A 72,089-nucleotide genomic window follows, 5' to 3' on the forward strand; every position below is an offset into this window, starting at 1 on the left:
TGATGTTAAGTTAGCAAAGTATTTCATGCAATTATGGAGTCTACACCTTTCCTTCAAATAGTCTACTCCTTGCTTTAAAAAATTAAATAAATGGATTCTGGTTCTTGTAATTTTTCCTGTAGTCATTTGAAAATGTTTTCAATTGTAAGGAAGAGCAAGATTTTATTGTTTCCCAAATGTTATAAACTAAGAGAAGCTCCATAATTTAGTTCTTGATAAGGACATTTTCTTTGTTAAGCAAGTGTACATTTTCTTGCACCATTTATTTATAGTAGTGGCAGGCTTACAGAGCTGGGTTTTTACCTTGAATGTAGTAGGGATTCCTCTTCTGCTATGTCATAAGGAAGTAATGTAGTAGAAAGGACCTGGCCCTTGAATCAGATGTAGCAGGTTTAAACTCCACCCTACTGTATACTGGAAATTTAGCAAATTTCTTTATTTCTCTGAACTTCAGATTTCTTTTCTATGTAATGGTGTAATAATACCTGAGTCTTGGGAGTATTGTCTTTTACAATTGTTGTGAGAATCGATGCAACAATTGTGCAGAGTATCATGCAGGTATGAAATACTTATTAAGTGTTAGATATTAGTATCTTACTTAATGCTTACTCAAAGAAATGCTTAGTGCTTACTCAATGAGAAAACTTAAAGCCAGAGAGTTGAGTGACTTTAAAAGATTCAAATAGTGTGAGTCTAATACATGCAATCGACTTGTCTTTTAATTTCAGGCTGTGTGATATTTCATTTCTGCTATCTTGCTATGGAGATTAATGAATAATCTTCACATGAATCCAATGTGATCACATAAATGAACACATGATCACTAAACCCAATATGCTGGTTGCCTTTGTTCTTGTTTGAGAATCTGATTCTGTCTACTGATGAGGTATAGGAGCAAGCAAGTGGGCCAGGTCTGGTCCATTGGCTTGTACTCAGGGAGGTTAGAAAATGTGGGTTGAAGGAAGGAATAAATTGGGAATTTATATTAGACTTTTAGGGGAATATTTCTGGTGGCATGTACTATATCTTTCTCCAAAAGAAGAGGCCATTCATTATGTAGTTCTCTTATATGATTTTGATTGTCTAGATGTAAGATGAAAGAGCCTCAGAAACAGTTTACTCAGTTTGGTCACTATGATAATTCACCACTGTGACAGTATTTTGCTTTGCTAAGATGGTTATTTTAAGGGAAAAGGATTTTGTACAGAAAATGAAGTAAAATAATTGACTTCACTTGAGTTGAGGACCACTCACTTTTTAGAGAAAAGCTTTCCAGAATAGCATCACTGTGTCTTAAAACTCCCACTGAAGAAGCAGAAATTTGATCTTTATTGATATTATTTTAAATCCAAAAAAGGATTATCCCCTCTATGTACGTAGCATTTTATTCCCAAATTTAGCATCTTTTTGGCCCTTGTCTGATCTAATGTATCTTAATGATGTAGATTTATCTTTTAAGCAACATTAAGGACTTTGGTTCTATCACAAATGACTGGTGAATCACTCATGAATGAGATAATTAGAGGGAAAAATGATAAGAAATGAGAAATAAAGGAGATTGCAGAGTAGTTGCTGTGAAGCAAATTTGGGAACTACTTATACCAAGTGCTGAATGGACTGAACAAAAGTTACCCATAGAGGATTGTGTTTTGGAACCTAGGAAACAGAACTCAAATATATTCCAAACATTAAAGCGAAAAGGATATTGAGCAACTGAACTGTTGGGATAGATGCCAGGAAAAGGAGGACCTAGCAAGAGATGGTGTATGTGGGGACAGAAAAGAGAAGCCAGAGATGAGAAATATTAGGATTTTAATGCAGAGACAGAATTTTGACAAACCTTGAGACCCCCGAGCATGTATCAGGAAGCAAGCAAGGATGATTCCCAGGTTTTTGTTTGGGAGACTCAATGGTTAGCAAATTTATTGAAATAAGGAATCTTAAAAAAGGAAGAGCTATTAAGGTAGAGATAATGAATGAATTTTGGACATGTTATATTTAAGATAATTGCAGGGCATTTATTTATTTAGTATTTGTAATGTGCAAAGTGCTGTGCTAAGCTCTGTAAAAGTTTTGAAGGGACACAGAATATTAATCCTTACTTTAAGGAATTTATATTCTAATAAGGAAGAAAAGACATGACTCCAACTAATTGCAAAGTTTAGTAGATTATTCTGAGTAATTGCAAGAGACAGTGAGTCAAGTTCAGGGAAAGATTTTAAAGATCTGAAAAATGATTGCGATATCTCTATCCTTCTAGTTAGGTTTCATTTTATATTTTATTTGTAAGCTGTTAATGAGAAAAATTTTAAGCAAATTAAACGAAGAGAACTTTTATACATATTGAAAACTTAGTAAAAAAAACCCCACATTTCCTATTCTAACTTATATTTATACAATAGTACATACTTTCCTGTGATAAAGGTATTTTGAGGGAAAGAGATGTTCTTCCTGGAGCAGAACATTTACTCTATTTTATAAACTTAAGCTTTCTCCCTGTATTTATTATTTATTGAATCTTAGTCTTTTTATTGAAGCCACAGTAGTAAATAAGATGTATTTTAGCAATTTAAAGTTGGATATTACCATCTAAATATCCTAATAAATTTTTATCTTTTTATTAGGCATTTAATGTATTACTTTTATCTGTTAAAAATTTCCAAAATATTTCTAGACTGAAAATAATCATTTATATAAAAGTCATACATTTTACATAATAATTTTTGCTTTCAATAACCTAGTAGTTTAAATTATTTTCATTAGCCAAAAATACATTTCGTAGTACAGTAAACCATGTTTCTTGATACCTACATCAGAAGAAAAAATTTGTATTTCATATCATTAGTCTAGCTTAATGGATATATAATTTCTGTGGGCTTTTCTTTCTTAGTAAAGTCATATCTTCTATATAACCCATTAAAAATACTTGCATAGCTTAGAGTTGAAGGCTTCTTAAATCTGTTTTTGTACTTTAAGCTTTCTATATAAATGTATGTGCTACTGATTTGGAAAGAAGTGCAAAGCCCCTGTGAGTTATATTGTAGATGTTAATGACATTGTTAAAATGATGACAGATTGCTTTAATGGGGGATATGCACTTAATTGGAGGAAGTCTAACAAAATGTGCTATTTCATATTATTTAAGAGTCAGTCAAGAGCCACCACCCACTTACAGTCCTGTCTTAACCCAAATCACAAAGCATGTGTAGTATCAAAACTGATTAAAAAATGCAAGAAGCTTGTATTCATGCACTGTACATTCATTCAGACAACCCATTAACTAGAGTTTGTTAACCTTTAATTCAAATGTCTGCAGTAAGATAATATAATGTAAAACACTAGTCAATGGAGGATCATAAAACTGTTTTTGCTACAGCTTTTATTAGCATGCTATCCAGTGCTGAATGCAGTTACACCCTGAAGCAAGTCTTATATTCAAGTGTGGTATCAGTAGATTATAATACAAATTTAACCTATTAAATATGTGACAAGTATTATGTATTGTATGTTGTTAAAGTCTATGAAAGCATTGACATTGTTATTGATAAATGTCCCTGTATCTACTCTCTATCATGAGCATGCCCTTGCAGTTCAGAGGACCCATGGGGGCTCTTGGCTGCACCCTCCAACTTATTTTGCCATAAAACCCAGAGTAGTTTAGTTACCCAGAGGATTTTTCATTTAATTTTTATGTTAACTATTGTATTTTTAAAGGCTATGTTTATACATATAGATCCATATTTTTCTTAGACAAAAGGAGAGAATATCCTACTAAAAGAGGTACTGAGTTATGGATGTTTTTAATTTTGTTCTTATCACTTACCCGTATCTTCTAATTTTTCTACCATAAGCGTGTATTCTTATGTAGTAAAAACATTTTAAATTTTTTTAATTGATCAATAGAAAAAAATTATGGTGAAAGTACTGCTAATCCCTGTGCTATTTCCTTGCAATAGGAAAAATAGATGCTACATTAGGAGATGAGCTTTTATCTTGATCATCCAGAGAAGCCATATATATTATTTGCTCAACACTGATGGAAATTTTTTTTTCATGGACTCCAAATACAAAATTTCAGAATGATGACAGAGTTAGTAGTAGTAATAGCTATCAATATATTCACCTTGCCCCCCTCAACACCATGGGTAGACTGGACCAGTTTTCAAATTTTTGATAGAGTCAGAAAATGTATTCTGAAAAATAAGTTCACTTATTATCTGTTAGACTCTTATAATCCCTAGCTAAGTATTGATAAGCAATAAGTCTTTAGTTATGTTAAAGACCTGAATTGAGAACAAGGTAGAATAGTGAAGAGACTATTAAAGTAATGCTCAAAATTCCCCAAGCCAGGCTTCAACAGTACATGAACCTTGAACTTCCAGATGTTCAAGCTGGATTTAGAAAAGACAGAGGAACAAAAGATCAAATTGCCAACATCCATTGGATCATCAAAAAAGCAAAGGAGTCCCAGGAAAACATCTACTTCTGCTTTATTGACTATGCCAAAGCCTTTGACTGTGTGGATCACGACAAACTGTGGAAAATTCTTAAAGAGATGGGAATATCAGACCACCTTACATGCCTCCTGAAAAAATCTGCATGAAGGTCAAGAAGCAACAGTTAGAACTGGACCTGGAACAACAGATTGGTTCCAAATCGGGAAAAGAGTATGTCAAGGCTATATACTGTCACCTTCTTATTTAACTTCTATGCAGAGTACATCATGCAGAACACTGGGCTGGATGAAGCACACGCTGGAATCAAGATTGTCAGGAGAAATATCAATAACCTCAGATATGCAGATGACACCACCTTATGGCAGAAAGCAAAGAATGACTAAAGAGCCTCTTGATGAAAGTGAAAGAGGAGAGTGAAACAGCTGGCTTAAAACTCAACACTCAGAAAACTAAGAACATGGCATCCAGTCCCATTACTTCATGGCAAATCGATGGGGAAACAATGGAAACAGTGAGAGACTTTATCTTTTTGGGCTCCAAAATCACTGCAGATGGTGACTGCAGCCATGAAATTAAAAGGTGCTTGCTCCTTGTAAGAAAAGTTATGACCAACCTAGACAGCATATTAAAAAGCAGAGATACTACTTTGCCAACAAAGTTCCTTCTATTCAGAGCTATGGTTTTTCCAGTAGTCATGTGTGGATGTGAGAGTTGGACTATAAATAAAGCTGAGTGCTGAAGAATTGATGCTTTTGAACTGTGGTGTTGGAGAAGACTCTTGAGAGTCCCTTGGACTGCAAAGAGATCAAACTAGTCAATCCTAAAGGAAATCAGTCCTGAATATTCATTAGAAGGACTGATGCTGAAGCTGAAATTCCAATACTTTGGCCACCTGATGCAAAGAACTGACACTTTGGAAAAGACCCTCATCCTGGGAAAGATTGAAGACAGGAGGAGAAGGGGACGGCAGAGGATGAGATGGTTGGATGGCATCACCGACTTGATGGACATGAGTTTGAGCAAGCTTTGGGAGATGGTGAAGGACAGGGAAGCCTGGCATGCTGCAGTCAGTGGGGTCACAAAGAGTTGGACATGACTGAATGACTGAACCAAGCTGAGTGAAGAGACTTTGAAATATAACCTTCACACTAAATTACCTACTTCCATAAAACCACAAATCAATTTTTATTTGTGCTTTTAAAAATGGGGTTTGACATATTTTTTTTACTTTTTTTAAAGATTTATTTATTTATTTTTAGCTGCACAGGGTCTTCATTGCTGCGTGCAGCCTTTCTTGAGTTGTGGTGAGCAGGGACTACTCTTCAGTGCAGGCTTAGTTGCTCCCAGACCAGGTACTGAACCCATGTCCCCTGCATCGGCAGGCAGAGTCTTAACCACTAGGTCACCAGGGGAGCCCTCGAGTACTGATACTATGCTAGTCTATTTCTGTGGTGCGAATGGAGTCAGCTCTCATGGCCCATTTCAAAAGGACATGATGTCACTGACTGAATGCCATCTGCAGCAACATATATGGAACTAGAGATTATCATAGTAGGTGAAGTAGGTCAGAAATAGACAAATACTAAATGATATCACTTATATGTGAATTTTAAAATATAGCACAAATGAACCTATCTACAAAACAAAAGCAGACTTAGAGGAGTCTTGTAGTTTACCAAAGAGGTGGGGGTAGGGAGGGGAGTTAGGTAAGAAGCAAAGAATCTTGGATGATTTTCTTTATATATCCTTTCTATCTTTCCATTCATATTTGTAAAGTCACACACATATATACACCTAAACACTCATTCATACATTCATACTCAAAGACATTCAGATTTAAATTTGCTAGTCCTCAAGAATAAAATCTTTTTAAATAAATGCTATGAAGTGACTAATATGTTCTTGCCTCATAAGAAATAAAGTGTGTGGTCTCATTGATAGTTTTTCATTTCTTGCCACTTTTCTAGAAGTCATTTTTGCTTCTGGGTTTTTAACCTACTTTTATTCATAGTTGTGAGCTTCCAGTATATTTCTTCAAGGGTGATATAAAAATTCATTGGACTATGACTTGCTTTGTTGTTTGATGATTTTGAGATACTGAGCCCCATTTTTATCATTGGCCTATACTTAAAATAGATGTGTGATTATATGTCTATTTCACTTAATTCATTTTAAGATATACAGATTTCAAATAGAATGCCATTATGGCAATCCTCGAGCTCATTTTCCTTTCTTCCAAAGCTTGTGATTTGTTTGTTTAGTTTTTAGGTCATGTTTGGAACCCATAAATGTGTGGGACTGAGTCTAGAATAAGTCTTCTAATGTTAAAACAGTTGGGCCAACTCAAGGATTCCCATTTAATCCATTATTAACCTTCTAAAGGGTTTCCAATCACTTATAGTTAGTACTATGAGATTGTTTTCATTAATTTTTCTGGTAAACAGAGTCATTTCTTCTAATTAAATTGTTTCCTAACATTTCCACTCAATTACTAGTGTAGCTGTCAAATTACTGTGTCTTTAATTAAGAACCAACATAATTTGGGTGGCTTAGTTATTGATAGAGGTGAGTAGTTGTTAATGGAATTGGTAGGGAAGTTTCTTCTCCCTCTTTAAAAATAAATATTTCCTGGACCCAATAATGCATTCTGACTAACTCTACTTAAATATCTGAAAATTTTGAGCAGGTTCAAATGACCTACATGCTGACCATTTTATCCCAGTCCCATTCTTCTCTGATTTTCAAGCCATTGGACAGAATCTTCTCCTGAATCACCATGTAAATAGCCTGTTGGAAGACTAGAAAAAGATGTCTGTTGTATTAGTTTCCTGCTGTTGTTTAGCAAATTACCACAAACTTAGTACACGTGCTATCTCAGTTTCTGTGAGTCACAATATTCACAGATTGCAATCAGGGGGTTAGCTGGATTGTGTTCCTTTCTAAAGCTCTGACTTCTCTTTCAGGTTCCCATGATTTGGGGCAGAATTTTGTTCTTTGTAGTTGTAGGACTAAGATCTTCTTTGTGCTGGAGGCAGCCAAGTGAAGTAAAAGTTGCTCAGCGCTGTCTGACTCTTTGCCACCCCGTGGACTCTACAGTCCGTGGAATTCTCCAGGCCAGAATACTAGAGTGTGTAGCCATTCCTTCTCCAGGGGATCTTCCCAACCCAAGGATCAAACTCAGGTCTCCTGCATTGCAGGCAGATTCTTTACCAGCCAAGAGCCACTCTCAGTTCCTCGAGGTCACTGTTTCTTGCCCTCTGATCCTCCCATATACCTCTCACAATAAGGAAGCTGCTTTTTGAGACCAGCAGGAGAATCAAACATCAGAGATGGCCTAAGCCCAGTTTTGCAAGGCTTCACTTGATTGAGTCAAACTCACCCAGGATAATCTCCCTTTTGACTAAGTTAAAGTCAATTGATCTGGGACTTTCATCATCATCGTAAGCTTCCTTTACCCTTGCCGTGGAAGAAAAGTGAATCATGGGAATGACACAAAGGTGGAAACTCCAAATTCTCCAAATTCTACCTGTTACAAATTTGTATTGTAGGTAGTTTAGGAAACTACAGATTGAGGGAGAAAGATAAAAACCTATAAACTGGTATACATTATTTTCCCTGCTGTCCAAACTGCTTTTGTTTTTTGTTTATGACACACTGGAAGGGCAATCTCAAGTCTTCATTTGAAATTGAAGTGCACTTGAAATATTGCTGTTTCCTACAACCAGTACATCTCAGAGGTTACCTTTGTTGGAAGTCTATAATATCTGTAATTAAATATAATGGTTTTAACATACTGAACATCTACTATGATTAGGCATATAAACATTTTTAATACTTAAATCCTTAAATACTCTACAAATATATTATTCTTACCATTTTATAGATGAAGAAACCAGAGATTAAAAAATTACATTTTTTACTGATCATTACAAGTTTAGGGATAGAGGATATGATGATTAACTTTATGTGACAGCTTGACTGGGACAAGAGCTGCCCGTCTGTGAGGATGTTTCTAGAAAAAGATTAGTATTTGATTCAGTAGACTGAGTAAAGAATATTTGCCTTCACTGATATAGATAGTTCAGCTCAGTTGCTCAGTTGCATCCAACTCTGCGACCCCATAGACTGCAGCACGCCAGGCTTCCCTGTCCATCACCAACTCCTGGAGCTTACTCAAACTCATGTTCATTGAGTCAGTGATGCCATCCGACCATCTCATCCTCTGTTGTCCCCTTCTCCTCCCTCCTTTAATATTTTCCAGCATCAGAGTCTTTTCAAATGAGTCAGTTCTTCCCGTCAGGTGGCCAAAGTATTGGAGTTTCAGCTTCAGCATCAGTCCTTCCAATGAATATTCAGGACTGATCTACTTTAGGATGGATTGGTTTGATCTCCTTGCAGTCCAAGGGACTCTCAAGAGTCTTCTCCAACATCACAGTTCAAAAGCATCATTCAATCTGTTGAGGGCCCAAATAGAACAAATGGAAAAGGAAGGGCAAACTCTCTCTCTTCTTGAGCCTGGACACTGGCTGTCCTAAGACACTGATGCTTCTGGTTTTCAGGCCTTCAGATTCTGGGACTTATTCTGTCACTCTTGGCACCCCTTAGTTCACAGGCCTTTGAACTCGGACTGAATTAATTTCCTGATTCTCCTGCTTGCAGACAGCAGGCTATGGGACTTCTCAGCCTCCATAACGATGTGAGTCAATTTCTATATGTATGGGGAGCCTTAATACAGAGGGTTTATTTGCATTAGGTCTAATTCTAAAGTCTGTGGGTTTTTTCCTTTTATTTACTACATTGTAAAACCACTTAAGTTCTAGGTAAAGTTGAGGTAGCCCATCTGAAAAGTCCACTGAGCTCCAAAGACCAATGTGTAGTCAAATTCCACTATTACAAATTCTCCTAAAGCCTTGGGATTGTGTATTAAAAGGATTTAAGTCTATAACCAGAAAGAAACCTAGTGCTGAATAGATGTGTGTATTTCTTTGCACCATTGATATTAAGCATTTAAATGGTAATAGATTACACTGCTTCCAGAGATGTGGTAGAAGACAGATGGAAAAAGGGTTAAAATACCTGTATGCTTTGTTGCAGTTTAATGTGATTTTCTCCATTTCTCCATGTGAACAACAACAACAAAACCCTCTAAATACTTCTAGAATATTCCCTAGAGTCAATCACTTTGTTAATGCACAGTGAAGTTTGAGAATCTATTCTTTCTAAAGAAAGCTAAGTTTACTAAGATATGCGTATTATAGCATCGATCCCACCCATCTGTCATTTTCTTTGTATTTTATCTTATAAGATATATAGTTAGATTTCTAAGACTTTGTGCAATTTAAGCAAAAACAAAAAAAAAAACAAACAAAACAAAAACAAAAATCAAAAAACGTTGTAGGTATGTGTGTAGAGATTGGTCCTCCTGGAAGATTTTAACATGCTCCAGGTTAAGAACTATGGAGTACAGTCCACACAGTATTGCAGGTAGGGTCTTCCTGACCCAGAGATTGAACCCATGTCTTTTGCATCTCCTGGATTGGTAGGTTGATTATTTCTACTGGGCCACCCGGTTAGGCTTTCCTTAATTATCCTCTACTTTGTTCAGGCTGTCTGGAGGTCAGGATACTTATTTTAAGAGAACTATTATCAGTGTTAATATTGTGTTTCTGTTGCTCTCTTTCTGCCTCTCTATTTTCACCCTAGACCTTTCTTCTGCACCTTACATTAGTTTATCCAACTGCTTTATTTAATATATCTATTAAATATATAGAAATATTGATGTTTCTCAAACTCAAAAATCTCCCTAATGTAAGCTCCAGTAGGGCAGGAAACACAACTCTTTTGTTCATAACTGTTTCTTCAGAGTTTGGTTTGGTTCCTGACATAAAGTATATTTTTAAGAAATTTGTTGAATGAATAAAAGAGTTAAAATCATTATCTTCCCCATTCCCCAACAGTCCTCCCAAATCTTCTTTCCTCTTCTATTTTCTTACAAAGTGAATGGCATCACCTTCTTCCTGGTAACTTGAGTCTAAAGTCTAGGAGTTATCCTCTACATTCTATTTATGTACCTTATGACCTCAGATTGTCATTGATAACCACTTGGCACCACAACCCTCTCCTGAGCCCTCTCATGGTCCTTCTTTTCTATCCCAACTGTAATTGCTGTTTTTCAAATATCAACCTTCCTTTTCAGGACTATTGGATTAACCTCCAAAATGTTGTCGTGTGTCCAGTTTTGAAATCCTTTAACCCATCTTCCATTTCGTGCTGTTATCTTTCTCAAATACAAATCTAATTATGCTATTTATCAGTTTAGATTTAATTCCTGACAGTTACAGCTAATACCTTGAATAAAGCAAAAAGCAAGGAACAACGAAATGCCCCTCAATGGATCCCAGGACTATTCATATTTCTTTTGGATTCTCTTCCTGTCAGCTTCCGCTAAAATCTCCCATTATCAGTTTTTCTCTTTCCTGTATCTTTAATCTCCTCCACTTGACTAGAATCATACCATCAAAATTTAAATATGAAAATTACTTCTATGTTAAAACAATTTAAATTCTCCTTGACCTTTCATAGCCTTTCAACAAATTTAATTGTACTACCCTCTTTGGACTCAATAGCCTTGCCTCCTGCTTGGGTCTCATCCCAGCCTAGCCTGACTCTCCCTGCCATCACTCCACTGAAGCTCCTCTTACCAAGGATGCCAGTGACATCCTTGTTCTAATTCCAGTGTTCAGAATTCATCTTCCATGACTTCTTAGCAATATCTGACAACTGTACCCCCTTGTTTTCTTCCTTGAAAGATTCCCTTCCTCTCTGTGACATCACATTCTCCTTGTTTTCCTCCCATTTCTCTGATTATTATTATTATTTATTTTCCTTTGCCGCTCTTTCTCCTTTACCTGACCATTAAATGATGGGGTTCCTCAGAGCCCAGTCCTAAACTCTCTTTTTGCTTGACATCGGCACTTGACATCTAAAAGCAACTTCAAATACTTATTGGATGCTTATTGTACATTAGACACAGTCCTGGGAAATTTTAAAGCAGGTCCTGACATCTAGAGACTGGTCTCACACTTATGGCTGGACCATGTAATTCTTCTGGTGGGACATAATCTCACTAACATTAGACAAGGTCACTCTGAAACTATAAGACAAAACAAGACCAATTTGTAATTTTAAGCCCTACAAAAGCAAGACATTTGTGCAAAATAGCTAACACTCCTCTCTCCTGGTAATGTGCGTGGCTGCTACTTCTTTAACAATTATAGCCTTAAGCCTTGTTCTAGTCTGCCTTCTCTATGGTTACAATTTATTGAAATGTAAAGTATTGATGCTTACAAACTGTGGTGTTGGAGAAGACTCTTGAGAGTCCCTTGGACTGCAAGGAGATCCAACCAGTCCATTCTGAAGGAGATCAGCCCTGGGTGTTCTTTGGAAGGAATGATGCTGAAGCTGAAACTCCAGTACTTTGGCCACCTCACGCGAAGAGTTGACTCATTGGAAAAGACTCTGATGCTGGGAGAGATTGGGGGAAGGAGGAAAAAGGGAGTACAGAGGATGAGATGGCTGGATGGCATCACCAACTTGATGGACATGAGTTTGAGTGAACTCTGATAGATGGTGATGGACAGGGAGTCCTGGCATGCTGCAATTCATGGGGTTGCAAAGAGTTGGACACAACTGAGCGACTGAACTGAACGGAGGTGAACTGAACGGAATGAATTGAAGAGGTGTTCTCAGGAACATCTCTTCCTGAAACACCCACAGCTCCCTGTGTTTTTGTTCTATTTTTTCTGTAATGAGTAATAACCCCTGCTTGTTAAACTGTAAGTAATTTGCTGATGGTCTTTGACTGGAGAGCACTGACAATGCTCAGCCTCTTAAGTGGATTATTTTATTCAATCCTGGTAACAACTCTATAAATTGTAGTTGCTATTATTATCTTTCCCTGTGTGCATGTAAGCAAACTGGGACTTAAATATGTTAAAATTTTTTTTACCCAAGATCACATGATTAGGCAGTGGTAGAGAACTTGATCTCAGGCAATTGAAATCTCCAGTTAGGTCTCCTAAAATGTACACTCAACTTCCTCAATAAATATTACTTGAATAGATTAATAAACTATCTGATCCTGTTGCCACTTTTCACATCACCATTCCCTAACTCTATATGGAATAGCTTGCTCTTTTACGCCTCAGTGCTGAGATTTCTATTTTATTCTTTTTGTGGATTGCTCTAGAACTCTCCCCCAATCACTGTGACTGAGCATACAAACATCTACTTACATTTCATGCTGCTGCTGCTGCTAAGTCACTTCAGTCGTGTCTGACTCTGTGCGACCCCATGGACAGCAGCCCACCAGGCTCCCCCGTCCCTGGGATTCTCCAGGCAAGAGTACTGGAGTGGGTTGCCATTTCCTTCTCCAATGCATGAAAGAGAAAAGTGAAAGTGAAGTCGCTCAGTCGTGTCCGACTCCTAGTGACCCCATGGACTGCAGCCATGTCCATGTGGGGTGCCATTGCCTTCTCTGACTTACATTTCATAGCCTCAGCTAAATCTTAAATTCCTCTATGAAGCCAGGTAGAACTGATGACTTTCTCCATTGCTGTAGACTGTACCTTATTCAGTTGTAGTACAGAATACTTTGAATATTTATCTGTCTCTTCATCTAGGCTGTGAGCTACCTAAATATAGGAATGGAAAGTGAAAGTTGCTCAGTCATGTCTGACTCTTTGAGACCCCACTCCAGGCCAGAATACTGGAGTGGGTAGCCTTTCCCTTCTCCAGGGAATCTTCCCAATCCAGGAATCGAACCCAGGTCTCCCACATTGCAGGCAGATTTTTTACCAGCTGACCCAGAAGGCAATAAAATTTCATTAATCTTTGTATTCTCATGTCAGACACAAAACAGGAAGAAGTAATTACGTATTTAATAAAATAATAAAAATCCTAAAATAATGTATTTCAGTGGTTCTAATTAAAATGGTACCATCTATATCTTCCCTCTGGTTGATTTAAAGGAGATAGTGTATAAGAATTTGCCAATTAGTTCTACCTTGTTATAACTAATCCAATTAGTCAAATAAGCCAGGCAACATCATTTATTTATTGTCTATTAAGATTTTCTCCCTAGAAATGATAAGAACAAAGGGAATTATTAATTTCTTCATTGTTAAAAATGTATCCTATGAATTTTATTGATGGTATACTATGTGCTGATGTTTCCGTGGTGGCTTGGTGGTAAAAAATCTGCCTGCCAAGGCAGGAGACAGGAGTTCAGTTCCTAGGTTGAGAAGATCCCCTGGAGAAGGAAATGGCAACCCACTCCAGTATTCTTGCCTGGAGAATCCCATGGACAGAGAAGCCTGGCAAGCTACAGTTCATGAGGTTACAAAAGAGTCAGACATGATTTAGGAACTAAAAAACGTGTGCTGTTAAGTCTTTTCTTTTTAAAGGAGCTCACAGTCCAATAAAAAGAAAAACAGGCATGAAGATAAGTGGTTGCAACACCCACACATGTATACCAGATGTAACAAGGCCAACACCTCAAGTAAATAGGAATAAAAATGTATTCTTAAACCAAGTGAAAGTTTCTCAGTCGTGTCCGACTCTTTGCAACCCTGTGGACTGTAGCCTGCGAGGCTCCTCTGTCCATAGGATTCCCCAGGCCAGAATACTAGAGTGGGTAGCTATTCCTTTCTCCAGGGAATCTTCCCAACCCAGGGATCCAACTCAGGTCTCCTGCACTGCAGGTGGATTCTTTACCATCTGAGCCACCAGGGAAGCCCACCTAAACCAAGGGGATCATGCATATTTGCTGTAAGGTTACTGGAAACACTATACTATAAAATTCTGTGGAGAGATGTGTTTTAAGTGTAATAAATAGGATATTCTACCCCACAATCTTAATATTATTATGATCTATGGTTTAGAACAGCACTGTCCAATAAAAGTATAATGTGACCCACTAATGTAAGCCATATAAGTATTTTAAAATTTTCTAGTAGTCACACTTTAAAAAGTAAAAAGAAAGGGAATGCATTTTAATAATATATTTAACCCTACATATATGTAAAGTATAATTATTTAACATGTAATCAATTTTTAAATTGTTAATGAAATGTTTTACATTCTTTATTTGAAACTAAGTCTTTGAGAATCTGGTGTGTGTTTTATCCTTCCAGCAGTTCTCAGGTAGTAAGATAGCACAGCTTTAGACTCTGAAATATTTCTGACTTTAGGAAATTTAGTCATGGCTTTCTAATTCTAACAGGAACTTTTACCCACCCAAGATATGCTAAGTCAATAATGACAATAAATATTCTCTTACTTTTCAATATACCATGGATTATGGTTAAATTTCTTTTTTTAATATTTTTTTAATATTTACCTTCCTGATAACAGCTTAGCAAGGCTATGATAGATTCAGCTATCATAATATAATCAGTTTATATTTGTAATCTATTGACTTGGCTTAAAAAACTGTATCCTGCTATCAAATTTCAACATTATCATTTTATTGTAATTATAAATTTGTCAAGAAAAGCTTTTGCTTATCAGAACTTTCACATTTTCCAATGCAATTCCAAAATACATTGACAGGGATGTGCAACTGAAAATATTAGAGATATTTTATTATTTTCTCCTTCAGGGTGCAGTAGTTCACTATCACATTATCTTACCACTAGTAACAGAGAAATTGAATCCAGGGCTCCCAGATGAACTTTCTGATAATCAAAAGAAATCAGTATGTTCAGCTCTCAAATGTTTAAAGGACCAGCAGGGTTTGAAAACTTATGATACTTTGGTTTCAATTAGGGAGGTGATAGAAATAATAAAGTCGTCTTTAAAAGAAAACTCACCCCGCAATGATAGAGCTATAAAATGAAAATGTAACTCTATTACTCTCATAAACCTGCATTCGTTATAGACAAATTTCCAATCTATTGGAGGTGATGGGTATATCTCGGATGAATTTGAATGAAAGATCCTTTGATTCTTAGGTAAAGATGATATCTTCTTGGGAAACAGAGCAAAAAGTTACCTAATTTCTAGTGGGCTTTTATTATTGCCCAGAAATATCTTCTCAGAAATGTTGCTATTTTCTCTCTTTAAATTGCTGAGAATGTCAGAGATAAATAGGAGGTCTCTACAGGCCTTTTTGAGCATGATAATGTCAGGTAATTTCCACATATCCACCTAGAATATCCAGATAGAAGGAATGTTGATACTTTGTTCTTGTTGAAGATCTCATTTTAAAAATTTTCTCCTTTTTATTATCACTCATTCATTATCGTTGACTGAGGCTCCCCAGGAGTACAGTAGAGGGTAAATATTTGTGGAGACAAAATGGACTTCTGTGACACTAGTGAGAGACACCAGAAACTTGAAGAGATTGCATTTCCTCCTGAACACAGACTGGTCAGCACTGGGCAGACAATGTGAAATTGACCAACACCTTGATGACTTTAGATACTTCCCTGTATGAAGCATTCTGCTACATAATTCCCTTTTTTTTTTCTCTCCTTTTATTCTCCTTCTCTTGCCCACACACCAGTTCCAAATGCACAGTGACACAAACATCTAAGACTCAGAGATCTTGGTTAATCTGGGAAAAGGGGCTCCTGTCATAGAAGAATGTAGGGGAATCCCCATCATTGTTTCTCTTTTTTTCCCTTGACACTTACCCCATTTGCTTAAAGCTGTACAAAACGTCAGGACGCTAAATAATGAAAGAAACCAGTCTTTCTAGCCAGAGTAACGGGGAAAGGACCTCCTAAGAACCAGAGTATATGATAGTAAACCCAGGCATAAGAGAGGTTGAGAAGGACATCCTCATTTTCTGTCTGAACTCAAATACTGAGGTCATTGGTAAGCCGTACATCTGTGGAACATAACTAAGGAAGAACACCAAAGGCCTTGAAAACTGAATTATAATGTGAATACTTATTATTTGAATTTTTAGTAATCATTATGTATTTTCTTTTATAATTAAGCATTTCTAAAAGGATTTATCTGTATTAAAGTCAAAGTTGATTTTAAGGCAAAAGCATTACCAAAATTAGAGATGAGTACTGTGCCACAGAGATCTGTATGCATCTAATAATTCATTGTCAAAATATATAAAGCAAAAAATATCAACAGAAGTACAAGATGGAATAGACAAATGCACAATATAGTGAAAGAATTTGATCTTTTTCTTTCTAGTTCGTGGAAGTCATCAAAAGTAGGGTTTAGCTTCTCAACCACTTAGGAACACTCTTAGGAACACACATTGTCATTAGTGACAATGTGGAAAGTAATCCCAACTTTATAATATTTTCTTGAAAATGTCACTTTTCTGAACTTCTGTGTTCCCTAGAAGCTATCCTGATAATTCTTCACCATTTTGTTATTCTTTGAGACTTGAAGAAGATTTTATTTCCTCATACCTTGTCTTGGTTTTTGAGTTGTCATAATAGGAAAGGTTATACTGATTACCTTGTCCTCTAATTTTATATTTTGATGAATTCTTCTTAAAGCTTAGAGGTTATTGTTGAACTGATGCTGGGACAATCATTTGGGCCACATCTTACAACTTTTGCAATGATGGTCACACCTCCTTACATGCTATAGATATTTAACTCTGACCGCTTTTGACTCTGGGTGTCTTCTGAAACTGACATAAGAGAAAGAATCTCATTTAACATCCTTTGTTGTAAATTTCTCACAATTAAAATTAAGCAGTAATGTTTAAGCCTTCTTCTAAGAAATTTAATTGAGTTTACAAAAATAATCTCATTATATCTAATGTGTTAATAGTTTTATTTTATGTATTTAAGTGTGATCATCTTTCTTGAACTATCTTATCACATTTTAATGATTTAGAAGCTAGATAAGAAAAAAACCAAAATCAAGTTTATACAACAAATATGACATTGGGCCTAAATAGTTCTCTATTTTCCTAAGCTGGCTCCTCTTGGTGCTAGCAGTCTGTTTACTGAGAAACTAAAATTTATATTTTTAAAAGAATTCACTCATCTTTAGTAGCAGAGTAGATGAGATTTCTGACTTTGAGATTACTCAATTCAGCTCTTTCTGGCCAAATTGTACTATTTTGATATTTGGATTCTTGCTATTTATTTGTTATTGTTATTTTTCTTTCTTACAAGTATTTGACGTTGATAATATAATCTTCCCATGGGCTCCCCTGGTGGTTCAAATGGTAAAAATTCTGCCTGCAATGTAGGAAAACTGGGTTGGATCCCTGGGTCAGGAAGATACCCTGGAAAAAGGAATGGCTACCCATTCCAGCATTCTTGCCAGGAGAATTCCATGAACAGAGGAACCTGGCCACCAAGCAGGAGACCTGGGTTTGGGCAGATCTCCCACTCCAGTATTCTTGCTTAGAAAATCCTACAGACAGAGGAGCCTGCTAGGCAGGGGGCAAAAGAGTCGGACAGGACTTAGTGACTAAACAGGAGCAATATAATCTTATATAACTCAATCTTTTAAACAATGTGCATTCATTTTCAAGGAAGGTCATGAAAGAGGCTAGTGGAGAAACCAGATACTAGGATTCTAGAGGATTTTTTCGAGAAATTCACTTTGCTTTTTTTGCTTTTTCAACTATTTGTTGAATACTTCTTACGTGCCATGTGCTAATTGTACAATAGTGAACATAGTTGATAATGTTGTGATGGGGCTTATATTCTCCTTAAGGTTAGAGATAAAATAAACAAGCAAAATAGCTAGTGACAAATTCTCTTTAGATAGCTAATGATATTATAGTAGCTAGTTCTCTATTTTAGACTGGGTGGTCAGTAAGAGGAGATCTCGGCTGAGATGATGTTTAAGGCAAGATCTGAATGACAAGAAAGAGCCAGATGTGAAAGAGCATGGTGAAGAGCAATTTAGGTCGAAGAATCAACTTACGGAAGGGTCCCAAGATAGGAAATAGCTCAATGTGTCCAAGAAATTAGAAGCCTAGAAGGAGCTTCCCAGGTGGTTCAATGGTAAAGAGTCTGCTTGCCAATGCAGGAGACATGGGTTTAATCCCTGAGTTGGGAAGATCCCCTGGAGAAGGAAGTGACAACCCACTCCAGTATTCTTGCCTGGAAGAATCCCATGGACAGAGGAACCTGGCAGGCTGTAGTCCATGGGGGTCACAAAAGAGTTGGACACAACTGGTAACTAAAGAACAAAACAAAAAAAGATTGGAATAAGACATAAAGTAAAGAAAGAAGTAAACAAGGACTCTAATATATACGGCTTTTCAATCTAGTGTATGAAAATGGATTTTAAGTGCAGTGGGAAGTCCCTGGCAGCTTTTAAACTTAGAGTAACATGATCTAAGTTCTAAAGTGATAAATATCTGCTGTGTGGGAAGTGGATTGTAGGAGTCAACCAGAGAAGGAATGAGACCAGTTAGAAGATGATAGAAATAGTATAGGTGAGACACCATGGTGGAGGCAATACAGACACAGAGAATAGATTAAAATATACTTGTTGATGGATATGGGATGTTCTCAGAGACTCTGGTACTTTAAAGGGGAACTAAAGGTAACATCCCAAATTGTTGATTTAAAGCAATTGAGTCATTATGATTTGCATTTCTCTTATAATTAGCAATGGTGAGTATCTTTTTATGTGCCTGTTATCCATCTGTGGGGCTTCCTTGGTGGCTCAGATGGTAAAGAATCTGCCTGCAATGCAAGAGACCCAAGTTCAACCCCTGGGTCAGGAAGATCTCCTGGAGAAGGGAAAGGCTACTCACTCCAGTGTTTTTGTTGGAGAACACCATGAACAGAGGAGCCTGGTGGGCTACAGTCCATGGATCGCAAAGAGTTAGACACAACTGAGCGACAAACACTTTCACTTCACTAGCCATCTGTATGTGTTCCTTGGAATGATGTCTATTCAGATCTTATGCCCATTTTTTAATCAAGTTTTTTTGTTTTGATATTGAGTTGTATGAGCTGCTTATATATTTGTATATTAACCCCTTGTCAGCCACATCATTTACAAATAGTTTCTCCCATTCAGTGTGTTGTCTTTTTGTTTTGTAGACGGTTTGTGTTACTTAGCAAAAGCTCTAAGTTTAATTGGGTCCTGTTTGTTTATTTTACTTTTATCTACTTTACCTTAGAAGACAGATCCAAAAAAATATGGCCAAAATTTATGTCAAAGAACGCTCTGCCTATGTTCTCTTCTAGAGATTTCATGGTTTCAAGTCTTAGATTTAGGTCTTTGATCCATTTTGAGTTTATTTTGTATGTGATATGAGGCAATGTTTTAATCTCATTGTCTTACAGATAGCTGTCTAGGTTTCCCAGTATTACTTATTGAAGAGACTATCTTTTCCCCATTGTATATTCTTGTCCCCTTTGATGTAGATTAATTAACCATAAAAATATGTTTGTTTGTTTGTTTTCTGGACTCTATATTCTGATCCATTGATTTATATGTCTTTTTTTTGGTGCCAGTACCATGCTGTTTTGTTAATGTAGCTTTATAGTGTAGTCTGAAGTTAGGGAGTATGATACCTCCAATTTACCAATTTGTTCTTTTCTTCAAGATTGCATTGGCTACCTCGGATCTTTTGTGATTTCATAAAAATTTTAGGATTATTTGTTCTAGTTCCTTGAAAAATATTTTTTGGTATTTTCTGATTGAGATTGCATTAAATAAGTAGACCACTCTGCATCATATGAGCATTTTAACAATATTATTTTTTCCAGTCCATGAACACAGGATATCTTTGCATTTTTTGTATTATCTTCAATTTCCTTCATCAACGTTTTATACTTTTCAGAGTATAGATATTTCATCTCCTAGTTAAGTTTATCCTATGTATTTTTTGATGTGATTTTAAACAGGAGTTTTGGGGTTTTTTTGTTGTTTTCTCATAGTTCATTATTAGTGTATGCAAAAGCAACAGATTTCTATATATTGATCTTGTATCCAGCAATGGTGAAGACCTTTGGGTTTTATATATACAAGCAATATATATATATATGTATGAGATGTATATATTGCTCATATATATGTATATATACATATATACACACTCACACATATACATGTGCATGTATATATTCAGTTCAGTTCAGTCGCTCAATCATGTCCCGACTCTTTGCGACCGCATGGACTGCAGCACATCAGGCTTCCCTATTCATCACCAACTCCTGACACTTGCTGAAACTCGTATCCATCGAGTTGGTGATGCCATCCAACCATTTCATCCTCTGATTCCCCTTCTCTCCCACCTTCCATCTTTCCCAGCATCAGAGTCTTTTCCAATGAGTCAGTTCTTTCCATCAGATGGCCAGAGTAGTGGAGTTTCAGCTTCAGCACCAGTCCTTCCAATGAATATTTAAGATTGATTTCCTTTCGGATAGACTGGTTTGATCTCCTTGCAGTCCAAGGGACTCTCAAGAGTCTTCTCCAACACCACGGTTCAAAAGCATCAATTCTTCAGTGCTCAGCTTTCAGTCCAACCCTCACATCCATACGTGACTACTGGAAAGACCAAAGCTCTGACTAGATGGACCTTTGTCAGCAAAGTAATGTCTCTGCTTTTTAATATGCTGTCTAGGTTGGTAATAGCTTTTCTTCCAAGGAGCAACTGTCTTTTAATTTCATGGCTGCAGTCACCATCTGCAGTGATTTTGGAGCCCAAGAAAATAAAGTCTGTCATTGTTTCCATTGTTTCGCCACCTATTTTCCATGAAGTGATGGCACCAGATGCCATGACCCTAGTCTTCTGAATGTTGAATTTTAAGCCAAATTTTTCACTCTCTTCTTCCACTTTCATCAAGAGGCTCTTCAGTTCTTATTCACTTTCTGCCATAAGGGTGGTGTCATATGTGTATCTGAGGTTATTGATATTTCTCCTGGAAATCTTCATTCCAGTTTGTGCTTCATCCAGCCTGGCATTTTGCCTGATGTACTCTGCATATAAGTTAAATAAGCAGGGTGACAATATATAGCCTTGACGTACTTCTTTCCCAATTTGGAACCAGTCTGTTGTTCCATGTCCAGTTCTAACTATTGCTTCATGTGTGTGTGAATGTGTGTATTTATCTATCTACCTCATGTCATCAGCAACTAGTAACAGATTTAGTTCTTCCTTTCCAATTTGGATATCTTTTGTTTTATTTTCTTGTCTGATTGCTGTGGCTAGGTCTTCTAATGCTTTGTTTAATAGCAGTTGCAAGAGTGGACCTCCTTGTCTTACTCCTGATTTTAGAGGAAAGGCTTTTAGTTTTCCATCAATGAGTATTATGTTAGCTGTGGGGTTATCATAATGGCCTTTATTTTGTTGAGCTATATTCCTTCTATACAAACTTTGATGAGAATTTTGAGTCACAAATGGATGTGAACTTTTTAAAATGCTTTTATTGTATCCATTGAAATGATCTTGTAAATTTTATCCTTCCTTTTGTTAATGTGGTATGTCACCTTGATTGATTTGCAAATATTGAACCATCCTAGCATTCTTGGAAGGAGAACAAATAAAGTTCAAATCCATAAGAAAGAAGAAAATAATAAAGATCAGAGAGGAAATAACTGATAAATCTTAACCCAGACTAATCAAGAAAAAAGAAAGAGTCAAAATAATCAAAATAAGAAATAAAAGAGGAGAAATATCAACCAATACCACAGAGATACAAAAAAAACCATGATAATACTATGAAGAATTATATGTCAGAAAATTGGACAATCTATAAGAAATGGACATATTTCTAGAAACAAACAATATGCCAAGACTGAATTAGAAAGAAGCAGGCCATCTGAACAGCCTAATCACTAGTAATAAAATTGAATTTGTAATTTAAGAAAACCTCCCAGAAAATTAAAGTTCAGAACCAATAGCTTCATAGGAAATTTATACCAAACATAAAAAGAACTCATATCTATCCTTCTCAAATAATTTCAAAAAAATTGAGACGTATACATGCATGTGTGTGTGCACAATTGCTTCTGCTGTGTCCAACTCTTTGCAGTGCTATGGACTGTGGCCCACTGGGCTCCTCTCTTCATGGGATTCTTCAGGCAAGAATACTGGTGTGGGTTGCCATGAAACACTCCAGGGGATCTTCCTCACCCAGGGATTGAACCCATATCTCCTAAGTCTCCTGCTTTGCAGGCAGAATCTTTACCAATGAGCCACTGGGGAAGCCCCAAAGAAGGTTGCAACACTCTAAAATTCATTCTATAAGGCTGCCATTATCCTGAAGCCAATAATAGACCAAGACACTTAAAAAAAAAATTAGAGACCAATATCTTTGATGAATATAGATGTGAAAATCCTCAACCACATATTAGCAGAGTCCAACACTATATAAGAAGGACCATACACAAGGATGGTTTAATTTTAAAAGACTATTGGTAAAAACAATAAAAAATGAACAACTGATTGAAAAGGAGTTGAATTGACATTTCTCCGAGAAAGATATACAAATGTCCAATAAGTGCATATAAAGATGCTCAACTTCACTAATCATGAATAAAATGCAAATCAAAGCCACAGTGAAATTTCACCTCAAACCCATTGTGATAGTTACTATAAAAAAAGATAAAAGAAAATAACAAGTGTTGGCGAGGACCTTAGCACCCTTTTTCACTCTTGGTGGGAATGTAAAATGGCGTAGCAAGTCTGAAAACAGTATGCTAGTTATTCAAAAAATTAAAAATAGTTTTACCATATCATCCAGCAATTTCACTTCTGGGCATGTACCCAAAAGAATTGAAAGCAGAGTTTTGAAGAGATATTTTTACACCTATGTTCATAGCAGCATTATTCACAATAATGCAAACATGGAAGCAACCCAAGTCCATCAACAGACAAATGGATAAGCAAAATGTGGTAGATGCATACAATGGAATTTATTCAGCTTTCAAAGGAAGACATTCTGACATATGTTACTACATGGATGAGCCTCAAGGACATTATGCTAAGTGAAATAAACCAGTCACAAAAAGATAAATACTACATGATTCCTTTTTTGAGGGATCTGGAATAGTCAAAAATCAGAGACAAAAAGTAGAATGGTGGTTGCTAGGGACTGTGAGGAGAGGAGAATGGGTAGTTATCTTTTACCAAGTATAAAGTTTCATCTTTTCAAGATGATAAGAGTTCTGGAGATGAATGGTGATGATGGTTGCATAACAATATGACTATATTTAATATAACAAACTGCACAGTTAAAATTGGTTAAGATGGTAAATTTTGTGTCATGTGTATTTTACAAATAACCAAATAAATATAACGGAAAAACTTTATTTATATTATCGGGAACATATTGAGTAGAACCACTAGGAAAGAAATATACCAGAGTCGGTATATTGTCATTCAATAAAATTTGTTGAGTAAATTAATTACATTTTCAAGGAGACAGAGATGGATAAACTAAAAGGACCTAGAGTTTATACGACATTTTTACACTGACTCAAAGCTCTGTTTCTATTGCCCTGGGATATCCTCTCTATTGAATAGGTTCTATGGAGCTGGTGATTTGTAGATATGATATTCATGGAGTGTAGAGAGTTGAAGTAAAATGTGTGAAACATTATTCTACAGCCCCCTTTCTTTGAGTAAATATTGAGAAGTGAATCTTCTTTATAATCTTGGTGTAAAAGTAATAGTGTGTTGAATAAAAGCTATTTTTTTTCCTTTCTTGGAAGAAACATTGTTTTCTAGTGCAAATATTTACAGAAAATATTACAATAGGACTGCTTTTATTACATACTGCTACTGCTGCTACTGCTAAGTCGCTTCAGTCGTGTCCGACTCTGTGCGACCCCAGAGACGGAAGCCCACCAGGCTCCCCTGTCCCTGGGATTCTCCAGGCAAGAACACTGGAGTGGGTTGCCATTTCCTTCTCCAATGCACAAAAGTGAAAAGTGAAAGGGAAGTCGCTCAGTCGTGTCTGACTCTTAGTGACCCCATGGACTACAGCCTACCAGGCTCCTCCATCCATGAAAACTGTGAAAATGATATGCTCAATCACATGCTTAATATAAGAACTATTTACTCTATATCCAAGTGAATAGTGAAAATAAAAGATTAGAATGATATTAAAAAATATGTTTCGGTTATGCAAAACCTAACCTAAGATTCAGCGGTCTCTGAATAGATTAATCCACTCCATTAAAATTTGTAAAGTCTTCCCTTGTAGCTGTTGGTAAAGAATCTGCCTGCAATGCAGGAGACCTGGGTTCAATTCCTGGGTTGGCAAGATCCCTTGGAGAAGGAAATGGCAACCCGCTCCAGTATTTTTGCCTGGAGAATTCCATGAACAGAGGAGCCTAGTGGGCTATAGTCCATAGGGTCAGAAAGAGTTGGGCATGACTCAACAAATAAACCACCACCAAAATTTGTAAATGTGACACATTGATTTGTATGTAGTCAAAATAATAAGTAGAACCTAAACCTCAGGTAGTTGTTTTACAGATTTATGTTAGGATAAAAATTATTTAAACATGGAAGAGCCTTTGAAATTATTCAATTTTAAATATTTAAATGAAGGGGAAAGATTAGTTTCAAGTAATATAATCAAAGAAAGTAAGAAAGGCAAGGAAATACAACTGAAAATCACTAAATTACTGAATACCTATTTTTGTGTAACAGAGTTCAGAGAGGAGGTGGAAATAACTCTTTTATTCATATATACAGTTTTTCTAATGTTCTGATTATGTATCTGTTCTAACCAATTTCTAACATTTTACAGTGAAGAGAAACAGTGAAATAATAATAAAGTGACTATAATTCAAAATATGATTTTGAATATATATTAGAGTAATTTTTGAACAAGTACTTGATTATAGCATTAACATCAGAAATAGAGTACTTGAGAAGAAAACAAGCTGCCCAGCAACACAATGAGGAATAATTTGTCAAGTGTGTGTCAAACAATAAAATACGTAGAACTTAGTGGTCCACAAAATACCCATAGAAGGAGTTGCATATTCATGGGAAATGCTAGATTAATCTCATGAAATTCTAAGCCTCAACAGAATTTTGACAAAGGATTGTAGAATTCCTGGGAACTATAAATTATATATGATACATAAAACACAAAAAGAACTTTGGGATTCAGTTACTAATTGTCAGTTTTTTTCTTTCTTCTTATTGTTATTTTGGTGTATTCCTGTCTAGCCTTCTTTTCCCATTCTTTTTTTTTTTTATTTAAACATGTAAAATATCATGTATGAAACGAGTTGCCAGTCCAGGTTTGATGCACGATACTGGATGCTTGGGGCTGGTGCACTGGGACGACCCAGAGGGCTGGTATGGGGAGGGAGGAGGGAGGAGGGTTCAGGATGGGGAACACATGTATACCTGTGGCGGATTCATTTTGATATTTGGCAAAACTAATACAATTATGTAAAGTTTAAAAATAAAATAAAATTAAAAAAAATGTCGGAATAAATATAGTATTTATACTATATTTAATAGCTTTATCTTTCTATTTAAAATGAGAATGGTTAAAAGATTTTTCATGTGATTATGTAATCTTTATAGCCACTCTTTTCAATACAATTTCATAAAGTATATCTGATGCATTAAGTATATCATGATTAATTGGTTATGCTTATTTTTCTATCACAGGTATTGCTAAACCTTTTTACACAGAGAGTTTAGTATTTGGGATTTTATTACTAACACTTTCTGGAATTGGGATTATTTGATAAAAATATTAAAATATGCAGCCATGCATATGATTTATTTGATAAAGTAGGAATGTGATATTATTATTGTTTAAATCTGCTTATATAGGATTACTAGGGAGAATTAACATTTGTATCCTGTTTACTTTCTGTCTGTAATTCTTTTGTGAATTGTTTGATCATATTTTTGTCCACTTAATCATGGGCTTTTAATGATTGCCTTATGAATTTTGGAGGGTGATTTATATAATAAAAGCAACCCTGTTGCTATATTTGCTGTAAATATTTTCATTTGTCTGTGATTCTCACTCTTATAATCTTTTTCCTTTTCTTTCTACCAAAGAAAGTATAAACAGTACATTTTGTGATATAAAATCTGTCACTCTTTTCCTTTGCAATTTCTTCCATTGTTTCTAAGCTCATCAAGTCCTTTCCCTTACATGAGTTTATAAACACAGAAGTTATTTTCTTATATTTTGTATGTAGTTTCAGTTCAGTTCAGTTGCTCAGTCGTGTCCGACTCTTTGCGACCCCATGAATCACAGCACGCCAGGCCTCCCTGTCTATCACCATCTCCTGGAGTTCACTCAAACTCATGTCCATCGAGTCGGTGATGTCATCCAGCCATCTCATCCTCTGTTGTCCCCTTTTCCTCCTGCCCCCAATCCCTCCCAGCATCAGGGTTTTTTCCAGTGAGTCAACTCTTCACATGAGGTGGCCAAAGTACTGGAATTTCAGCTTCAGCATCATTCCTTCCAAAGAACACCCAGGACTGATCTCCTTTAGAATAGACTGGTTGGATCTCCTTGCAGACCAAGGGACTCTCAAGAATCTTCTCCAACACCACAGTTCAAAAGCATCAAATCTTCGGCGCTCAGCTTTCTTCACAGTCCAACTCTCACATCCATACATGACCACTGGAAAAACCATAGCCTTGACTAGATGGACCTTTGTGGGCAAAGTAATATCTCTGCTTTTTAATATGCTGTCTAGGCTGGTCATAACTTTCCTTCCAAGGAGTAAGCATCTTTTAATTTCATGGCTGCAATCACCAACTGCAATGATTTTGGAGCCCAAAAAAATAAAGTCTGACACTGTTTCCACTGTTTCCCCATCTATTTACATATAGGTTATTTGCATATGGTTATAGCTATGTAAAGTAATTTAATTTGTAAGTGATTTAATTAGTTTTGGCATTTTTTTCTTCAATGTTTCTGATCAGTTGTCCTAATGTTTACTGAAAGAAAACAAGTTCCTACTTCACTACTATTCCTATTTATTAAGGGAAAAGGGTTTATAGCTGAGTTATGTTTATTTCATTGATATGCTGTACATATATATGCATACATATAGTATCGTGTATATATGGTGTAGTATATATATATATATAAATTAGTCCATGCCACACTGTTTTAATTACTGTAGTTTAATGAAATAGTTTTACATCTTGTAGAGCTAGTCACATGGCATTGTCATTTGTCATAATTATCTTTGATACTCTTGCCTATTTACACATTACAAACTGAAAGTTCATCTTAACTATTATTTTATTAATTTAGCTTTGGAGTCATAGTGATATGATGTGTGCATGTCTTTCCCTACTTCACAAGTAATCTGGTACCAAATGAGAGTTGTTAAAGTTTGTAGATTGCGTACTGGAATTTTTGTGTGGTGTTTTTATACAGGTAGAGCAATAGGAACAATAGTAAGTCATTCACTAAAGGACAGTAATAAAAACCCAGGATTATTGACTTTACATATTCTTTCATATATTTAACAATCAACATTTCAAAATATAATTTCTTTGATTAATCAAGACTTTTAGAACTGATAATAGTGAAATTCTTCACGATTTTCTTAAATATGCCTTGAAAACATTTAGGCTTATACATATTTACTTTGGGCTTCCCAGGTGGCTCAAATGGTAAAGAATCTGCTGGCAATGCAGGAGACCTGGGTTTGATCCCTGCGGTGGGAATATCCCCTCAAGAATGGCATGGAAAACCACTCCAGTATTCTTGCCTGGAGAATTCTCATGGACAGAAGAGTCTGGCAGGCTACACTCCATGGGTTCACAAAGAGTCGGGCACGACTGAGCGATTAAGCATGCTGCTACTGCTAAGTCACTTCAGTCATGTCCGACTCTGCGACCCCAGAGACAGGAGCCCACCAGGCTCCCCAGTCCCTGGGATTCTCCAGGCAAGAACATTGGAGTGGGTTGTCATTTCCTTCTCCAATGAATGAAAGTGAAAAGTGAAAGTGAAGTTGCTCAGTCGTATCCGACCCTCAGGGACCCCCATGGACTGCAGCCTTCCAGGCTTCTCCGTCCATGGGATTTTCCAGGCAAGAGTACCGGAGTGAGGTGCCATTGCCTTCGCCAGCAATTAAGCATGGCACAGCACATATTTATTTTAAAAAAAAAAACTAAAACCTAGTCAGTGCTTCCTGTCCTTTCTTCTCCACCAGTCCCCAACCTTTTTGGCACCAGAGACTAATTTCAAATGGCGGACAATTTTTCCATGGACCAGAGGACGTGGGATGGTTTCAGGATGATTCAAATACATTACATTTCTTGTGCACTTTATTTCAGTCATTATTATAATACATTAGCTGCACTTCAGGTCATCAACCATTAGATTCTGGAGTTTGGGGACCTCTGCTCTATCTTGATGGAGAAGGCAGTGGCACCCCACTCCAGTACTCTTGCCTGGAAAATCCCATGGACGGAGGAGCCTGGTAGGCTGCAGTCCATGGGGTTGCTAGGAGTCGGACACGACTGAGTGACTTCACTTTCACTTTTCACTTTCATGCATTGGAGAAGGAAATGGCAACCCACTCCAGTGTTGTTGCCTGGAGAATCCCAGGGACGGGGGAGCCTGGTGGGCTCCTGTCTCTGGGGTCACAGAGTCGGACATGACTGAAGTGACTTAGCAGTAGCAGCATGCTTAATCTCTCAGTCGTGTCCAACTCTTTGTGAACCCATGGAGTGTCATTCACTAAAGGACAGTGCCGTCTCTGGGGTCGCACAGAGTCGGACACGACTGAAGCGACTTAGCAGCAGCAGCAGCAGCAGCAGCTCTATCTTGATGGCTTTTCTCTTTTTGGTCTATCTTCAATATATAGCTCCTATGTAATATACATCACAGGTCATAATATCAAGTTAATATTTTGCTCACTGAGTTTAACTTGTAAGTGCTTAATAATTTTGTAGGTTCATATTAAGTAATAGACAAAGGGGGCAAAATTTAATTCTTTGTAGGGGTGGTACCTTAAAGTCTGCCATTTTAACTAGTTTATAGCATTGCTGATAGAACTCTCAAAGTCACTATGGTCTTCACAAAAAAATAAAAAAGGATAGTATTTTCAAGAAAGAAAAGAAAAAAAAAAAAGCTCTTTGAAGTATCCAAGAGTTTGTATTAACCTAGCATGGTGATTTTACCAGGGGCAGTTTCAGGTTTTGTGGGGACTGAAGCATTTATGACTAGCGTGGAGGACTCTTTAAGGAAAAAAATGCAAAATTAGGAAGATAAAACTATTAGGAATACCATGTTTGCTTTGGATGGGGTCACTTAATTGATGGGCCCTGAAACCTAATTTTTATTAACTTTACATAAAATTTGGCTCTGCTCTAGGAATATATTGGATGATTTTTTTTTTCCTTCCTGGTAAATGTTTTAAATAAAATTAAGAGCACTTTGCAAACTTCAACTGTTTTGATATAATTTTGAAGTGTTAAAATAATCTATGTTTTTATTCTAAGAATTCTCCAAAATAAATTAAAATGGTTTTATATCAATTTTGAATGCTGGTAGTCATTAAATGACAACAGAAGATACCAAAAGGAACCCTTTTAAAATTTGTAAGCAGTATTGATTTTACACCTACTGTGTGTGGAGCCCTGAAATAATGGTATAAAACATCTATTGTGGTCTTTCTTCTCAATAATGTTATGCTAAGAATAACATAACTCCTGACTGGTTAGGGGCACTTTGGAAAGGGTAAATGAAATGGTAGCTTCAAGGTTTACTTGAAGGTTTACTTCAACAACTGAAAAAATGTGTCACATGTATTAATGTCAACAACTGGAATTTTACCTCATTAGGCAATTTCTGGATCTAAGGCTCTGATTATTATTCTAAGCAGAAAAAATATGCTAATTATTCACTCTGAATGTAGAAGGAAAAAAAGGTGTAAAATCTCCCGTTAGCCGTGTGACCATGTACTAATTGCATGTCATGTGTCAAAATAATGCAGCTCCCTGTGCCTAAAGCAATTAGACACACAGAACTCCATTAATGAAGCACTGTCTGTCACTAAAAGTGTTTTCTGTGCTATAGTTGAAGATTAAAATATTAACTTCTCAAATATTTATGATAGTTACTGACAGCATTTCAAAATGTTGCTTTTAACAAAAGCTTTCTATTAAGAATTAGTTTTTAATTTGGATTTTATATTCAAAGATGATATTAACATATGGGAGTAAGATAGGATTTCCTAGGTATCTGAAGAGAGTTTATTATCAAAGGTAGATTACTTCTAGAAAACTTTACCATGTCTTTGACTCTTAATTTTTTCCCCTGAAAGTCCCTTTCTTGGGGCATTTCCAAAGCATCTCTTTACCTCATTTACGTATTCATTTGACAATGACGTGCAAATGAAGGTTTTACTTATATTATTTTTCTCTCTTATTCAAATTAATCAGTTCTGAACTCATTATAACAAGTCAGACCCCACAGGTCAAATATATTATAACCTAAATATTGTTTGGTGATTTGAGGAACATCAAGAAGGGATGTCAGTAACCTTGGTGGTGATTTAGTTGCTAAGTCATGTCTGACTCTTGTGACCACATGGACTGTAGCCTGCCAGGCTACTCTGCCCACTGGAGTGGATTGCCATTTCCTTCTCCAGGGGATCTTCCCAACTCAGGAATAGAATCAGGGTCTCCTGCATTGTAGGTAGATTCTTTACTGACTGAGCTATGAGGGAACCCTGAAAGATCATTAATTTTAAATCAACCAGTAACAATACCACTGCTACTTCAACGCTAAATCCATTTAGTGAATGATTACTATTTGCCAGGTACTATTCTTGACATATAGTATTTTATTTAATTCTAGCTTTGAACATTTTAGGGCTCCCTGGTGGCTCAGATGGTAAGAATCCACCTGCAATGCAAAATACCTGGGTTCGATTCCTGTGTTGGGCAGATCCCCTGGAGAAGGGAATGACTACTCACTCCAGTATTCTTGCCTGGAAAATTCCATAGACAGAGGAGCCTGGCAGGCTACAGTCCACAGAGTCACAAAGAGTCGGACACAATTGTGCAACTAACACTTTTACTTTTCACTTTGAACATCTTTGTTCCTTTATTCTTTATGTCCAGAGAATTTTAAACGAACTACCATGATGGATAAGTGACTTTGCCTTGAGTCTATGCCTCAGTTTTCACAGATAAAAGTTTTCATTTTGCCAAAACAGCAATCTTATTTAATTCATGTATATTTTAGCACAATTTCAGTGCATTTTGCTCTTCATCAATTTTTATGATTAAAAAAATTGTCCTCCTTCTTGGTAGCTTTGTTTTGGGGATAGGATTTCTTGATCTCAGTCTATCTGAGATCAGTTATTTTCAGAAATCTGCTTAGATTCATCCAAGAATGGTGTAATTCTATTCATTAATTCAGGTAAAAAAAAAAAAAAAAAACCTAATGGCTATGTATTAAACTTTAGGAGTATTACATCGAGATGGCATACCCACTAATCTTTTAAAGTTCCTTTTGCCATTTTCAGGATGTTTACTGAGTTTAATAGAAGTCTTTGTTTTCTTAATCATATCTTAGAAAATTTAGTGCCAAATATGCTCTCTTGAATTAGTGCCCCAAACTTTTTGGTCTAGCTCAATAAATGCTGTAATTCAACCCCAAATTAAACAATAAATCTTAACTCAGGTGGCAGTAAATACTGATTTTTTTTCTTGTTTTGTTTTCACATTCAAAACTCAAGGGTCACTTGAAGTTTTTACACTAAATTATATTCATTTTCCCCTCTGGTCACTCCTCTGTATGTAGAAGGAAAACCCTGCTGTCTAGAAATGTTCATTAGTACGGCAACTGGGAGTAGAACAATTTGTAGCCTCATTAGTAATTTTTCTGATTGGTAGGAAAATTCTGCAGTTCTGAGCTGACGGAGTGCTTATTCATCAACATCCCGAATGCGACTGCATCCAGATTCTTCACTGTTGCACAGTATGTGGTGAATCTTGTTGTTGTTGTTTAGCCACCCAGTCACATCCAACTTTTTCAACCCCATGGACAGCAGCACACTAGGCCTCCCTGTCCCTCACCATCTCCCAAAGTTTGCCCAAGTTCATGTCCATTGCATCAGTGATGCTGTCTAGATGTTTCACTATGGTGAGTATTGAGTGATTTTTTGACTGGAGGTTCATGTAGGGTTTCTGAAGGGATCAGCAAAGGTTTAGTATTTGTATTCAAGATAGAGTTAGTCCATATTTTTGTACCAATTTGAAAGATACTTATTTCAAATCTTTAGCACAGAGTATTGAACATTTGGGCTTCCCTGGTGGCTCAGTGGGTAAAGAATCTGCCCCAATGAATTAGATGCAGGAGGCACAGGTTCCATCCCTGAGTCAGGAAGATCCCCTGGAGGAGGGTGTGACAACCCACTCCAGTATTCTTGCCTAGAGGATCCCGTGGACACTCCACAGGGTCGCAAAGAGTTAGACATGACTAAAGCAACTGAGCACACTCTGGACATTTAGGGCAGAAAAATTCAACTGGTCTTAACATTCTGTGAATAATTAAATTGAAATTAAATTCCTCAGAAACCTAAAACAATGCTTTGCCCAGTTTGCCTCTCAAATCAAACCCTTTGGCCATCATTGAGGCTGTTGTTCTTGGAAAGGATGAAATACGATTAATATGGAGGGATTTGATTCCTTAAGTGGACTTTAATCATTCTTCTTTTGTCAGACTGTTGGTAATCTCAAAACTCGATTTTTTTTAATTAGAATACTGACCCTTTTTATTTTCCATTTTTATTTCCATTTATTTCCATAACTTTATAAAGTAATTTAATCTTAATACGTTCTATTTCATAAAATTTGTTTAGTTGAGTCTTGTTCAGTGCATGTTCCAAGAATACAGAGATTTTTTCCCCCTGTTTTTTAAATATTGACATTGGATATTGTTTAATTCCTGTAGCTAGAGCTGTATCTGGCACTGGTAGAGGTAGTAGTACTGTTAGTCACTCCATTGTGTCTGACTCTTTGTGATCCCACGACTGTAGCCCACAGGCTCCTCTGTCCATGAAGTTCTCTAGGTAGGTGTTGAGTAATTATATGCTAAATAAAAGGATAAATGTTTTCTATTCTTTTCTACTTTTCTTTTACTTTTATTATGTTTTAGCACATGCAAAAGTTCTGTTGTGTAAATGTCATTAGCAGAGCATAATGGTATAATACATATCCATAAACCCAACATTCAGCCCAAGAGACAGGAATTTCCAGTAATTTGCGTTTACCTATGTGTTCTTCCCTTGTCTTATTTCTTTGATTCTTTCCTCAGAGACACCAGTATCCTACATTTTGTGTTTGTTTCCTCATTGTTTTTTTTTAAATGTGGGGTTTGGTCATAATATTAAATGCCTAAGAATATATTGTTTAGTTTTACTGTTTGGGGAGTTGCAGAAAATGATAATATACTATACATTATCTTCTTAGACTTGCTTTTTAACTCAACATTATGCTGTCAAAGCTTATCACTCATTCTGTATGTATATTTATTTCATTTATTGCTATATAAAAAATCCATCATGTGACTATACCATTTTGATGGAATTTTAAATTTTTTTTCCAGATTGTTTACTCTTATGATGAATGTTGCTATCAGCATTCATATATATCTCCTGGTACATAAGCATAACATAAAACTAACATAGGCATATACCTAAGAAATGGGATTTCCAGATTGCAGGATATTCAATACATCAGCTTTGAGAAAAATGTCTAATTGTTTTCCAAGGTAATTTGAACATTTAAATTAAAATCTTGCCCTCTAAGAGAAGTGTATGAGAATTCAAACTGTTCCATATCCTTGCCAATAGTACTATAACGTATTCTCAATTTTGTCAGTTTTGACATTTTTATTCATTTTCTTTTCTGTTTTTGTTATTATTTTAGAATAAAGGGATTCTCAGAGATAACCTATGCCATTTGTGAGCCTGAGATGTCTCAGATAATATAGCTTTCTATACTTCAATCATTGTTGAGTGAAACGGTCCTTTGGTGCTCTAACCTGGCCATATTCTAGAACCTAAATGCCCTTTATTCACTTATTACTTAAAAAGTATTCAAAAGTTGCTAGATATTAGGTCAGTATGGAAAGGACAATTACAGTTTTGCATGCAAGCAACATACAATTAGAAAAATGTACTCTTGCGCTCATTTCACATGCTGGCAAGGTTATGCTCAAAATTCTTCAAGTTAGGCTTCAAAAGTATGTAAATTGAGAACTTCCAGAAGTACAAGCTAGGTTTAGAAAAGGCAGAGATACCAGATTAAATTGCCAACATTTGTTGGATCAGGGAGAAAGCAAGAGTAAGAGAAAAACATTTACTTCTGCTTCATTGATTATGCTAAAGCTTTTAACTGTGTGGGTCACATCAAACTGTGGAAAATTCTTGAAGAGATGGGACTATCACACAACCTTACCTGTCTCCTGAGAAACCTATATGTGGGTCAAGAAGTAACAGTTAAAACTGGACATGGAACAACTGACCAGTTCCAAATTTGAGAAAGGAGTATGTCAAGGTTGTATATTGTCAACCTACTTATTTTACTTATATGCAGAGAACATCATGTGAAATACCAGGTTAAATGAATCATAACCTGGAATCAGGATTGCTGGAAGAAAATATCAGCAATATCAGATATGCAGATGATACCACTCTAATGGCAGAAAGTGAAGAGGAACTAAACAGCCTCTTGCTGAAGGTGAAAGAGGAGAGTAAAAAAGCTGGCATGAAGCTAAACATTCAAAAAACTAAGATCATGGCATCAGGTCCGATCACTTCATGGCAAATAGAAAGGTTGGAAAAGTGGAGGGAGTGACAGATTTTATTTTCTTGGGCTCTAAAGTCAATGCAGATAGTGACTGCAGCCATGAAATTAAAAGATACTTGTTCCTTGGAGGAAAAACTATGACAAACCTAAATAGTGTATTAAAAAACAAACATATCACTTTACTGACAAATGTCTTCATAGTCAAAGCTATGGTTTCTCCAGTAGTCATGTATGGATATGAGAGATCATAAAGAAGACTGAAAAGTGCTGTTTATTGGGAGATCAAAGGATGGGGCAGGTGTTGAAATGGGAGACTTATCTGAATGTGGTTTTTTATATTTTTCTGAGTTCTGAAACATGACAATTTTTACATATTTAAATAATAAAATTAAAGAGAGAAAAAAAAGAAGACTGAGCACTGAAGAATTGATGCTTTTAAATTGTGGTGCTGAAGAAGACGCTTGAGAGTCCCTTCAACTGCAGTAGATCAATCCAATTCTGAAGGAAATCAACCTTGAATATTCATTGGAAGGACTGATGCTGAAGCTCCAATATTTTGGCCACCTGATGCGCAGAGCCGACTCACTGGGAAAGATCCTGATGCTAGGAAAGATTGAAGGGAAAAGGAGAAGACAGAGAGAATGAGATGGTGAGATAGCATCACTGACTCAATGGACATGAATGTGAGCAGACTGGAGATAGATAGTGAAGGACAGGGAACCCTGGCATGCTGCAGTCCATGGTGCTGCAAAGAGTAGGACATAATTCAGCAACTGAATGACAGCAACTCCTGAAGAAATGTCATTTAAATTACTAAAGATATAAAATCTAGAAATATAAATCTGATAAAATATATGGTATAACTGTTCAGAAAATTACATTTAATTGATTTAGAGATTGAAACATGGGGAGACATACATAGATGTTCATTAATAGAACACTCAATATTTACAAAAATGTCAATTCTTTCAAAACTGATCTATTAATTTAAAGTAATCTTATTTTAAATCCTAATAAGTTTATTCACAGGTCTAAATAACAAACTCATTCTAAAATTTACTTGGAAGAATAAAAGGCCAAGAATTGCCAAAGCACTTCTAAGAAAAAAATCATCAAGCAAAAAGAATTTTCCTATTAAATAGCAAAATTCATAAAGAAAAATTATTAAAGTTTACTTGTTTTGGTGTTGTGATGGAAAATTAATCAATATAACTAAGCAGAGAACCAGGAAACCTATACATATATAAAAATGTATATTTATGAACAAAATTTACATTGAGATCAATGAAGAAAATAAAATATATTTAGTAAATATTCCTGGAAATATATTTTCCATATAAAAATTATTTACTATATTATGCCATACAAAAAAAGCAATCCCAAATGAATCAAAAATTCAAATGTTAAAGAGAAAATTTTGAAATTTTGGAAGATAATTAGATATATTTACCAAAAGGGTGGAAAACATCTTAAACAAGTGAGAAAAAGTTAAAAGTATAAAGGAAGATTTAATATATTTGAATACACTAAAATTAAAAACTTTAGGTACATACCCAAGAAAAACTCTTGTACATGTAGACAAATACTAGAATCTTAAAAGTAACATTGATTGTAATAAGAATAAACAAAGATCAAGATGTCTATCAGGAGAAAATAGTATATTAAAAATTAAACATGGTACAGAACTTTCAGTAAGTGAGCTAGTGCTGTATGTCTCATCCTGAATAACTGTCAAAAATGTAAAGCTAATGGTAAGGAGCAAGCTTCAGAAGTATACTTTAATCTTAAAATTCTGCCAAGAAATGATGGCATTAAAATGGCAGAATAAGAGTTTTCCATTGTCTTCCCCTTAAAGAACACAATGTTTGACACTCACCAATGGATAGGAGTGATTTTGTGGAAGTCCAAGAATTCAGCAGAGAAGTTCCAGCACACTGTTGGAGCAGAAAACCCTGAGATTAGGTAGGGAAGAGGGCAGAGAAATGTTTTACTTTACCACTGTCACTCCCCCCACCTCCACCCTTGGCACAGTTAAGTGTCAAGAGAGACATTGGCCTGCAATTTCACCCACTGGGGAAAGGGAGAGTGTATGAGTGAACTCCCAGCTTCCCCAGCTGTGTGGGATGCTACCAAAGAGGTCCACTTTTTTCCCCCTCTTTCTTTTTATTTTTTAAATTATGGAAGTATGATAACGCTTTTACAAGAGACTTGGAAAATGCAGAACAAAGTTACATATAGTCTCACTATATATTATAATAACTTTTTAGTCAGTAAGTTAAGATTTTTAGTTGGAGCTTCAATATCAAAATCTCAAAACTTAATAGAATGAATATAAAGAAAAGTAGAAAGATATGGTAGATCTGAAAATCACCGTGAACCAAATCAACATAATTAAGATTTAAACAATTTTCCCACAACAGTAGGGAGATCCACTTTTTTTTTTTTTTTTTTTTTTTTTACCACATTCAGAATACTGAGATGTGCAATTAGGGGACAGGAAGCAGCTAGGAGAAGAGTAGCCAGAGCTCTGAGAGGATTTCAAAGAAATGTAGAATGTTCTAACTGCTCTGCAGACTCAATCAAGGAGACCAACCATGAGCTACAAGGAACATCTCACCTAAGATCCTCCCAACTGGCCAACAGATGGTCCCAACACTCTGCACCTCACCCACACATTCCCTCTCAGCAAAGGTTTGCACACTCCATGGGGCAAGACCCCTGTACATACCCCTGAAGGTGGTAAGAGTGAGACTTTACAGGCTAGTGAGCACTTGTAGAAAGCAGGCCTGATTTTGTAGGATTAGGAGAGAGCACATAAACATGAGCCTTACCACCTATGAAGAGCAAACCAGCACCTGGCCTCACTGCGTACAGTCAAGAAAATGCATGCAATCTTAAAAATTCCCTCTCAAGAGGGAACACAAAATAGGGAGCAGGAGTATCCATAGAAAAGTTCTAAGAAAGCCTCAGAGTCTGTAAGGGGTTTGATGTAAGACATTTCTGTCCTGAAGCTAGTCAGTAAAGTCTGGAGGAGATGACTTCTTCAGTCATGGAGATGGCAATGCAAGACTCTAGGAAGCATAAAATCAGGGGAACATGACACCACCAAAGGAACAATAATTTTCTAGTAACCAACCCCAAAGAAACAAATATCTGCAATTTGCCTGATAAAGAATACAAAATAGTTGTTTTAAGGAAGTTCAATAGTCTACAAGAAAACACAGGGAGACAATTTAATTAAATCAGGAAAACAATACATGAACAAAACAAGACATTTATTTGAAAGAAGTCACACAAAAAAAGAACCAAATGGTAATTCTGGAACTGAAGAATACAATGAATAAAATGAAAAAGAAACACAATAGAAATCATGAACAACAGACTTGATCAAGCACAAGAAAGAATCTGTGAGGTAGAAGATAGGTCATTTGAAATTATCTAGTTAGAGGAGAATAAAGAAAAAAAATGAAAAGAGTGAAGAAAGTCTTTGGGGTCTATGGGGTACTGTTACATGAAATACAAAATCAGAGTCCCCAAAGGAGATGAGAGAGAGAAAGAGAAGGAAAGTTTACTCAAAGAAACTTTAAGTTGATAATAGTTGAGAACTTCCAAAATCTAGGGAGAGATTAAGGTATCTAAATTCATGAAACTAATAGGTCCCCAGTTTCATCCTAAAAAAAATTTCTCTGAGACATACTATGATAAAACTGTCTAGAATTAAAGGCAAATTAAGAATTTTAAAAGAAGCAATATAAAAGAAATTCCTCACATGCAAGGGAACACCCATAAGGCTAACTGAGAATTTCTCAGCAGAAACTTGTAGGCCAAAAGAGTGTTATGAAAGTAAAAAAAAAAAAAAAAACTACCAAAAAGAATACTTTAACTAGAAAAGTTGTCCTTCAGAAATGAAGGCAAGAAAAAGACTTTTCCAGACAAACAAAAGTTAAGGAATTTCATCACTACTAGACCTGCTCCATAAGAAGTGATGAAAGATGTTATCTAGGGAGAAATGAAAGGATGCTAATTAACATGAAAACATACAAAAATATGAAATATATACTAGTAAAGGTTAGTGATAGTGAGATTCAGAGTATTATACTTAATAATGCAATATGTTGGGTATGTTAATGACTTAACTCTAGTACAAATGTTAAAGGACAAAAGCCTTATTATCGCTGTGATGGGGCTTCTCAGGGACCCTAGTGGTAAAGAACTCTCCTGCCAGTGCAGGAGACATAAGAGATACGGTTTTGACCCCAGGGTGGAAAAGCTCACCTGAAGGAGGGCATGGCAACCCACTCCAGTATTCTTGCCTGGAGAACCCCATGGACAAAGGAGCCTGGTGAGATGTGCTCCAAAGGGTCTCAAAGAGTCAGACTGAAATGACTTAGCACTCATGCATGCATAGCTATAATAATTCATTAATGAATGCAAAATATTAAAAGATATAAATTTTGAAATTACAACATAAAATATGGGGAAGTGGAGTAAAAGAGTAGAGTTTTATATGCTATCAAAGTTAACTTTAAAATAAACTATTATATCTATAACATGTTTTATGTAACCCTCATGGTAACCACAATGTAAAAACCTACATAAAAGACATAAGAGAAAAAAAATCTAAGCCTCAAATCATGGAAATTCATTAATTCATAGAGGAAGACTGTAGGAAGGGAAGATTAGAACTACAAAATAGCCAGAAAACAACTAATAAGATGGCATTAGTACTTTACCTATTAATAATTGCTTTAAATGTAAATTTATTGTTACTCAATGAAAAATTATACAGTGGCTGAATGAATAAAGAAACACGATCCAACCATAAGCTGCCAACCAGAAACTCATTTTAGCTTTAAGAACACAAATCGGTTTCAATGAAAGTATTAAAAAAGATATTCTGTGCAAATGAAATTTAGAAGAGAGCAGGGCCAGCTATACTTACATCAGACAAAATAGTCTTTAAATTAAAATAAAAAACTGTAACAAGAGACAAAGAAGATCATTACATAATGATGAAGGATTAGTTCATCAATGGGATATAACAATTGTAAATATACATTCATCTGATATTTTGTTGTTCTTGTCACTAAGTTGTGTCCAACTCTTTGGAACCCCATGGACTGCAGCACTGCAGTCTTCCCTATCCTTCATTATCCCCCTGAATTTGCTCAAATTCGTATCCACTGAGTCAGTGATACATGTAACCATCTCATCCTCTGCTCCCCCTTCTCCGTTTGCCTTCAGTCTTTCCCAGTATCAACGTCTTTTCCAGTGAGTTGGCTTTTCACATCAGGTGGCCAAAGTATTAGAGCTTCAGCTTCAGCATCATTCCTTCCAATGAATATTCAGGGTTGATTTCTTTTCAGATTTACTGGTTTGACCTCCTTGCTCTCCAAGGGACTCTCAAGAGTCTTCTCCAGCACCCAATCCAAAAATGTCAATTCTTCATCGCTCAGGCTTCATTATGGTTGACCTCTCACATCTGTACATTGACTACTGGAAAAACTATATCTTTAACTATGCAGACTTTTGTAGGCGATGTTTCTGCTTTTTAACATGTTGTTTAGGTTTTTCATGGTTTTTCTTTCAAGGAGCAAGCATCTTTTAATTTCATGGCTGCAGTCACCATCCACTGTGATTTTGGAGTCCAAGAAAATAAAATCTATCACTGTTTCCACTCTTTCCCCATCCATTTGCCATGAAGTGATGAGACTGGATGCCATGATTTTAGTTTTTCAAATGTTGAGTTTTAAGCCATTTTTTCACTCTCCTCTTTCACATCCATCAAACTTTAGTACCCTTAAACAAGTTGTTCTAAAGTTAAGCAAATTATTGATATATCTGAAAGTTAAAATATGATATAATAATAGTAGGGGACTTCAATACCACTTTTTCAACAACAAGAATATCATACAGACAGAAAATCAAGAAGGAAACATTGAATTCAAACTCTACTTTACAACAAATGAGCTTAGCAGGCATATAGCAGCAGCAGCACTCTTTTTCTATAGTGCACATGGAGTATTCTTGAGGATCATATGTTAGGCTACAGAACAAACCTTAGAAAATTTAGGAAGGTTAAAATCATATCAAATATCTTTTCTGACCACAATGATGCAAAACTAGAACTAAATTACAAGAGGAAAACTGGAAATTTCACGAATACGTGGATATGAAAACATACTCTCCTGAACAACCAATAGGCTAAAAGGGAAATAAAAAAATAAAGCAAAAATATCTTGAGACAAATGAAAATAGAAACACAACAAAACTTACAAATTGCAATAAACAAAAGTTGTGAGGGAATTTGATAGCAGTAAGCAACTACATTAATAAATATCTCAAATAAACAGTTTAACCATACTCAATGACTTGGATAAGAAGAAAAAATCAAGGCCAGAGTTAGCAGAAGCAAGAAATTACAGATCAGAGCTGCAGTAAATGAGAAATCAGCAAATGATAGAAAAGATCAAGAAAACTCTTTTTTTTAAAGGACAGACAAAATGGACAAATATTCAGCTAGACTAATTAAAAAAAAGGAAGTCTTAAGTAAATAAAGTCAGAAGTGATAGCTAAGAGATTACAACTGATAGCACAAAAATAAAAAGGTTCATAAGAGCCTATCATGAACAATTATAAGCCAACAAACTGGATAACCTGGAAGAAATCGATAAACTCCTAAAACATGTAATCTACTAAGACTAAATCTTGAAGAAAAAGAAAAGCTGATCAGACCAGTAGCAAGATGGTGGAATCAGTAATCAAAAACCTCCCCAAATAAAACCCCAGGAACAGATGGTTTCACTGGTTAATTCTTCAAAACATCTAAGGAAGAATTAATGCCAGTTTTCCTCAAACTCTCCTCAAAAATTGAAGAGGTAGGAGTAATTCCAAAATCATATTATATGGCCAGCATTAGCTTGATATAAAGCCAGAGAAAGACAATACATTAAATGCAACAACAATAACAATAGGTCAATATCCATGGTAAATTGTCAACAAAATACCAGCGAACCAATTTCAGTAGTACATAGAAGGATCAGACCATGATCAAGTGGAATTCATCCCATAGATGCAAGAATGGTTCAACATAGAGAAATCAATAAATATGATACATTATATTAATAGAACAAGTGAAGGTAAAACATCTTACGATTCTCTCAATAGATTTACTAGAAGGATTTGACAAGATACAACACCCTTTCATGATTAAAAAAAACCTCAGTTAATTGCGTAAGAAAGAAACATGCCTCAACATAATAAAAGCCCACAGCTAACATACTCAGTGGTGAAAGGTTGAAAGATTTCCTCTCAGATCAGGAGCAGGACAAGATACCAAATCTCACTACTCCTATTAGACATAGTACTGGATGTCCTAGCCTGGTCAGTTTTGCAAGAAAAAGAAATAAAAGACATCCAAATTGGAAAAGATGAAGCAAAATTATTTCCATTTGCAGATGATATAATCTTATACATAGAAATCAGTAAGACTCCACTAAGGAAAAAAAGAAAAACTGTTAGAATTAGTAAAAAAATTCAGTAAAGTTGCATGATACAAAATCAACACACAAAAATCAGTTGCATTTTTATACACTAACAATGCACCATCTGAAAAAGAAATAAAGAACATCTATCTGTATTAATAATAGCATCAAAAACTGCAATATTTTGTAATAAATTTAATGTAGGATATGAAAGATCTGTCTGCTGAATACTATAAAACAATGTAGGAAATTAAAAAAGCTACAAATAAATGAGGTTTGCCTTGTCATTGGATTGGAAAGATTAATTTGTTAAAATATTCCTACCACCCAAAGCCATCTATATATTCAATGCAAGCATGTAGTGAATATATAAGCAAATGTATGCATAGAAATAATAACCATATTTAACACAGTGATTACTCAGAAGGCCAAGGAAGAGAAAAATGGGATACAAAACAAAGACATTTAACCATACGTCATGTTTTATTTCTTAGTCTTGGTACATCAGTGTACATTTTAACATCTGTATGCCTTTCGGATATCTGGTACATTTTATAATATATACAATCAGTTATATAGTTAATTTATAAAGTCCTCATTGATTATAATCTCTAGCTTTTTTTTCAGTTTCTAATTTTATTAGCCCTGTATAGTTCTATATAACTGAAAATGCAAAAATTGACTGACAATAGTCCTAATCTTTAGTTTAAAATGTGAAAAAAATTATCTGCTCAACAACCATGCATTGACCATCCACTCTAGGTGAGGAACAGTACTCATGAGAAGGGCAGAAACAAAAAAAAAAGATAGCAACCCTGCTCTTGGAGATCTTGCCACTCAGTGAAAATGATCAGCATCTGAATAATTATAGTGTAAAATGCAAGGTGATGTATAAAAGAAACTAATGAACTGGGTCATGAAGTATGAGTAGCGTTGCCAGGCATTCTAGATACAGGGAACAATATATATAAGGAAACATCATGCACAAAGCATTAACTGTTTCAGAATTTGGGATTTTCTTAAGACTATCCAAATGCTGACTCTGTCTTGAAGAATATATTACTGACTGCTTGTCTCAGCTCTAAGAAGCTATTGTTATAATTCTACTTATTCTAACCTTGTAGAATTTTCAGTTTGTTTTCTCAACATTCTTGTCACATATAGCTCATCATTCTTCAAGGTACCATTGATGAATTTTATGTACTTCTATTTTTTTTCAGGAAATGCACAATCTATGCTTTTTACAAATGAATCTAATTAGGTTGGACTGTATAAAATTGCAGTTATTCAGCCATTTCTGATCTAAAAACCAGTAGTTTCATATGATTATACTCAATATCACCTGGCCAATGACCTTTTACTTATAATAAGTATATACAAATACTCTGCCTCACTTCTCATTTTCCTCAATTCAACTTCAGTTGCTTAATAATTTTGCAATATTACATCTATTTTTAACAAGAAATATGCTACCATTTTCCTGAACATATGTGTTTCTATGAAGTTTAAAAGGATGCCCTTTACTAACATTAAAAATTTGGTCTGAACTGATTAACTAGAAAGTACATCAAAGTTGGAAACAAACGTATCTGCCTCGATGGTAAAATGATGGTAACTAGAGGATGAGGCACTACCTTAGTTCCTGGGAGATTTCTTTCACTATGATACCATTGAGCATCACTTAATATGTTCAGTCTTTTAGGAAACAAGGTCAGTTTATGGAGACAAATCTATTTCTTTTACTTCTTTTTAATTCTAGGTTTTGCTCGTTTTGCTGTATGAAAATAAATTGGTATACATTTTTGTTAGCAAACCATGTTTTTTTTTTTCTCTTAGCCTGATAATATGCAGGAGATAGAAATAAAAATAAGGTATTCATTGATTTTTTTCAAATAAAAAATGTTTAATTCTACCTGGTACTTAGGCTAGGCTCAGAGACTGACAAGAAGTCCAAAAGGGCATTAGATAATGATGAAGACGATGGCAATAAATTATTAGACCCAAATATTTCCAAATGTTCTGTTTGTGCAACTGATCTTCTTCACTAGATTTCAATCTCTGGTATATTTGGATTATAAAAGTTTCTTATTGTTAAACACTTTTGAAATAAATGGCCATTAGTTACAAAATGTTTCCTTTTGGAAAAAGCAAGTATTGTTGAAATCAACTACTCAAGAGCATAATAAAAGTAATTGAAGTACATTTATATTATATTTTCTAATGTCATAATCTTTTTAAAATTTAAAATTTTGTTTTATTTTTATGAAGTATATTTGTTTTACAATATAATGTTAATGTTTGCTGTATAAATAAGTGACAGTTTTACACATATGTACATTCTTTTTTATATTTTTTGCTATCATGGTTTGCCTCAGGATATTGAATATTGTTCCCTATGCTATATAGTTGGAGCTTGTTGTTTATCCGTTCTATATGTAATAGTTTGCATCTAATAACCCCAAACTCCTAGTTCATGCCTCCCCTCCCCCACCTCCCCTTTGGCAACCACAAGTCTATTTTCTATGCCTGTGAGTGTGTGTCTGTTTCATAGATAGGTTCTTTTAGATTCCATATGTAGATGATATCATATGGCATTTGTCTTTGTCTGATTTACTTCACTTAGTATGATCATCTCTGGTTGCATCCATGTGACTGCAAATGACATTATTTTATTCCTTGTATGGCTGAATAGTATTCTGTTGTATATATGTACCACATCTTCTTTATCCATTCATCCATCATTGTACATTTGGATTGCTTCCATATCTTGGCTATTGTAAACAGCTCTGTGAACACTGGGGTGCATGTATATTTTTGAACTGTGTTTTACTCCAGATATATGCTCAGGAATGGGATTGCTAGATTATATATATATATATATTTTTTAAGTTTTCTGAGGAACTTCTATACTGTTTTACTTAGTGGCCATACCAACTTACATTCCCACCAAAAGTATGGGATCCTCACCCTTTCCATCATTTGTTGTTCATAGACTTTTTAATGATGGCCATTCTGATTGATGTGAGGTGGTACCTCATTGTAGTTTTGATTTGCCTTTCTCTAATAATTAGCAAAGTTGACCATATTTTCAAGTGCTTATGGACCATCTTTAGAAAATACAGTCTTCTTTAAAAAATCTCTCTTTAGGTCTTCTGTCCAGTTTTTGATTGGGTTGTTTGTCTTTTTTGTTGTTGAATTGTAGGAGTTTTTTGTGTATTTTGGACATTAAGTCCTTGTCAATCACATCATTTGCAAATATTTTCTCCATTTTCATAGGTTGTCTCATTTCTTTCTTTTTTTATGGTTTCCTTTGCTGTGCAAAGGTTTGTAAGTTTGCTTAGGTCTCATTTGTTTATTTTTGCTTTTATTTCTATTGCCTTAGGACACCCAAGAAAACATTGGTATGATATGTGTCAGAGAGTGTTTTGCCTATAATCTCTTCTAGGAGTTTTATGGTGTCTTTATATTTAAGTCTTTAAACCATTCTGAGGTTATTTTTGTATGTGATGTGAGGTTATGTTCTAACTTCATTGGTTTACATGCAACTGTCCAACTGTCCCAGAGCCATCTTCTGAAGAGACTCTTTTTCCCATTTGCATTCTTGTCTTCTTTGTCAAAGGTAATTGACTATAGGTGTGTGGATCTATTTCTGGGTTCTCTATTCTGTTCCATTGAACCGTATGTCTGTTTAGTACCAATATTGCACTGTTTTGATTACTGTAGCTTTATATATTAATTGAAATCTGGGAGGGTTATGCCTCCAGCTTTGTTCTTTTTCTTCAGGATTGCTTTGGCAATTCTGAGTCTTTTTAATGTCATAATCTTAATAACCAGCAAAAATTCAACTAGTACAATTTGTAACACTAGTATTAAAAATCAAACTTTAGTGCTTTCTTTCTAAAAGGAAATTATAAAAATAAAAAATTGATATATTTATATCCCTTTTTTTTCAAAAGTGGCTTGCTGAATTTCATATTTTGGAAATAACTTATTGTGAAAGTACCTAAACCTACATGTTAAAAAATTGAGTCATAATGTAACTAATGTTATAAACTTAGGGATATCACTGGTGAAATTTTACTCCCAAAACTAAGGAAATTTGACCTGGAGTGCTTCTGGCCTATATTATAGCATCAGTTGTCAAACTTTCTCTTTTTTTAACCACAGAATTGTTATTCCTGTGTGTTGACTGCAGACTCTGCCTTAGTTTGGGAGCTATTAACATCTATCAGGATCAATTGTACATACTTGAACTAAGAAAAATTTACTTGACAACTCCAATGGCTGTTAAAAATCCATTACAGAGTCACAGAGAAAAATGCAAAAGAAGACTGAGGAATGGCAAGGAGCTGGAGGAGAAATTCTTCCCTTTTTCTCTTACTAACTTCTACCATTCTATTTTTAGCCCAACTCTGAAATTTTTCTTTTTTTTGCAAAATTAAATGCACGTTTCTCAACAACTATGCTCTTGCTTTTTGTTGAAAGCATGCATATATGATACAGACACGTGGCCTTGTTGCTGTGGTCTGCTGGGAACACATGGCATTCAGTACTATTTGATGCTGATGAAGGAGAAGCAAGCACCAGGAACAAGACTTTTCCTTTAAACAGAGCAGCAAAGAGCATAAAGGAAATCTCTTAACAGGTGGTATTTTTCAGACTACCAAAGCAGCACTGCCTTGTGTTCAGTTCTACCCAGAAGGTTTTCAAATAGCAAATAAGAAAATAATGGCATTAGTGAGTAGAGTCATTTCTTTCTTTTTCATTATTTCCCAGAGCAGCTCCACCTAGAAAATCCCTCACAAACCTCAATGTCATATTTAAAGTAAATGCACCTGGAAAAAGTAACCACAAAAGCTGTAAAGTTCAGCCAAATAATGTATAAATAGGTGCTGCAGACTGAATGTTCCTTTAAATAAAACAAAAGTAATTAGTTCTTATTGTCATCAATTCTTATTGATGAGTCATTGCCATTTTCCCCCAATACAGTAAGTATTTACTTGTTATTTTTTGTTTTCATCTTGCCTCCTATTGTATTTACATTTTATAAGGCCACAGGATGGGTGAAAATTGATTGTCCCAAAAGTTACTTATCGAGAGATGATCAAGAAAAAGATTATGAAGGAGCTGTGTGATTGATTTCCAAATCAAGCGACCTGTTTATGAAAATAATTCTATAACTTCATCTATTTAGAATGCAACAGAGATTTTTCTGGGGAGAAGAAATCCATCCACAAGGAAAAAAAAAGGAGTAAAGAAATAAAAAAAAGAGCAAAGAAACAAGAGATTTTACTTTTAGCTCATCCTCAGATTTGCAAGGGACAATAAGCGAGATTCATTAGGCCATTTGTTTCTGTCATCTGCCATGATTCAAAATGAAATACTAAATGTTTCATGGACTCAGAAAAAGAGTAGAATTTGTCTTTGTGTTGGCTGTGCGGAGACGGTGTGGCTTACAGCCCCCATACAAGAGGCCTGACGGATGAAAGGGGGAAGGGTGGTGCCATCTGAATGATGATGGGCTAATATCATCACCCTCTTGTCAGCTGTAATAGGCTTTTCCTCACAGAAATAATTCATAAAACCGCTACATTATATTCTATCCCTGACAGGCCCTATCTATCCTCCAACCCAGCAGGCTCACAACTAATAAGAAAATATGTGGTTCAGGAACCCTGAAAAATTAAACAGGTAGTTTATGAACAATTTGTTTCATGGGGATGTTTATTATGTTTATTAAATATTGAGCCTTTAATGTTTTCCCAGTGCAGATGATATCATAAAACTGCTGACTTAAGCCTCGGATGTATTCTTAGAAAATGACATTTTACACGACTAGTAGTACATAGTAAATAACTAAATTATAGCAGCTTATGTGTGTGTATAGAGCCAGGATGTGGGAAATATAATTTATAATGTATCTTTATGTACGTGTGTATGTGAGATGCATTGTCGTGTACCCTCGTGGATCACGTTCGAGCTTTTGTCGCAGGCTTGGGTTTAAAAGTAAGTTGGAGAATACCATTATTTTAGCACTTGTCTTGAGGAAGGTCAGCCTGAGGTTTGTTTTATTGCTTGTACTAAAGGAGAAACCTTGAGTTCAGTGTTTGAGGCATCAGGAGTACACAAACTCTGGGCACTAATAATAAACTTAATCAGGACTGTTACTTTGTAAATACAATTTTTATAGAAATCTGTTGTCCTGGTTTTCTCTGGAGACCAATGTATATGAGCATATAAGGGTAAAATGGCTTCTGGTAATGGGATGTTCTTTATTTGAAAAGTACCAAATGAGATAACGGAAACTGTTCTGCAGAGAGCGGCAGAGAGAGTGCGTGAAGCATGTTCTTTCTTTGCCCATACCTTGCGCATTACTAGCTTTGCTGTCATAATATATTTAATCAGGGTGACAGTAAATGATCTTCTGCTGTAGACAAGCAAGTGGAAGATTATCTGCATCTTACAGGGTTAATGGCCCTTCCATAATAAACAATACCCACAGTATGAAAATAAGGCAATAATTCATGTTCATATTTCAGAAAGCACATGTCCAAGGTGATTTACAAAGGAGGTTGGATCAAACCTGTGGTTAAATGCTATAGCATTCCAGGGCACAGCTTTACTGATCTCAGAAGGACATCTTAATTTACTGCATATTCCCACAGAGAAACATACACACGTTTTATAATAAATACATCCTCAGAGGGTTTCACCGAGGGTATAGAGGTATATGTAATGTGGAAATCCAGATGAAATAGAAAATATCAGCATGAAGAGGTTAAATGCAGAGTCTGTTTGAAGAGTGATTATCAGTAACTCAGCTTCAAGCTAGGGGAATACTTTAGGGGCCAACTCATGTACCAGTTTTGTCTAATACTTTTATAAATATCCAAAAAGAAAACAATAGAGAGAAATTGACCCCAAGCTTAAGGATGACCCTGAAAGCAACCAGCCAAATTAAGGATAACTTTCACAAACTGCAGGGCATTGTCAGAGATAAATAGAAAGATTCAGAAAGAGGAGGTCCCCTTGGGTAAGAGAGCTAAGCTTGCATGGAGGGGATGGGGATTGTCTAAATTTTTGGAGGTGTGACAAAAAGCTTTCATTGTGGATAGTAAGCCAGTTGTCAGCAACACAGAATGGTGGTGGTTTAGTCACCAAGTTGTGTGTGACTGTTTGTGACCCGCCAGACTCTTCATTCTATGGGACTTCCCAGGCGTAGGTTGCCATTTCCTTCTCTAGGAGTTCTTCTCAACCCAAGGATCGAACCTGAGTCTCCTGTGTTGGCAGGCAGATTCTTAACTGCTGAGCCACCAGGGAAGCCCTGCAACAGAGAATGAGTATCTAAATCAAGCAAGATACTGCAAGTATTAAAATAGTCTGGCTTAGGGGATACAAAACAATCTCTGTGTTCAGTGCTGCTCAGCTTCTGATTGGCTCTTAATCTAACTTCTACAAATAAAGAGCGATGTGGAGAATTTGGACCAAAAAGCCTAAGGGATTGAGATATATAGCTTGCAGAAGAGAATGGTGAGGCTGAAAAATAATCTTTACCTCTAAAGGGTTACTATCTGAAGATGGAAAACAAACTGTGTTCCTTCTCACCCAGTAAACTGGTCCAGCAGGATGATTTCAGATTAAATGCATTATTTTTTATAATAGGATCATTAAATGTCAGGTTAGGTAGCAAGAAAGGTATATTCTGTTGCTAAGATTTTAAAAATAGATTAAATCTTCATTTGTTAGGAATAGGCTAGAAGCAGCCTGTCCTTAAAAGTAAATGAAGGTGTTAGTTGCTTAGTCACATCTGACTCTTTGCCTCCCTATGGACTGTAGCCTGCCAGGCTCCTCTGTCTGTGGAATTCTCCAGGCAAGAATACTGGAGTGAGTTACCATTTCCTAACTCCAGGGGATCTTCCTGACCCAGGGATCAAACTCAGGTCTCTTGCATTGCAGGCAGATTCTTAATCTCTTGTAGTTTCTTCCAGCTGTAAGAATGTATGAATGTATGCATGATCAAGTTTCTATCCCTGAATGGAGTTTCTAATATTTTCACTGAGAATATACTTTTTAACAATTATTGGGCCACTCTGAGGCCTCTTTTGAAGTCTAATTCTAAAGAATAAAATCTGTACCTTGCCTTTCTCAAATACCTTTTCCAAGTGGTACGTTATTTTCTGATAGAATTGGAAAATTCTTCGCTTAAACTGGACCCACTTGGAGTTTCTTGTCCTGGCATAGACTTTTCAGAGTGAGGTTGCCATTCCTGAATGGGTGACCCTTCCTGCCTTGCCTCTAGCTTTCTTACTAGTCTGAATTTGTTAATGAAACCCAGAATCCTGAGTTGTTCTATACACGAGACAGACAAAATGGACGGCAGCTTGTGGAGGAAAAAAATTTACTCCGGGTCATTAAAGAACCATGAACATCCTAAACAGCATTAGGCTCTGTTTTGGTCTCTGGGGCATACGTTGTGCTACCAATTTCAGACACCCCTATTTTAGAGTAAGGCAGTTGGTGGCAATTAATTACCCCTGGATTGCACATACAGCTGCAGCCTGTGTATGGAAACAGAAGAGAAATTAGATTTAATTGGCCTTAGCACAATCAAGAATGTGGCATTTATTTAATTATAACTTGTTGGGAATGGAGCCTTGATTATGTTTTATTTCATTTTTAATATTAATAATATGATTAATAACACATGCAGTATATAAAAATGAAGTAAACTTCTGGGATGTTACAGTAAGGTATTGTGTGTTATTTTTAGGAATACATGAAGTATGTTCTTTTGACAATCAAAAATTTCTCAATTATAAGAAAAATGAAGGGTTTGTTACCCTTCAGTGTCAGTCACATTGATTATTTCAAAGTTTTCCTTTATCAAGCCGGGGACTGACGTATCCTCAGCAGAGCTTGTATTAGTGGGTGAAATGATTCATTGAAACCCAATTTATTTTCTATTTTGGTCTACTTTTTGGCTTTGAAGTTAAAATGTTTGTCATTAAGTGCCCTTGCATCTTTCCTTGGTAATAACTGGGATTTCTTAAAAGGAAAAAGAAAAAAAAATCTGGCATTTGAATGAAAAATACAGAAAAGGATATATCCTACCTCTATGGGCTTTTAAAATTGTCATAATTCTCAAATGGGGCTTTAACTTTTATGGAAATATTTGCCTAGGAAAATATTTTACATAGTATTAATAAAATAATTGCATTTATACTGATTGTTTTCATAGTAGTCGTCCTGGTTTGTATATATTAACTAAAATCCTTAAAAGTAAACATCCAGACTTTTTTACCCAATGGTTTTATAGAGTGAACATTTGCTCCCAATTCAAGGGAATGATCTGCATTTAAACAATGTCTCCCTGATGGGAATTTCCTCTAAATGCCACACAGACTAAACAAGATAAATGCTTCTGACTGCCATGTTGTATTTTGAAAAATCTCTTATATTCCATACATACCAGGCAATATTTCTGCACAGTTTCACACCAAAGCAGCAGGATTGGAAGTGCTTTGCTATTGCATCAAACATTCCTAAATAGAGGGAAAGCAACACCCCACGGTCCTACAAATGTTTATAAACTGAAGTGGTTACGTGTTCTATGCTCAACATGGGTGACAGTGACTTGCTGTGCAGTTTTGAGAACATTTTATTTCTAAGTCCTTCACCCTTACAAATGGGATACCAAAATTTTATGTTTCAGGCTTAAGTGTAGAGAAAGGATACCAAGTTCAGAGGGTAAGCAAAACATTAAAAAGGTTAACCATAAGTTCATAACATCCAGGCTTGGAGAGAGGGTTAACTTTACAAAGGACAGCTTTTCTACTTTCCTTTCCTTGAATTTTTTTTTTTTTTTTTTGTATTTTTTTCATCATTTGAAAAAAATTTAAGGAAAAAAAAAAACACTTTTCACAGAGGACACTAGATACTTCTTCACGTTATCAAACATTTCTTAAATACCTGCTGGGTATATGCAATCCTGTTCAAGTACATATGACATCTAAATGAAAGATGGGTTTGCTCTTGCAAATCATGAAAGAAAGCAAATCAAAGTAATTGTATGATTGCTTTATGTAGGGCACCCCAGAAGCAACGTTCATGGAAAACCAATCCAGACTTTGGAGTCAGTGAGACCTGGCTGTCGTTTTTGTTGTTCTGCCACAAATTGGCTGTGAGATTGTAGGCTTATAACTTTCTTTTCTTGGATTCAGTTTCCCCATTTGCAAAATGAAGAAGTTAAACTCTTTAGATGATCTCTGAGCCCCCTTCATGTCTAATATTTTATTATTGCTATCTATAGGATTGAGGGGACGTGATGGAGCCTTCACAGAGAGATGGAAAAATCCTAAAACTCAAAAATGTTATTTTGTAAGGGTGTATCAAACATCTACCCAAAGCAACAGATTAAAGTCTCTGCCAAAAATGTCCCAGGGAACGCTGACTGAAATATTTAACAGGAGAGCAGGAAGTAGGGGGAATGCAATTATTTCCTTTTCTTTATTCAAGAGCAGAAAGACGTTTCATAAATGGAAAGGAAACGCAGCCTCTGTTGGTGTGCTGTGGTTCCCTGCAGGGTGCTCTTCACCTGGCACTGATACTGGGCCTTGTCTGTTCTGCCTGGTGGCCTCAGCCCTGGACCCAGGGCTGGAGTAGGCAGAGGAAACACCTCCACCGTCCCTTGAACTGGCTTTTGAAAGTTAAATAGGAGAAAAGATACATGCAGAGTGAGTGAAATCTCACCTCAAATTATAGCCACACCTGTCATTCTACATCATACATCAGAAATAGCAGTTAAATATTAACACACATGTGTACATTTGTATGTGTTTATAGACATAACCTCCACCTTCCTGCTAACTTCCCCGCTAAGTTCACTGTTTTGTTTGAATAGTTGTGGGGCTGTTTTCAAGATCTGCCAGTTGGAAGTAACTACGTTTTGTAAAGTTAAATGAACTTGGCCCGGAAAACAGTCCATTATATGAGAAATTTTACATAAACATATGGGAACTGAATGACTCCTTGTTACTTTAAGCCTGTGACAAGTATCATTATCCAAAGTGTTGTTGGTTTGGTGCAGGAGCTGGGTATGCTCCTAATGTACTTTCTTTACTTTCCTGCAGGAAAAAACCCTCAGACACAGTGTCTAATAGCAGCATGTACCTGTCTCTCAACAAAGAGGTCCATGATATGAAATCGCCACTGTAGCAGGAGAAACAGGCAGCCGATACCATCACCTTTGGTGGCTAAGAAGCCAGTTGTAAAGCAACAATTAAAGATTGGGATTTTATTTTCTATGTGTCTAACCCCATCTTCCCATCCCTCCTGTACAGAATATATAACTACAATAAAACTTCCAATGACACCAAGGCATCAGGGGCTCTTGTAGCAGTTATACTCAAAAATATGAAATACACACACACACACATGCATGCATGCACACACAAAATTGAGAAAATAAAGCCAGGTGAACATGAATGCATATTCGCTGGGTATAATTGCAAAACAGTGCATCCAAATCTTCATTATCAAAATGTGATTTGACATGGCCCTTATAATGTAACTCATACATTTACAAATAAGTCTTCAGAGGTGTTAAAAATAGAATGGCTGGCTGGAGCTTTTATTTCATTCACAGGGCCAGAAGGACATATGTGTCATTATGCATGTAGCTACTTAACTACGGCTTTCCATCTAAAAATATTTTCTCTTTTTTGCTGAAAAAATGTAAACATATGTTTTAAGCTAAAAATCCTATTAATATATGTCAGGGAGGCTCTAAGTGCCCCAGTACAGTGCTGCTTTTTGTTGGAGTTTGTTAAAGTATTTTGAAGTTAAATCTAGTCTCCTTTTGACACCATGTTGGGAAACCAGGGACTAGGGAAAGGGTTAGCAGGTTAAAAAAGGAATGAAATTCATATTTCTGATTCAGGAGAACTTGTACTTATTAAAGGTAGTTTCTAGATGTGATTTTCTGGTCACCAACTGACTATAAGATGGAAAGAAGAAATGAATGATTTCTATACATTAAAGGTAGTTTCTAGAGGTGATTTTCTGGTCACCAACTGACTATAAGATGGAAAGAAGAAATGAATGATTTCTATACACACTTGACCAGAGAGTACAAATGTAACATATATACTCCTGCCAGTGGCCTCTGCTTTATAAACAATGAGGTGCTACATCTTAAGGCTGATTTCCAGTATCCTACTGCAGGACTGAATTCAGAGTCTTTTCTTATTGTATATTTTGTTTATTGGCTAATAACTCTGATTTAAGTTTTGAAATCTGAAAGTAAAACAGAGATGCAATTGGACTTGGTGCAACTGATATAGCTACCACCAGGGATCAGGTTACCTGTCCTCCGCTGTGGCCCCGGAGGTGTATCTTATTGAATAGTTTTTCTTGCCTCAGAATCCACTCCCTCTGTTCTATGATTTCCCCTCCCTTTGGTGAGCTGTTTTAGCTTGTCTCCAGCGGCCCAACAAAGCAGTCTCACATCCCCAACACCAGAGGGGGAAATAAAACCAACTTAAAAAAAATAACTTCATGTCAATGTTTTATAATCTTGAAAGATTGAAAAAATTGGTCTGCACATCAAACATTGCAAATACCTGGTAAACAGTGGAGTACACAGACTCTGAGGAAGAAAAAACAAATCACATTTTTGCCTCAGGGAGGAATAAGCAAGAGAGGATTTTTATTATTTCCATGTGTTATTTTGAATATATTATTCTGAACAGCACTTAGCACCTTCATGGTGCTAAATTAATTTCCCTTCCTTTCTAAGTGATCTCTTCTGTGGGTGTTGTAGGGTACAGGTGGTGGGTGGAAAACTTGCAGGTTTTGATCTTGCATATGAAATATTTCAAGTTGTTAAGTTTTTACATACCCAATTTGTTGCCGGGTAACAAACCGTGGAGGTAGAATATGATTATATTTCCAGGATAGGTATTTTCATTGGTTTATAAAAACTGTGTATTTATAAATCTGTGTTAAATTTTTCAAAGCATTTCACATTCATATCATACTTAACCTTCCAATTTCCCCAAGTGCTAGTTGCATGAGGTGGTACTTTATGTAATGTACACAGAAGGAAGGTTAAATGACTTAATCCAAGCTGAAAGTTATGTTATTATGAGAAGCTGAATGCTGTCTCTTCTACCTCAGAGCAGAACCGAAATAGAAACAGATTTTACTTGAAGTAGAAAGCAGTAATATTGCTTGAATCTATTTCATCTTTAAGTTCTAGGAACCAGGACTCTGGGCTTAAAGTTGGGTTAGGAAGATTTTCTAGGAAGATGTAACACAGGAAATTGGCTTTTGTGGTGAAATAACACTATGTAGTCAACTCATAATTGTCTTTCTATTCTTTGCTTTTAGACTGTTGGTGTTTCACATAGGATGCTGAGCTTCTTGAAAGGAGTACATGACTCTTTCACCAGAGCCAGACTCAAATGCCAAAGTATCCTCATTTCCCCCTTTCTTCGTATTGGGGGTGAGATGGGGGGGTTTGGGGTGTTTCTCCTTTCTTCTATTGTTCTATGCTTGCTCTTTTTTCTCCTTGTCAAAATTGACTTTCAGGAAGTAAATTGGTAGCATTCTCTGTAATTCTGAGAATTCAGGTTTTGCTTTGAACACACATGCACACACACACAAACTTTAAGTAAGGAAGTTTTTTTTTTTAATTTTATTTTATTTTTAAACTTTACATAATTGTATTAGTTTTGCCAAATATCAAAATGAATCCGCCACAGGTATACATGTGTTCCCCATCCTGAACCCTCATTTTTTATTGTCCTTCTAATACTATATATGAGGAAATAATCCCTCACTTAGAATCACTGGCATAAGAATGTAAGTTGAAAAGTAGATTCATGTTGATATATGGCAAAACCAATACAATATTGTAAAGTTTAAAAATAAAATAAAATAAAAAGAAAAGTAGATTTGAGAGATAGATGTTTAAAATACAGTGAAAACTTTTTAGGAATGAATTGAAAAAAAAATACTAGATATAGATGTTGTAGCAAAGACACGGACATGGGAGAGAGAAAAAGAGAAGTAGGAAAGAAATGAGGGAGAGAAAAAAAGAGGACAAAGAGGAAGGAAAGAGGGATAAAGGAAGAGGAGGACATGGAAGGAAAGAAAGAAGGCAAGATGGGAAGGGAAGGTGAAACAAAGAAAGGAAAAGAATTTAACAAAGAAGCGACGGATGGGGGGATGGGGGTGGGGCGGGTGGGATATGCACATTTTAAGAAGGTAAAAGTCAGTAAAAGCAAGAGGTCCCAGGTAGGAACTTGTTTTTAGAGACTTTGAAGTTAAATTTAAAATATAAATATGATATTATTTGGGGCTTCCCTGGTGGCTCAGCAGTAAAGAATCTGCCTGCAATGAAGGAGATGCAGGAGACGTGGATTCGATCTCTGGGTCAGGAAGATCCCCTGGAGGAGGGCACGACAACCCCACACTAGTATTCTTTCCTGAAGAATCCTGTGGACAGAGGAGCGTGGCGGCTTACAGTCCATAGGGTCGCAAAGAGTCTGGCATGACTGAAGCGCCTGATCTTGCAGGCCCACACGTGGTACTATTTAATAGGTAGTCAAGGGCAGATTTTCCTTTTTAGGTCTGGTGAAGATGAGGCTATGGAAGACTACAGATGGACATTTCGGTCACTTTTTAAACTGAAAATTAAATAATTTGAAACTAATCATATCCTGAGCATTGGCTTAATGTTTTAATTTTTCAGTGGAAAATCTTGATCAAGGACAATTTGGAGGTTTAGCCCCCAGTGCTTACTATCATAATCAGTCTCAAAGGTTTTCCTATGAGTTATTATTAACTTACACATTTAAAAATATATTTCTTTTGATTTGATTATTTTTAAATTGGGGACAACCCATTAATGAATCATGAGATTGATTTAGATGGTAAATCAATTCTTTGAAAAATAAAATAAATAAGAGTATATTAAGTTGGTTTAGAGTTGAATATAAAACTGAGTTCCTCGTATGTAGGAATAGTAAATATTTTATTTTAGTTGTGTGTGTTTATATATGTATATAGGTATTTATATATGTTATATATATATGGACAAATATATAGATTTGTCCAAGATTTTTGAAGATGACTGATCTAGGGGATATTGAACAAAAACTCACCAGTATGTATATGTGTCATGTTCTTGGGGACATTTTAACAATGTCTTTATTCCTGATAGAAAGATTGCTTATTTCAAAATGTGTCTGTTTTGTTTTTCACTTTATCATATTTCCAGTTATTTTTTCACTCAAAAATATCACTTGTTTAATGAATGTATATAAGAAGTGGTTCTAACTCATATGTCATTACAGAATTGCAAATTAGAACAACAATAAGACACTGCGGCCAGCCTATTAGAATGGTCAAAATCCAAAACACCAGCAACACTAAATGCTGGTAAGGATGTAGAGCAACAAGAACTCTCTTTCATTGCTCCTCAGATGTAAAATGTTCCAAACACATCGTAAGACAGTTTGGCAGTCTCTTACAAAACTATGCATACTCTTACCATGTATGAGTGTGGGTTAGTCACTCAGCTGTGTCTGACTCTTTGCAACCCCATGGACTATATCCCGGCAGGCTCCTCTGTCCATGGAACTCTTCAAGCAAGAATACTGGAGTAGGTTGCCATGTCCTTCTCCAGGGGATCTTCCTGACCCAGGGATGAAACCTGGGTTTCCTACATCTACTCTTATCATCTGAGCTACTTTTAGCATACCATCCAGCAATTGTATGTATAGTATGTATATACCATTGTACATATAGATTGTATGTATAGTCCTTGGTATTTACTTAAATGAATTGAATATATGTCCATAAAAAAGTCTACACATGGATGTTTATAGCAGCTCTATTCCTAATTACCAAAACTTGGAAGCAACCAATGAATAATAAACTGTGACACATCCAGACAATGGAATATTATTCTGTGCTTAAAAGAAATGAGCTATCAAGCCATGAAAAGACATGGAAGAAACACAAGTGCATATTGTGAGTGTGTGCCAAGTCGTTTCAGTCTTTTGGACCCTGGGCAACACTATGGACTGTAGCTTGTCAGGCTCCTCTGTTCATGGCATTCTCCAGGCAAGAATGCTGGAGTGGGTTGCCACACTCTCCTCCAAGAGATCTTCCTGAATGCATATTACTAAAAGAGTATTCGTGTGAGAGAAACCAATATGAAAAGACTAAATATTATATGATTCCAACTATGTGATATTCTGGAAAAGGCAATGCAATGAAGACAATTAGAGGATCAGTGGTAGCCGGAAGTTAGTGAAGAGGGATGATTAGACAGAGAACAGGATTTTTAGGGCACTGAAATTATTCTTTATGAAGCTACAATGGAGAATACATGTCATTATAATCATTTGTAAAAACCCATAGAATGTGAAGCACCTAGAGTGAACCCTAATATAAACTATTGTCCTTGGTTAACAGTAATGTGTCAACATATGCTCATAGATTTTAAAAATGTGCCATTGTGGTACAGGATGTTGTTAGTGAGGGAGGCCATGTATATGTGGGAGCAGGAAAGAAGTGGAAACTACTTTCTCCTCATCTTTATTGTGAACTTAAGACTACTCTACAAATAAAGTTTATTAATTAAAAAGGGAGTATGCACTAAAATGCATCCGAGCTGCCAAATTGACCTCCAATAAATTATGCCAATTTATTTTTCAATTAACATTGTATGGGAGTGTCAGGTTCCCCACACCCACACCAACTCTGGGTGCTATTAATTTTGATACAGATATTTACCATCTCAATATGTGAAAAATAATCTCATTACTGTTTTAATTTGAATATCTTTGTGATGAATGCTAAAGCATCTCTTCCTATGTTTATAAGCTATTTATGCTTCTTTTTAAAACTATGTATTCTTGTTCTTTGACATTTGCATGGCTTTTAAAGTTGATGATCATTAAAAAACAATTTTTTAAAAAAAATGTGCTTCAGGTTCTTTAGAAAAAAATATTAATGCAAATCTAAAATAGAAGGAGCAATTAGTACTATATGGTGAAAAATGATTATGATGCCACCAGAACAGTTGCCATTCAGCCCTGGCCTGTTTCTTAGGCAGCCTGGAGACCACCAACCAGATCTAGGCTTCCTGCTGTGGACTACAGAGCAACACGATCCTTGTCTTCAGGAGCATATTCTTCAAAGACTCTGGAAATCTTTATCTTCTGTTCATTCTAAGGAGGGAGAATGGAACAGAAGGGATGGGAGGGGGAGGTAAAACAGTCAATGAATAGTTTTTTGGCAAAGGAATCAAAAGCTGGAGATGACACAGAAGATGTGAACATCGAATGTGGGAACAGTTACAGTACCAGAGGCCAGCTGGCTTGGACCCTGGTGGAAAGTGCAAGCCCAAATGCCAACAATGCCATGGGATCTGTAGACTCTTCTCCACATGATTATGGCTGATTCAGACAAATCAGTTTGCAGCCCTTATAACTGAAAGTGAGGAGCAAGGAACTCTTGGCTCCCCTTGGTTCTTTCAGGCACAGCTCCTTTACTACCCACCACCACCTTCATGATACATCTGATACTCTGGTCACTGAGCCTGTACTGCATTAAAGGCATCCCCATCTTGCTGTGGGGGCCTCACTTCCTCAATTCTTTAGCCAAAGAACTGTTGCAAGGTCATGGAGAAGCTGTTAGGATTTGGCCAAGTCAGTCATTAAGAAGGTAGTGAAAGAAGAACCAGCTTTACCTGACAAGTCAGCTGTGTTCTATGTGCTCCAGTCTCACCTGCTATTGTATTAGTGCTCTCTTTTGAGAGTCATTTCTGATTATGTCTATTTGCACTGATCCAATGTTACTGGAATTTTGGGGCTGAAATACAGGTTATATCGCAAATGAATACAAATATTTTGTGCCTCTATGTGTATAAAAGATACAGCCTCTCTTGCTAGGGTTTTGAACTCTTTGTCAGGATTGGCAATCACAAAAATCCTTCCTCTTTCCCCCATCACTGTTTAGTTGCATTGAAATTATTTTTCTTGCCTCCAAAGGACATGTCATTGGAATTCAGTCTCCTTACGCATCAGTTTCACATATGCATCATAAATAGACAATCTCAAATAGAGGTGAACCCCAAATTATGTTTTCATCGTTAGCCCTACAATAATTTCAGAATGTGTCCCAACTCCCCCACTGTAGCTCCTGTCGCTGTAATCGCTCCATCATTCCATTTGCATGCCTTTATTATGTAGTCTACCTTCATGAGGGCAGTGTGTCAGGAAGCATCCCATCTGTAAGTGACTAGAGTTAAGATCATCCTCAACAAATCGGCAGTGCGATCGGCTCTCAGCTGTGCTAATAATGCCATCCTGTCAGCTTCCACGCTTTTGATAAACACTCCTTCCCAGCGAAGGATGTGGGGAAGTTATGTAATCATTTGGAAATATGTCAACATAGCCATGGGACTGGGGCAATTAAGCCTGTTATTCCTTAGGTAAATGCAGAATGGGGTCAGAAAAGTGGATACTTATACCCAATTTAGTGACGGCGTCTGGAACCAATTCCTTTGTTTAATATCTCCTCGTTGGTGTACATGAAATTCCTCCCGGCAGGGGTGGCAGAAGGTGGGGAGAGGGAGGTTGAGAACAGCTCAACAGGAAAAAACCTAAATAGGAGATAGAGTGTGTGTGTGTGTGTGTGTGTGTGTGTTGGGGACAAGGTTGAGGTGATTTTCTTTCTGTTCATCCTCCTCTGACTTCAGAATAGCCCCCACTCTCCTTCTCCATCCTCCAGCACATACATCCTGCCCAGCTGCTGGGATTTCCTCCACAGGTAGTGGACACCTCAGGGAAGGGGTGTGTCACTGATGATGGAACAGTCTTCTGATGCATTGCTTGGCTTGAGTTCTGACACTTTTCAGTGATGAGCCATTTCCTTCTCCAGGGGATCTTCCCAACCCAGGGATCGAACCCAGGTCTCCTGCATTGCAGGCAGATGCTTTAAACCTCTGAGCCACCAGGGAAGCCCTTCATAATAATACCTCCTCCCTTCCTAATCCTCCTTTGTTGCGATATCATATTTCATTTGAGTTTAAGTTTTTATACTATCCATTTTTCTAGTCACTCTTAACACACACATCTGGGATATATCATTTCTTTGAACCCAAGGAAAGTCAAGTTAGCATCTCCAAATATTGTTAGGTCAATAACTCAAGGCCAGACAAATGTTGGTGGCTTGGCAGCTTATACGAGATGACAGCACCCTTGGGTTGATGCTTCACCTTGCCGATGACCACAAAGAGCTTGGCATCCAACCCCATGAGCCCCTTTGCTAGGGTGATATCCTGTGTGGCTAATGCTTCCTAGTGATTATGGTGCTGGAGATCTATTTAGCTTCCTATGGTGGTTTCTTGGCCTATAGTTTGGGGCTGGTGCTTGGCTGGGACCATGTTTGCCCTGCTTTTTTACCCCAAGCAGCTGCTTCTCTGGTGGGTAATTGGAGGGGTGGTAGATTTCCAGGAATGTATATGGTGTTGAGTCTTGCATCCTAGTGGTTGCAGTCACAATCATTTCTGATGCCAAGTGCCAGTCCTTGAATCACGGCTGTCAGGGGAGCTGGCTGGAGAAGCTATGGCTCTGCATCTTGTCTGGAAGCCCTGTTGTTTGGAGATGGTGAGGGAAAGTGGGAGAAGAGGAGATGAAAGATGAGTGTGGTGTGACCAAATAGGGAAGCTGAGGGGTGGGGGAGCGTAAAGAGCATAGGTGTTCAGATGTTTCCTTTCCTTCCTCTCATCTTGTCTTTTGTCCTCTACATGCTCCTTTTTTTCTTCAAACTCTTGTTTCTGATCTCATCTGGAGTCAGCTCTTGACCTGTCTCTCTATTGTTAACCACCATGCTAATGTCTTCCAGGTGTTTCCCATTGTAAGACTGAAAATAACATGATGGGTAAGAGAGGAAACAGGGAAGGGTCAAATATCTAAGCCTGAGAGTCAAAAAGTGAGGTTTGATGAAACAGCAATCTTCAAGCAGGGTAAAAAGAGGAAAATGTTGGGAGGTTTCTATCTGCATCTGTGTCCACAACCCATCAGCATACTATAGGTACAGCCTGCGAGGAGATCAGTAACTGTGTGTTAAAGAAGACTGCTTTTCTTCCAGATACCCTACCTTGCTGGGGTTTGACAAAACTGTACTCAAAATGCCAACCACTGTCTAAAAACACTCAGGTGCAATTCCATACACGCAATACAGGAATAAACTAAAAGCCATTCTTTGTAAGCAGTGTAATTGAAAGTATAAAGTTTAATCTATAAGCAAGCTACTTCCTTCATGAGGAGGACAGTAATCCTTTTTAGAGAGTGACTAAGGCAAAAGGAAAATTTGAAGACATTTATTCATTTATTTCAAGTCCATGAGTGACAAATTCTGAAGCAGAGAGTGACAGAGTAATGATTTAATTTTGTTGGTGGCCTGAAAGTGAAAGTGAAAAGTGAAGTCGCTCAGTCATGTCCGACTCTTTGCGACCCTGTGGACTGTAGCCCACCAGGTTCCTCTGTCCATGGGGTTCTCTAGGCAAGAATACTGGAGTGGGTTGCCATTTCCTTCTCCAGGGGAATCTTCCTAACCCAGGGATCGAACCCAGGTCTCCCGCATTGTGCGCAGACGCTTTAACCTCTGAGCCACCAGGGAAGCTAACATGATGGGTAAGAGAGGAATGGTGGCCTAGGAACCCCAACTAATTCAGATGTATTGATGGCAACTGATACATTGCTATCTTTAGGGTAATTATACTTTCTAAGATAAGAGATATTATAGCAGCTGTAATATATTAAGAATTATGATATACACATGTGTGCACATGTGTTCAGTCGCCTATTCATGTCCAACTCTTTGTGACCTATGGATGGTAGCCCAGCAGGCTCCTCTCGTCCATGGAATTTTTCAGGCAAGAATACTGGAGTGGGTGGGTTGCCATTTTCCTCCTCCAGAGGTTCTTCCTGACCCAGGGATGGAACCTGAGTCTGTTGCATCTCTTGCATTGGCAGCAGATTGTTTATCACTAGCACCACCTGGGAAGGCCCTGTGACATATATAATATACCCTAATATGCACAATTTTATGCATTATTAAAAGTTAAAGACAATACTTAAACCCTTCATGAATTTCCAGAGAAAGCAGATTCAGGGGAGCTGTTACTTATGGACAGAGAATGCCCGACACTAAAAAGAACATATCTAAGATTATACCACCTTGCGACTGAGTGATAGATAGTAATAAGAGATAGGCTTATTATTTGAAAAGTATTCTGCCAGTTTTTAAAAATCAGCTGTTCAGATTACTTAGGGAACTGCTTACCTAAGGTATTGTTGAAATTACTAGAAACATCTGGCTGCCACACATCCATTCCTCTATTTACTGTGCTGGAGAGAGCACCTCCCATCCCCCACAACCAACCCCTCTCTTTGCTTTTCTGGGAGGGTTAGTTTTTCATGAATTTGTGATGACCACATAACAAAAAAGGTGTGTTTCCTTCTTCCTATATAGCATGTTCTCAGTGTTCTATAACTGCAGCTGGTGCACCAACTCCTGATTTGCTCTTATTTTGAACTACGTAATTAGGTCATCCAGGTTAAAAGTTGTTCAGATTAACATAAGATTTTAAAGGGCATTCCCATTTTCCCCTAAATGAAAACAAGATAATTTCATGAGTTCTTTGGTTTGCCAAAATGCAAGTCAATAATCAAGTGAGTTCTTGATTATTCATCTTTATCATTCAGTCTATTCAAATTGAAAGAGATAAGGAAAATATTTAAAACTACCAGAAACTAAGTCCCTCATTGTTCCTGCATGCTACTGGTTGGAGGAGAGAATTAGTAAACACCAGACATTAAAAGAGAGAGATGTCCAGTCTATCTTCTGGAGTCAAAATCAATCTCCTGTGCCTATCATATCTAGAACTCAATCTCCTGTGCCTATCATATCTAGAACTTTGCTTCTGTACATTAAGAATTCATGGTCAGAATACTGACCTCAAGACTCCGTAGAACCTTAAAATAAGTAACAAAAAATTTATCACAGAAGAAGTCCTCTGATCATTTGTTTTTATTCAGTTGCTCAGTTGTGTCTGACTCTTTGTGACCCTGTGGACTGCAGCACGCTAGACTTCCCTGTCCTTCACCATCTCCCCAAGCTTGCTCAAACTCTTGTCCATTTAGTCAGTGATGCCATCCAACCATCTCGTCCTCTGTCATCCCCTTCTCCTCTTGCCCTCAATCTTTCCCAGCTTCAGGGTCTTTCCCAGTATGTTGGCTCTTCATATCAGGCGGCCAAAGTATTGGAGTTTCAGCTTCAGCATCAGTCCTTCCAATGAATATTCAGAGTCGATTTCCTTTAGGATTAACTGGTTTGATATCCTTGCAGTCCAGGAGACTGTAAAGAGTCTTCTCCAGCACCACAGTTCAAAAGCATCAGTTCTTCAGTGCTCTGCCTCCTTTGTGGTCAGACTCTAACATCCATACCTGGCTACTGGAAAAACCATAGATTTGACTATACAGACCTTTGTGCAAACTAATTCCACATAATCACCTCTGGACTGATTTTCTCCACATCTCTTGCAAAACTCACTGACTGGTATCATCTGCTTCCAAAATCTTATTTCAAGTATGTTGACATACTTCTTCCACTGGTTAAGTTGTATGTTTGGTTGAGAGCCAGTGGTGTTTTCTCCAAAATCTGATTATGTTGGTTGTGTTTGTACTTATAATTACATAATTGAATAATATTGTATAAACTATTGAACTAAAAATAAGAGAAGAGAGCTCTTGATTATGAGTTGAATGCTTTGAAGACTCAACAAAGCAAGCCACTAAAAAATTACTATCAAGATATGTAACAATTGTAAAACATTGAGAAAAAAAGTAGTTTTTCAACTAGATTTTACCTGATGTTAGTGCATGGTTATCCTTAAGTGATTGATTCAATTTAAACTGGTAATCGGGGCGACCGCGGTGAAAATAAATAAATAAACTGGTAATCATGGAGACTGCATTTTCAGGTTTTGTGTGACTCCAGTTGAATTGCCTTCTTTCTTTAGCTGTAGAATCATTGATTTTCAGTTTGATAAGATAAAAAGGACTCTATTGTATTTGATGTCAAGTTGTCTCTTATGTTGTTGAAAATGAGTATTTGCTATGACTAGTGCATTCTCTAGGCAGAATTCAGTTAGCCTTTGCCCTACTTTATTTTGTTCTTCAAGGCCAAACTTTCCTGTTACTCCAGATATCTCTTGACTTCCTACTTTTGCAATCGAATCCCTGATGATGAATAGAACTTATTTTGTAGATGTTAGGTCTTGGAAGTCTCTAGAACTTCTAGGTCTTCACAGAACTGATCAACTTCAGCTTCTTTGGCCTTGGTGGTAGGGGCATAGACTTGGATTACTATGATGTTGAATAGCTTGCCGTGAAACAAACCAAGCTCATTCTGTGAGTTTTGAGGTTGCACCCAAGTACTGTATTTCAGACTCTTCTTAATTATGAGGGCCACTCCATTTCTTCTATGGAATTCTTGCCTAAAGTAGTAGATATAATGGCCATCTGAATTAAATCCACTCATTCCCATCCATTATAGCTCACTGATTCCTAGGATGTCGATATTTACTCTTACCATCTTCTGCTTGACCATGTCCAGTGTTGGAGAAAACTCTTGAGAGTCCCTTGGACAGCAAGGAGATCAATTAGTCAATCCTAAAGGAAATCAGTCCTGAATGTTCATTGGAAGGACTGATGCTGAAGTTGAAGCCCCAATACTTTGGCCACCTGATGCGAAGAACTGACTCCTTAGAAAAGACCCTGTAGCTGGGAAAGACTAAAGGCAGGAGGAGAAGGGGATGACAAAGGGTGAGATGGTGGATTGCATCACCGACTCAATGGACATGAGTTTGAACAAGCTTCAGGAGTTGGTGATGGACAGGGAAGCCTGACAATCTGCAGTCCATGGGGTCACAAAAATTGGACACGACTGAGTGATTGAACTGAACTGCACTAATTTTCCTTGATTCATGGACATAACATTCCAGCTTCCTATGCAATATTGTTCTTTGCAGCATCGGATTTTACTTTTATCACAAGACACATCAACAACTGAGTGTCATGTTTTTTTAACCTATAAACTGAATACCTCATGAGAAATGTTGGGCTGGATAAGTTACAAGCCAGAATCAAGATAGGTGGGAGAAAAATCAACAACTTCAGGTATGTGGATGATACCACTCTGATGTCAGAAAGCGACAAGGGCCTAAAGAACCTCTTGATGAGGGTGAAGGAGAGTGAAAGAGCTGGATTAAGACTAAATATTAAAAAAAAAAAAAAAACCCAAAACTAAGATCATGGCATTAGCCCCATTCAGTTCAGTTCAGTCCCTCAGTCGTATCCGACTCCTTGTGACCCCATGAATTGCAGAACACCAGGCCTCCCTGTCCATCACCAACTCCCGGAGTTTACTCAAACTCACATCCATCAAGTTGGTGATGCCATCCAGCCATCTCATCCTCTGTCGTCCCTTTCTCCTCCTGCCCCCAATCCCTCCCAGCATCAGAGTCTTTTCCAATGAGTCAACTCTTCTCATGAGGTGGCCAAAGTACTGGAGTTTCAGCTTTAGCATCAGTCCTTCCAAAGAACACCCAGGACTGATCTCCTTTAGAATGGACTGGTTGGATCTCCTTGAAGTCCAAGGGACTCTCAAGAGTCTTCTCCAACACAGTTTAAAAGCATCAATTCTTTACATTTCAATAAATTGTAACCATAGAGAAGGCAGACTAGAGCAAGGCTTAAGGCTATAATTGTTAAAGAAGTAGCAGCCACTCTCCAAAATCACTGCAGATGGTCACTGCACCCATGAAATTAAAAGACGCTTACTCCTTGGAAGGAAAGTTATGACCAATCTAGATAGCATATTCAAAAGCAGAGACATTACTTTGCCAACAAAGGTCCATCTAGTCAAGGCTATGGTTTTTCCTGTGGTCATGTATGGATGTGAGAGTTGGACTGTGAAGAAGGCTGAGTGCCGAAGAATTGATGCTTTTGAACTGTGGTGTTGGAGAAGACTCTTGAGAGTCCCTTGGTCTGCAAGGAGATCCAACCAGTCCATTCTGAAGGAGATCAGCCCTGGGATTTCATGACTGAGGGACTGAACTGAACTGAACTGATGCAAACAGGACTGGAAAAGGTCATTCCAATCCCAAAGAAAGGCAATGCCAAACAATGTTCAAACTACCACACAATTACACTCATGTCACACACTAACAAAGTAATACACAAAATTCTCCAAGCCAGGCTTCAACATTATACAAACTGTAAATTTTCAGATGTTCAAGCTGAACTTAGAAAAGGCAAAGGAACCAGAGATCAAATTGCCAACATCCATTGGATCGTTGAAAAAGCAAGAGAGTTTCTGAAAAACATATACTTCTGCTTTATTGACTATGCCAATTGGCTTTGACTGGGTAGATCACAACAAACTGTTTAAAATTCTTCAAGAGGTGGGAATACCAGACCACCATACCTGCCTCCTGAGAAATCTGTATGCAGGTCAAGAAGCAACAGTTAGAAATGGACATGGAATAACAGACTGGTTTTAAATTGGGAAAGCAGTACTTCAATGTTATGTATTGTCACCCTGCTTATTTGATTTATATGGCAGAGTACATCATGTGAGATGCCGGGCTGGTTGAGGCACAAGCTGAAATCAAGATTGCCGGGAGAAATATCAATAGCCTCAGATACACAGATGACACCACCCTTATGGCAGAAAGTGAATAACTAAAGATCCTCCTGATGAAAGTGAAAGAGGAGAGTAAAGAAGTTGATTTAAAACTCAACATTCAGAAAACTAAGATCATGGCATCTGGTCCCGTCACTTTATGGGAAATAGATGGGGAAACAATGGAAACTGTGAGAGACTTTATTTTCTTGGGCTCCAAAATCACTGCAGATGGTGACTACAGCCATGAAATTTAAAGATGCTTGCTCCTTGGAAAAAAAGCTATGACCAACCTAGACAGCATATTAAAAGCAGAGACATTACTTTACTAACAAAGGTCCATCTAATCAAAGCTACGGTGTTTCTGGTAGTCATGTATGGATGTGAGAGTTGGACTATAAAGAAAGCTGAGCACAGAAGAATTGCTGCTTTTGAACTGTGGTGTTGGAGAAGACTCTTGAGAGTCCCTTGGACTGCAAGGAGATCAGATTAGTCAATCCAAAAGAAAGTCAGTCACGGATGTTCATTGGAAGAACTGATGCTGAAGCTGAAACTCCAGTACTTTGGCCACCTTATGTGCAGAGAGGACTCATTGGAAAATACCCTGTTGCAGGGAAAGATTGAAGGCAGTAGGAGAAGGGGATGACAGAGGTTGAGATGGTTGGATGGCATGACTGATTCAATGGACAAAAGTTTGAGCAAGCTCCAGGAGTTGGTGAAGGGCAGGGAAGCCTGCAGTCCATGGGGTCACAAAGAGTCTGTCACAACTGAGCAACAAACTGATGGACTGATGCAAACAGACGACTCATTGGAAAATTCCCTGATGCTGGGAAAGATTGAGGGCAGTAGCAGAAGAGGGCAACAGAGGATGAGATGGCTGGATGGCATCACCAATGAAGTGAACATGAACTTGGGCAAATTCCAGGAGATGGTGAGGGACCGTTCATGGTGTTGTCAAGAATCGGACATGACTGGGCGACTGAACAACAACAACTGTATTTGGTATGCTGCTGCTCTTGAGGTTGTTGTTGTTCAGTCATTCAGTCATGTCTGTTTGCGACTGCATGGACTGCAGCATGCCAGGCTTCCCTGTTTCACCATCTCCTGGAGTTTGCTCAAATTCATATCGATGGAGTCAGTGATGCCATCCAACCATCTCATCCTCTGGTGTCCCCTTCTCCTCCTGCCTTCTATTTTTCCCAGTGTCAGAGTCTTTTCCAATGAGTCAGCTCTTTCCATCAGGTGGCCAAAGTATTGGAGCTTCAGCTTCAACATCTGCCCTTCCAATGAATATTCAGAGTTGATTTCCTTTAGGATTGATTTGATCCCCTTGCAGTCCAAGGGACTTTCAAGAGTCTTCTCCAACACCACAGTGTGAAAGCATCAAGCACAGCTGTGACAAACCATGGTCCACTGAGAAGGGAATGGCAACCCACTTCAGCATTCTTGTTGAGAACCCCATGAACAATTCTTGAGGTGATAGAGAATATTTGTGCAACATTTATTTATTCAACAAACAAGTATTAGCCATATGGTATGTTCTAGGACCTATGCGGGGCAAAGAATTCAAGATCATAAATATTTCGGTGTTATACCTGGTAGGAGAGAAATAAGCTTAAACAAATGTTGGTACTGTCACTGGAGTTTTGAGGTCAAGTACGATTTTGCCAGATATTTATGAAAATCAGAAATATGAAATAACATGCTGTTTCAAGGGACTACTTAGAGCTACAAAGCATGAAGTGAAGGTTGTTAGTGGCCACGTGGGCATGGGTTTATGTGCTAAACTCTGAAGAGTTAACTTTATCCTGAAAGTTATAGAGTTCCTGAATGGTTTTAAACCAGAGTTACAAGATCAAGTTGTGTTTTAAAATGACTACTCTGGCATCAGTTTAGAGTTTAAAGACATTGAAAACCAGTTATGAGGATGCTGTCCAGTTGAAAAGTGAAAAGTATATGAATATCTGAACTAAAACACACTTCTTAGTGAGTTTGTAATATGTGGGGAGTCAGACAGGAGGGAGAGAGGAAAGAGAATGAATGAGAAATTAGTTTCTTTCTGAAGTTTCACCCTGCCAGGATTTAATTCATATCAATTATAGACTTATCAACACATATATAACATAATATTCTTTGTTTTTAAATTGCTCAGTTGAGAGTTGATTTTTAAGAACATATACTTGGATTTTAGAGTATTATGTCATAAGCTCAGTCCGTAAAGAGTCTGACTGCAATGCAGGAGACCTGGGTTCAATCCCTGGGTCAGGAAGATCCCCTGGAGAAGGAAATGGCAACCCACTGCAGTATTCTTGTCTGGAGAATCCCATGGGCAGAGGAGCCTGGCAGGCTACAGTCTATGGGTCACATGAGTCGGACACGACTGAGTGACTAAGTACACAGGACACACACATGTTATGGAAGAATTAATATAATTATTCCAATAATATTTTAATCAATAAATTATATGAATTATAGCAATAATGCTTCCAATTTAGGAGGATGGTTAGCGCCTTACAATATGGTTCTTTGTATTGAATCCCCACTACTGTAATAGAAGTAGCCTCTTAAGATGAATAATTTCAAACTTTGTTTTCCTTGCTAATACTTGAGAATCTTCAGTTTTGCAGGTTGGTTTAATTGTAGGTAGCTTCCCTGGTGGCTCAGACGGTAAAGCATCTGCCTGCAATGAGGGAGACCTGGGTTCGATTCCTGGGTCGGGAAGATCCCCTGGAGAAGCAAATGGCAACCCGCTCCAGCACTCTTGCCTGGAAAATCCTGTGGATGGAGGAGCCTGATAGGCTACAGTCCACGGGGTCACAAAGAGTCGGACACGACTGAGCGACTTCACTTTCTTTCACTTTAATTGTAGGTTGGGCCACTGAACTTCCATGTTATTCTAAGCATGATGGCTACGTAAATTTAGATTGCATTCTGCCACTGAAGTCCCCAAATGGATTTATTAGAAAATATTAATATCTGAAGATGAGCTTGAAAAGGAATACGTAGAAGCCATTTTAGACTTGGGGCCATCAGTCATCACTGTGAATAGTCTGAAATAGAACAAATCCCAGAATAAAATATATCTCTGAACCAACTTGAAAGCATTATTTTCTAATAAATATTTGTATATACTCTATCAGTAAAACTGCTTACCATTCCTGATAGAGAAAACCCTGTTACATTGAAAAACCCACCATCAAAGGGTATTTTCAAACCAGGTGACAGAATATATTGTGATGGGTCACTGTGTCATGGAAAATATAAAAAATCATACTTCTGCCTTAGAAGTTGATATTTCATTTTACCTGGAAAATAATATGATTAAAATAAGAGTCTGGACAATGCGTCTGCCGGTAGCAGATAGAAAAGCTCAACTCTTTATGTGCAGTAAATCTGAAGCTAACATTTTTACCCCTTTTGCCTTCTTACATTGTTAGCTAAATGTGTATTGTATAGTTGAAAGCTTTAGCAATCAAATAACAATGCACTTTTCATTATTCAAAGCTTTAAAAAAAGATCTTAATAATTTTGCAGTTCTAAAGATGAGATTGTCATAAATGTCCAGCTCTATACGATCAGAATTAAATCATTTGTAAGCAAAGTAGCTTAGAAACTAGAAAAAAACACCTCTGA

At 36.8% G+C, this 72,089-nt stretch overlaps 1 long non-coding RNA gene across 1 annotated transcript; it reads left to right on the forward strand.

Annotated features, from left to right (window-relative positions):
* Positions 1–32,200: 32,200 nt before the first annotated feature.
* On the forward strand, positions 32,201–54,052 carry LOC123328116. The gene is made up of 2 exons (XR_006542893.1): positions 32,201–32,368; positions 53,816–54,052. It is a non-coding gene; the product is annotated as an uncharacterized LOC123328116 (long non-coding RNA).
* Positions 54,053–72,089: the final 18,037 nt, after the last annotated feature.

Source organism: Bubalus bubalis, chromosome 11, assembly GCF_019923935.1.
Source record: "Bubalus bubalis isolate 160015118507 breed Murrah chromosome 11, NDDB_SH_1, whole genome shotgun sequence".
Classification (NCBI taxonomy): Eukaryota; Metazoa; Chordata; class Mammalia; order Artiodactyla; family Bovidae; genus Bubalus; species Bubalus bubalis.